Source organism: Hyla sarda, chromosome 1 (assembly GCF_029499605.1).
Source record: "Hyla sarda isolate aHylSar1 chromosome 1, aHylSar1.hap1, whole genome shotgun sequence".
Classification (NCBI taxonomy): domain Eukaryota; kingdom Metazoa; phylum Chordata; class Amphibia; order Anura; family Hylidae; genus Hyla; species Hyla sarda.
In genome coordinates this window covers 429,401,708-429,473,796 of record NC_079189.1, presented here as the reverse complement: position 1 = coordinate 429,473,796, position 72,089 = coordinate 429,401,708, and the positions used below count along the sequence as shown (strand labels likewise).

Sequence of the window (72,089 nt, the reverse complement as noted above, 5' to 3'; positions counted from 1 at the left end):
TATCTTTATTCTGTAGGTTTGATTTTGTCGTACTTCTGGAAAAAATCATAACTACATGCAGGAAAATTAATACGTTTAAAATTGTCATCTTCTAACCCCTATAACTTTTTATTTTTCCGTGTATGGGGCGGTATGAGGGCTCATTTTTTGCGCCTTGATCTGAAGTTTTTAACGGTACCATTTTTTCATTGATAGGACTTACTGTGACCAAAAATGCACTATTTTGGACTTTGGAATTTTTTTGCGCGCACGCCATTGACCGAGCGGTTTAATTAATGATATATTTTTTATAATTCGGACATTTCCGCATGCGGTGATACCATATATGTTTACTTTTATTTACACTGTGTTTTCTTTTATGGGAAAAGGGGGGTGATTCAAACTTTTAATAGGGGAGGGGTTAAATTATATTCATTCACTTTTTTTTTCACTTTTTTTTGGCAGTGTTATAGGTCCCATAGGGACCAAGCAGTCAAGCCCCATTCATCAAGAGCATTAAGGAGCAAACGTTCAATGTTTTCCCCAGTATGGCTGTCATATCTGGGTTGTGCTTTCAGCACGTGGGAGACTAACTTCCACACGCCCGTAATGTGATGAGCTGTTATGGTCACGTACGACTTGGTACATCTGGATGTTCAAGCATCACATGTCAAAGCCACTTTCCCGGCACAGCCATTTTTACATCTTTGTACATCTTTGGTAAGGCGGTGTCTGTGATGTGTTGTTGGGAAGGTATGGCGTAGTGAGGCTCCATCTCGTTCACCATACTATGAAAGTCCTCGTTCACCACACTAAGAGGGCGCAGGTTTTTGCAAATGAAATGGAGGACAGATTGCGTTATTCTTGTTGCACAAATCAAGCCTGGTGGAAACGTGGCTGAATTAGCTTGTTCAAGAGTCATCGGAGGTAGCTGCTTGGTTTGTGTTTACCTCTATGTCACCATGATGACTGGCCATGTGGGCACGTAGGTTTGTCGTGTTCCCACAGTATTTGATTCTGGCGGGACATATTTTGCACACAGCGTGGCTCTTGTCGTAGTCCTTACTCCCTGGTTTATTATAGAAGCCAAAATTAGTCCAAATGTCCAATTTGTAAATCTCCGGAGCCTTCTGTATCTCTTTCTCATTGCCAGCCATGTTTGAAGCAGGGTTCACTCTGCAGCAGCTACTGTGAGACTACAGAGCAAACAGGTGGGAGACCATATGCAGGACGACTCTCGTGGCGTCTTGTTGTTTCTCTGCTGCGAGTGGGACAGAGCTGGTGAATAACAGGCTCTTGTGCAGTGCACTACTAACTCGTGGTCGGGAGTTTAAGTGTTATACAAAAGTAAGACGGTGAAATACAGTCAATTTTACTTATAAATAGTTTATAAAAGATTGTTTCGAACATATTTTGAATAGATGCTAGTATTGTCTAATGAAATATCACAATATTTGACAGAATTTATTGTTTCTGACATCTCTAGTGGGTGCTGCATGAGAGATTGTGGGGATCCCCAGCGACGGGACCCCTGTGATCAGACATCTTATCCCCTATCCTTTGGATAGGGGATAAGATCTCTTAGGGCCAGCGTACCCCTTTAAATATGGCAAAACCAAAAAAGATGGTAAGGAGGATTCTTTGTAATTTTGCAGAATGTAAACTGTAAAATGAGAAAAAGAAATGAAGGTACAACATATGGGCCGAAATTTGGTTGCAAGAAAGGTGAAGTTTGTTTTTAACTTACATCTGTCCATCTGTCTGATTGTCTCCCCCACAATGTGACTATGGGGTGCTGATCTGTTTATATGGCACCACAAGGCCTTTCCAAAAAAAATAGTTCTTTTTAGGAAGATAACCAGCCTGTTTCTTATACATAAAAAAAAAAATAACTTTAGTTACTTCCAGCACTCCCTCAGTGTGTATTGCTGCTCTGATCCCCTTCCTGGGGCTAGCGGCCAATGCGTTACAGTGCAACTCAGCGAATTGCTAGCTGCAGGGGTGCCCTGCCTTGGCCAGTCAGTCACTGGCCAAGGCTGCCTGCAGCTAGCGATTTTCTGAGCTGCATTGTAACGCATCAACCACTGGCACCAGGAAGAGAATCACATCAGTGGCCATAGCAGTGATACCAGAGGCATGGGAGGATATGAGAGGTAAGTAAGGATTTTAATTTTTTTTTTATATAAAACAAGATTGGCATATTTCTGTAATAAAAAAAAATAAAAAACACCCTTGCTTTGGAGTACCGCTTTAAGACCAAAACAAAAATTCCCCTAAAATGTACAATCAATTACATAGTTGCACCAATTAATTGCAAAGTATGAGGACAGTCCAAGTACCCCCAGGGGAGATGCCACAAGGTGAGAAGCTAGAATGTAATGTATACTGATCTACTCCTAATATATTTCAAATGCTTTCTATTTACATAAGTATTTCATTCATTTGCTGCAATTAATGCTCGGGTCTGATTAATCTGCAGATTCCTTCAATGATTCCATATCTTCATTAGTGTAAATTTTCCTATAGAAATATTTAACTTTACTTTTACATTAGCTAAATAGCATATCTGCTGCTTATTTGGAAACCCAACAGTGTGACATCTAATTACATTTACAGTAGAGTGGAGATGGCTATATGGTTTCCTCCAACAAAATCCCAAAGTGGAATCAGTGAAGCACGGAAAACCAAATTACTTATGCAGAATGTAACATGAGTTGAGATTTGAAGAATCCATTATGTCCACTTCAAAGAACTCAACATTTTTCACAGATCTATGTTAACTTGTTGACTATGCATGCAAGTGCTTTACCTAAAAGTTCTGCAGATTGTAATTTGTAATGGATGCAGATTTTCATTCCAATTTGCTTAAATTTACTTTGCATGGTTCAGTCTGCGTGGAAGTTCTACTATAGAACTTAAAAAGGATCTTGGCATCTCAGACAGCAAACCAAGATCTTCTTTGTTATGAATATGTATGATGCAGCTTGTGGATTTTGACCTTATAAACCTGTTCTCTGCATATGCAAAATGGACAAAAGTTAAGTGGAAGGGTCAAACAGCGTACAGTTAAAATGTCAGCCGAAACTAAGAAGCTATTTCCTTAAGTAACAGACTATATTGTAGGAGCAGGTGGAGGTATTTGGATGCCATATGGAAGAGCACATTTTGGGAAAGTGGTTTATTATCTTCTGAAAGAAGTAAATATCTTGATCTCCATTTTCATTAACGTAATAAAAAGCAAGTGTCATAATAGTATATTGTTGGGTCCTATAATTCAAAACCTCACCACTTAAATTTTACAGTCAAGCACCAACTACCTCCTGAAATAGATCGGAACAGGTTGTGCCTGCCAGTCAGAAATGAGTGCTATATACTGAGGTATGAACAGTGCCAATGTCTCTACTGGATCTGGCCACTGCATATAGTAAATTTTTTGTAATTATTTTTTGAATGGAGAGATTCAAATTACTATTACTATTTGTGTATATGCAATAATTTTAAGGTTGGTAGCAATAACCATTGATACTGTAGAAAGATTAGGGTAACTTAAATAGAAGATGGAAAAAAAAAAAAATATATATATATATATTTATATATTTTTTTGTGAATAAATACATGAAAATGCATGACTAAATAAAAGAGATGGGCAAATACAATCCATAATATTGTATCCAGATAATTTTTTTATAAGAATATATGATGAAATAAATTGAAATTATTTAAATAACAGTAATGCAATTTTGTACTTACATTTTAATTGTAAAATATTTTTGGATGTTTGCTTGAAAAACAAACTCTAATGGGTTCAAACATTGTATATTTTGCTGTACAATGAAAGAATAAAGTTTTTCTATTTTTGGATTTCAAGCCTGGATAGATGGTGTTCCTTTTTACTTTGGGTGACCGGGGGTGCTTCAGCCATGAGGCTGGTTGAGTGACTCACCTCAGGAAGTATCACCTAGTGTCCGAAGAGTGGATGTTGAGCTGACATAATTAGAATTACCCTTAAACAAGGAGATGTGGCTGTGCTGTGTGACCACTGCTTCATGGCCTGACCATTCTATGTTTACATAAGATGGATGCTACTGATTATAAGCAAGACCGCGCTATCAACCCGCAGGACCATCGGAGTGGAATTCAAATACTTACGCAAGGGGAAGATGAAGAAATCATGTGTGTGAATGTTAAGAAGGAAGAGATACCAGCTGATATAAGCCCAAATGGATATAATGACAGTAATACACCAGAGTGACACCTCACACTCAGTTACTCACATGGCTTAAATCCTGACAAAGAACTAAAGGAAGAAAGATTGAATATTATTCTGGTTAATACTGATACAATGTTTGATGGAGACAGTTCTTGGATAATAAGGAGGATGAAATTCCTATAGATTTTAGCTCTGCATCAGAACCTCTTGGAAATCATTCACAAGTTGTTAAGAGGACACACGGCAATGGCAGAGCCAGCACCTTCTCACACACTCGAAAAAGACCATCTGCTACAAGGATGTCGATAGTTGAGTAAACAATCTCATAACTGCAGTGTCCCATCAACCTGCTATCTGGGATGCCAGGGACCCTAGTCACATGGACCAGCTTAAGAGTAGTGTTGAGCGCAAATATTCAAAATCCCAATTTTTACCACGAACATTGGCACTTTGTAATTTCATGAATATTTAGAATATAGCGATATATTTTCAGAATGACGAATATTAAATTTTTTTCCCTTCACAGTACACATCACAAAAATGATGTGTACTGTGTAAAAAAAAAAAAAAAAGTGATCATCCCTCCCTGCTTCCAGCTTGTGGTCCAATAATGGCTCCAATATTATTTACTGTGGGAGTCGGTGTGAAACGCGAATATTTCGTATATGCAAATATTTGCGAATATCGCCCCTTCCAGAGGACACTGATCCCTCCCTTCTTTTAGGTGAAATATATTATCGCGCATGCACACTATGCAAATTTCATTACGACTTTTCACGTGGAGAAAAAAGGAAATAAACATAGTGAATATGCTAATTTTGCGAACATAGGAGGAATATTCATTCATATATTCGCGAATTCGAATATGGCCCCTGTCGCTCATCGATCCTTAAGAGGTCCCACGCATGGGAGAGGGTGTGTCAGGAGTTGACTGAGGACTGGGATGATTTACATACAAAGACTAAAGATCTCAGATTGAAAGATCTGCAAACTAGATGGCGTTCAATAAAGGACTGTCATAGGAGGGAACTACAGCAGCAGGGGAAAGTGGAGAAGAGTGGTGGACCAGCAAGACAGGGACATTTTCGTCCTTTGCACTTCTTGAAGCCTGTTTTGGAGGCATGAAGACAAGTTTGGAAGCAAAAGTCAGGGGACTGCCTTTCTGGAAACCTCAGAGAAAACTCACAGGAAGTAAAGTTGGAGCCTAAATCATCTGTCACATCTTCAGCTCCAAGATCTAGCACTACATATTTGCCAATAATGGGCAGTTATCTCCTGAAGCAACCCCCAAAAAGAACAACCCTTGACTTACCACTGGGCTGGTTTTCCACAGAAAAGGAGAAAGGGAGGTCACATAACCATTTCACGCAGTCAGTAAGGCTGGTTGTTAGGCAATACCACAGTACTACCCACTGCTTGCTAATAAGGTGGCTGAGCAGCGCATGACAGTTGGAAGAAAGCTTCTTCTGTCTGCTTCTGTGCTTGTCTCTGAGCTTTCTTACTGCCCTATTGTTCAGTAAGAGAGAACACACAAAACTGGCCATGACTCTGATTCCATGGACTGATTTCACTGTGCTTCCGCTGACTCCATGGACCTCTTCTCTCCTTCTCAGTCCAAGATATCACCAGTCTAGGCAAGTTTGCAACCCAATATGTATGTCCCAACTGCCCCAGTTTGTGGTGTTATTGTAACCCCACCACAGTGTGTGTCTTCACTGCACTACCCCACCACCATCAGACATCTATACTTTGGATAGAGGATAAGAAGTCTAGGACCTCTTTAAATGCATGTCTGTCTATAGCCAGTATCTAGTAAAGGAATCAGTACCTTCTAAAACTGTGTATAATATGCATTGTGTGCAACCAATAATAATGCACAAATACACATTAGCATCAATGTAGCTAAACATCACTGAAATGTACATAAAGCATTCTCCACGTATGAGTGCTAAAATCTTTACTTACTTATCTTACCCTCACCCAACCGGGCAAGGACAATAAAATGTATTATGTGCCCCCACATTGATGTTTGTAAAGGGTGACTGACTCAACTGCTACCAAGGTGTGCCTGTATTTTCCTGTTTATCCTATATCATTTAATCATCATAAACAGATATAATGCAGTAACATGCCAGTAAATCCAATTATATATTGTATGCATTAATATAAAGTACATAATCATTGGCCCCTGCTACATTTCTTATGTACAGTATACAGGGTCTTAGAGAAACCCGTTCTTAGTGTTCTTCATATTAACAGGATTGAGTTTTAGATGTGTGAGTACTTGATATATTGATGTAATTCATATACACATTCTCATCACTACATTTCTCACTTTTAATTTAAAGTTTTCAAAAAAAGATGCAACAATAATGTGAACCTTTACTACATACTGTATGTTTACTCAAAGATGAATAAAGAATCTTGTTTATTTATGTCAATGTAGATATGGATTTTAATGTGCTTGCTATATCTTCTATAATCGAGGCAGCGTAAAACCTTTTATATGTAAGTTCATAAACAGGTATTTATTTACCAACCCAATAATGCATCCTAAAAAGGAAAATAGAGAACAATGTTTATAGGACCTAATACAAATAACTTGAGATCTCGCTTATGAAAAACAAGAACATTCAAGAAAATAACCCCATAAACAAAAGGAATGGTTTATAAAATCCTTTTATTACTTTTAAATTAAAAGTAGATTTTTTCTGGATTAGGTTCCTCAGCAGATATCTTTTTTTATTTTTATGTGTTTTCTACTGGTTATATTACTTTACAAGAGGATACAAATGTTTCATATTAAGTCAATGCATGCAATAATGGAAGTAAAAGTACCCAGTGTATTTTGTTTGCAAGGTTTTTCAAATGTATTCTGTTTTGTAGAATAATTCCGCTTTCTACTTGTATTACAGCAAAGCTGGGACCTGTTAAGGCGCTACAGGGAGCAGTTTATGAACACTGCCGCTCACTTTTTATTTATTTAAGTTTTTAGAAAATTCTCTCAATAGAATATTTTGTTTTCCAATTCAACACTGAGTGCTTATACCACACAATGGCATATTTGGTCAAAAAAACCAGTGTTTCATAAAGCAGCTAATATACAGTAAACCATGTTGTATTAGGAAACTGTAAAGCAGTAAAATGGTATAGTAAAAGATATAGGAGGTGTGTGTGTGTGTGGGGGGGGGGTTACTAAGACCGGTCTACAGTAAATGCCCACCAGTTATTAAACACAATAACTCTAACAGACCTAAATCTCATTTGTACCACCTCGTTATAGAGTAGTTGTGTCTAGGGTCTTATATTACTTGTATACTTGTATTACAGTATAGCTCTAACTAAGCATGATAGACAGAAGAAGAAAAAAAAACAAATACAGCATTGCTACAGCTTATAAAGGGTGTAATATAAGTATAATATAGGGATAGGTGTAGGGATAGGTTACTCATCACCTGGGAGTTGAAGAATGCACAGAAGGAATCCGGGGGAAAACAGCCCTCACTACCTAATTGTAAGTAGCTCCATTCTGGCTCCAACTATACTCACCACACCATGTCCCTATAGCAATACAGCTCAACATAATGCAAAACCCCCACCCATGGTCTAAAGGTGCAGCCTCCACCAGCCCCAACGTACATTTCCTCCAGACGACTTTTTCAAGGATTGCTCTCCTGAAAACGACCGCTGGACAAAACACACTATTTTTCATGTTGGTAAACATGAACCTATAATGAAAACTGAATTAATATGTTTCACAACATTTTTTCTATACTCAGAAATAAGTAGGATTGTGAATTGTGTTAAAAAAAATCTATCTAAAGAAGAGAGGTCAGCTCTCCTGGCCTAGCTGTGCACTGCCCATAAAAATACTATACAAGAGCATCTTTTCACAGAAACCTGAATTGTGCTGTCCCTCTGTTTTCTTCTTTTTTTCCTGCTGTTTATCCTGCCAGAAATGTGTATATGAATTGATAGCTTGGTGTGGCCATTCCTTTTACCAATGCATCATTACATATTCTGTATGTCTAATGAGAGCCAGCAGTGTCAGACTATGTAGCCACATAGATTTTCAATTGTCCGGCTCTAGTGTCCACATTCATGTGCTGCTTCAATGTTCATGTTCTTTGTTTAACCTACTGGACTGTTTCTGTTTTCATGCTTCTATCCTAAGCCATGCTCCACGTGTGATCCTGTGCCTGTTCTGCCACCACTGTTATCTAGTGCCTTCTAAATTGTAGAAAGTGTCAGGGGTATCGAATCCACTGGCACCTAACAAAGGAAAACTGCTCACCTGCTACTGTTCATGTAAAACACTTCAGTTCCTTTTTTTATTTTTTTAATTTTAACAAGTATAAAGCCCGCAGGGCTGTGTTTGTGCGAGGGGCGGAAGTAATTAATCGCTCCTGTCACTTCCAGGTGAGGCTTATTGGGAACAGGTGAGGGCGTGTGTATATAACTCCCCCCTCTCCTACAGGGGCAGAGCACGTGTCATTTGAGGAATCTCTGCTTCCTGTGTCTGGTGTTTGAATCTCCCGCAAAAATCTTCAGAGCTGTTGCTCTCGGTGCAAAGGCCTCGCTGATCATGAGTCTGGCTTGGGGGGAGCAGACGCGGCATCCCTGGCAGCTCCGCTGGCTGTCTTATCTGGGGATGCTGTGTCTCACTCTGATTATAAGGTAATATAGGGCAAGTATGGTGCTGGCTGGCTCTTCCCGCAGCGGTAGTGGGGTCCAGGAGCGGCAAGCAGGTGAGTTAAATCGGTGCAGGGGGTGGCGAGGCCTCAGCATCTCGCGCAGCCCGCTAGCTGCCTTATGGCAGCATGTTGACTCATGAAGTCACAGCTACAATTATCTATGCCCTTGAGACAGGTTGCGGCAGCTGCCCAGTTCTCTGCATGGCCGCTCATTAGGCGGTCCTGTCAGCTTGTCTGCTATCGTTAATCTAAAGTATAGTGCAATGCTCTGCAGAGGGTTGTTTCAATATAACGTTTGCTGTATACAGTGTGGTGTAATGCTCTGAAAAGAGTCATTTCAATATAAATTTTGCTGTGTGCTGCAGTGCTCTGCGGGGTATACGGTGCCCTTGCAGTATACAGTACAGTGTAATGCTCAGCAAGGGTCTTGTTACAAAGTGCAGTGCTCTGCAGATGGTCTTGTTACAATATAGTATACATGATATATAGTTATGGTGCAATGCCCTGCAGATGGTCTCATTACAATATAGTATACATTATGTACAGCTATGGTGCTATGCTCTGCAGATGGTCTCGTTACAATATACTATATACAGTATAGTGCAATACTCTGCAGATGGTCTCATTACAAACAAACTTTATACAGTTAGTGCAATGCTCTGCAGATGGGATGGTTTCACTATAACATGCTATATAGGGTATAGTGCAATGCTCTGCAGAGGGTCGTTACAGTTAGCATGTGCAGTGTGGTGCAGTGCTCTGTGAAGGGTCTCTTTGCAACACAGGGTGGCTTGTGCTGTGTTTGGTGTGGTGCAATACTCTGCAGAGGATCTCGTTGCAGGGTAGCATATGCTGTGTGGTGATGCAGTGCTCTGCAGAGTGTCTTGTTTCAATAAAACATTGTATACAGTAGGGTGCAATGCTCTGTAGAGATATTACATAGGCTACATCTAATTAAATTATAATATACACAGTGTAATTCTCGTTATTTGCACGATCATGGTATCCATACGGTTCATACGCTTGGTTTATAATGGGCATACACGCATTACTGGTACAAGGTGCACACGAGTAGAGCATCGTCACGGTTTGATAACTCCATGAGTTTCTTATCGTCCGTACTCTCATAGTTAATTCATACACTTATGGCACACTGCTCGTACGTGCATAGTATGTATACAGTTTCATGTGCTAATATCATTATACGGTATATATACTCACTGATTATATATTCACAGCATTTATACTGTGCAAACTCGTTTATGCTGTTCACCTCATGGTTATTCTCTCACTCGCTGGTGTTATACACGCTCCACAAATTTGGCATTTATGCTATTCATATATTCTTGGCATGTTCATGGTCTTACGTTCTTTCTATCCATGTTACGTTCATGGCAGTCAAACACCTTGTACTTATCACTGGTTCATACGCTCAAAGTGTCATTCGGTTTATATGTTAATTATTTCATACTGGTTATGGCAGTATACTGCCTATGGCAATTATACGGTTCATACACTCATGGCAGTTGTAGTGGTCACACACTCACGGTTCTTAAGTTGTTCGCGCGTTCACCGCATTCATACACGCAGGGTTCATACGCTCATGGCAGTTATATTGGTCACACGGTCATGGTTTTGTTGTTCACAGCATTCATACACGCAGGTTTCAAACGGTTCTCACACATAGGCCCTCATTTACTATCGCCAAACCTACAGCATTTGTCGGGTTTATGTTGTCGCACATTGTCTGCGCCATGGCGCAGACAATGTGCGACATGTTGCGACACTAATTCCAGAACCACCCGACTCGGCTTGCTGAAAAGCCTAAAAAGGGGCGTTCCCCGACAAAAACCTTACTTTCACACATATTTACCAATTTTCCCGACCACATTACTCGGGTTTTGTGTTGTTTTTTGACCGACAGCTGCAAGCTGTTGCAAAATACATGTTCAAGTTTGTGCAAACTATTTCCCAACCAGGGTGCCTCCAGTTGTTGCAAAACTACACCTCTCAGCATGCCCGAACCGGCAAAGGCTGTCCGGGCATGCTGGGAGCAGTAGTTTCAAAACAGCTGGAGGCACCCTGCTTGAAAAACAATAAGCAAAGTGCGCAGGGAGAAAAATAAAACATGAAAATTTTGCTCACCTAGTCACGATCCCTGCAGATTCGTCTCTGTGTGTTCTGGAGTTTCCTCTCTTCTTGGTACAGTAGGACTTTTCCCTTTTCAGCCAATCACTGGCCGCAGTGGTGTCACGTGCGTGTCAAGCCAGTGATTGGCTGATGGGGAGAGGTCTTGTTTTGCAGTAATACACTAGGTTTCCCAGATCCCGTGGAAGATTTGAAATCCACCCGGGAATTAAACCCAGTGTATTACTGCAGTACAAGAATGTGACAGGAGGGGGGAGAGGAATGTGACAGGAGGGGGGCGGGAGGGGAATGTGACAAGGGGGGAATGTGACAGGAGGAGGGGGGAGAGGGGAATGTGACAAGGGGGAAATGTGACAGGACGGAGGGGGGAGAGGGGAATGTGACAAGGGGGAAATGTGACAGGACGGAGGGGGGAGAGGGGAATGTGACAAGGGGGGAATGTGACAGGACGGAGGGGGTTTGGGAATGTGCTTTCTGTTTGCTGCAGCCATAATCTCCAGCAAACAGAAAGCAGTTCTTTTCTCACACTCCCGCGCTTCTGAGTGGAATGAATTCTGACAGGAATCTTGTCAGAATCCGAGAGGGATTCTGCTGCGACACTATAACTCATATGCGACATTGTGCGGCACTCACATGCGACACATTAGTAAATATGTGTGAAAAGCCCTAGCTATCAGTGGGAAAAAAGAAAAAATACAACCCGGAAAACTTAGTAAATGAGGGCCACAGTGTCATGCTGTTTCGTGCGGTTGTGGCCACGCGCTCATAAAATGTTTACAGCATTATACTGCTTATAGTACTCATACCACATTAACTCATAGCACATATGCTTCACGGTTATACTGCACATGTTAAGCCCTTGGGCTGTATTTGTGGGAGGGGGCGGTCTCCTATAAATACCCCCCTCCTGCAGCAATAAGGGCGTATGTGGCGTTGTGCAGTGTTTACACTGCAGTTAGCTCATACGTTCCCGGTGCTGTTCCACGTGTCCGTGTGTTCCTCCATGTGTTTTGTGCCTGCCCGCTCCGGCATTTTGTCAGGTAAGCGCTGTCTCGGCCCTGCTATGTTGTCTACATGTCACTGGCCGCCGTGCCAGACGCTGTCTCTAAGGAGTCCCTGCTCTTGTCACATCCTTCTCTTTTCACTCCTAATTGTGCCCAGTTCTGTTGTGATCAGTGTCTCCCCCACTGCGGGCTTTACTCGCTTGCAGCAGTGGGGGGGCACGCTATGCGTCACGTCAGAACGGGGGGCCCTCCAGGGATGGGTGCGGGTACTCACGGGCCTCGTGCTTGGTTTCCCACGTACCTCTCGGTGAGCTCTGCTTCGCTGTGTGTCACGCCGCCGGCGCGGCATAGCTGTGTAGCGGGGACGCCGCTCGGGGCGTGTCTACACCCGGCGGTCACATCCCTTGCAGGGGAGGCGGTTCTTTACGGCCAGTTTCTCTGCAGGGGGCGTGGCTTTAGGGGAGGGCAGGCAGCGGCTCATGGTGCTTAGTATGAGCTGGGGCGCCGCCGATGTTGCTGTGCTGCGCTCCGAGGTTAACCCTCTGATGGTCAGCATTCCTACTGCATTGAGTGTTCGAAAATTCCCTCTCAGGTCATACTGCTGCAGTGTCTGCTGGTGCTGCACGGTGCAGTGCAGCAGGCTGAGGGGTCATTGTCACCTGCCAATTAACCCCTTTCCTGCCCAAATCACCTGTCTGGATGCTCCTGGCTCAGTTGGCACCCACACCGTGCTTCCTCAGAGCCACGATGGTCGCCCCAGGGGTTAACAGGCCTGAGGGAGCGGGCATGTGGGGTACGGTCGTTCAGTATTTTACACGTTTATTTGCTTGTTATTTCCTAGTAACTTCGTGTCAACTCCTGCTTACCTCGGATACATAGAAGGTGTGTAGTGTAATGGTTACTCTGTGTATAGGGCGCTAGCTGGGTGGGTGGTTCAGTAAAGGTAGCTCCTGGCCAGAACCTAGCTCCGCAATTGGGTAACAGCTGCTGGCATGTTAAAAAAAAAAAAAACACATGTACGCACAGTCTTAGGGTGGGGGGGGGGGGGGGGGTATACTGGCCGGTTATGTTGTTACTGACACGTATTCTGGGCAACTTGAACCAGTTTGACTTACCACGCATGCGACTGTCTACCGACAAGTCTGCAGGTTAGTCTAGGGTCCAGGCATGGCCGATTGCTACTGACACGTCTTCAGACCAATACCATGCTATCATGCGACTGTCTATCGACACGTCTGCAGGTTAAACTAGGGTCCAGACATGGCCGATTGTTACTGACACATCTTCAGAGCAATACCATGCTATCATGCGACTCTCTACCGACAAGTCTGCAGGTTAGTCTAGGGTCCAGACATGGCCGATTGTTACTGACACATCTTCAGAGCAATACCATGCTATTATGCGACTGTCTACCGACACGTCTGCAGGTTAGTCTAGGGTCCAGACATGGCCGATTGTTACTGACACATCTTCAGAGCAATACCATGCTATCATGCAACTGTCTACTGACACGTCTGCAGGTTAGTCTAGGGTCAAGGCATGGCCGATTGTTACTGACACGTCTTCAGAGCAATGCCATGCTATCATGCATCTGTCTATCGACACGTCTGCAGGTTACTCTAGGGTCCAGGCATGGCCGATTGTTACTGACACGTCTTCAGAGCAATACCATGCTATCATGCGACTGTCTACTGACACGTCTGCAGGTTAGTCTAGGGTCCAGACATGGCCGATTGCTACTGACACGTCTTCAGAGCAATACCACGCTATCACCGACTACTGACACGTCTTCAGAGCAACCATTACGCATGAGTGACTACTGACACGTCTTCAGAGCAGTCTAAGTACGTTCACACTCCCGATTGTTACTGACACATATTCAGAGCAATTACGCTATGACTGTCTACCGACAAGTCTGCAGGCTAGTCTAGGGTCCAGGCATAGCCAATTGTTACTGACACACCTTCAGAGCAATACCACGCTATCATGCAACTGTCTACCGACACGTCTGCAGGTTAGTCTAGGGTCCAGGCATGGCCGATTGTTACTGACACGTCTTCAGAGCAATACCACGCTATCACGGACTACTGACACGCCTTCAGAACGGTCTAGGCATGTTTCATAGTTAGTGGTTACTGACACGCCCTCAGAGCAATATCACGGTGTGTTTGTCCTTTGACTCCTCTTCAGGTTGGTCCAGGTCAGGTTCACAGACGCGGTTGCTTCTGTCCAGTCCTCAGAGCAGTAGCGTGCGTGGTGGCCTACTCTCGCTCTCATACACCGGCTATGCACCTAGTGTAGGGAGCTCATACGTTGTTTCCTTATTAATTCCGTTTTGCCTCTTTGTTTAGTTGCTTCAGTGGTCCAGGTGTTTCAGCAGCGCAGCCGCTTGCAGTGCTGGTGCGATATACAGTATGGTGTCCCTCAGACATTCTGCCCTCGGAGATTCTCAGCTCCTCGCTGCTTTAGAGTCAGGGTTCCCTAGGATAAGGGTCACCCCATTGTCAGGGCCCATCACTGGGTGTAGTTTGTTCTTTCACTGTGCCATGCAGGTGGGGCTTGGGGGGGGGGGGGGGCACGAGGCCAGTACAGCAACTCACTCTCATAAATTTTTTTTTTAAAATACATTTTTGTTACTGACATGCCTTCAGAGCCACACACCAGCTTCATACAGGTTTCTTGTCAGGAATACTCATGATGTTACCCTGTTGCCCTACTCCGCTTCAGGTTAAAGGGGTAATGTCAGTTGCTACTGACTCGTTTTCAGAGCAATTTTGTTGTTTGTTATATTTATTATGACCTGACACGTTTTCAGGTCAGATACAACCTCGTCTGTGGTATTTCTTGATTACGTTATAATTTTGTTATAGTACACAGATTCAACTATCCGGCATAGTTGTACGTTCTTTTTTTAAGGAGGGCCAGCATTTAGTTGCAGATATATTGTGTATTTAATACACAGTTACATGACTCATTTCTTTAGGATCGGCGATTGAATCGTGGTTGCTGGTGTCTCAGGTACGTTGCTCACGCAGGGCCCTCTTATCTGCAATAGGTCATCACTCCCAAGTCCAGTTGTGTCAGTACATTGGCTAGGTAGGTATGTCTGTTACAGTCTCAATCAGGTAAGGTGCCTTCGTGAACCTTGTCAGGTGACATGACCCACATGCTCTATCAGGTAGATAGGTATTTCTTATCATTTACCTGTCAGTTTAGTTTTTGCCTCTTAAATAGCAGGGGATTGGTGCTTGTCAGACCTGCCATGAAGTTAGGCTTTTGAAGTCATGTCACAAGTAGGGATGGTATAGGTATAGTTCAGTTAGTATATTTGGCAGGGCATGTTATCATTCTCAGGCCGTTACTTTACAGATGGAAGTTACTACCACAGTTTCCAAGGTATGGTTACCACCTCTAGTAGTCACTAGTTGGTCGAGGCTACTCTTTCAACACACTAGGTATAGTCTACTTTGGGTATGTGAAGATTAATGCTGGGTGTAGAATGTGTTATTTCAGGAATTGTATTTATCCTAGCATGGTTGCTTTTTGCCCTCAATAGGCATGCCCTCATTGGGCGGTTATGGCACAACTCAGACCGCTATGCTAGGGTAAGATCTTGTATAGATATGTAGGCAATCTTTCCTGTCACTAGTACATGTATGGAGCCTGAGCACAAGTATAAAGCCTGCAGGGCTGTGTTTGTGCGAGGGGCGGAAGTAATTAATCGCTCCTTGCACTTCCAGGTGGGGCTTATTGGGAACAGGTGGGGGCATGTGTATATAACTCCCCCCTCTCCCATAGGGGCGGAGCACATGTCATTTGTGGAACCCTCCCAACCCTCCCTTATTTTATTCCTTCACTACAGGGCATGCCCTCTATAGGCGTGCCCTCATTGCGCGGATAAGGCACAACTCAGACTGCTATGCTAGGTAAGATCTTGTATAGGTATGTAGGCAATCTTTCCTGTCACTAGTACATGTATGGAGCCTGAGCACAAATCCTCTTACAATGAAATCAAGCAGTGGAATTCAACTAATTCCACAAATTAAATAAATCAAATTACAATTAAATCAACTCGTAGAATTCCCTACTTCACATAACTATTCCCCGCCTCCCAGATCCCCCACCTGAATTCTAAACTTATGTTTACCCAAGAGGGAAAAAGGTGGCGGGGAAGGAAGGTGAGAGAAAGCACAAGAGCACAAAGGAAAAACAAAGATAGCAAAGATAAGGAAAAGAAGTTTACTAGCCTTCCTGTGTTGTTAGACTATCCATAAATTGATGCCATTTCCCCCATACACTCAAAAATTCTTGGAGTTGGTACTGGGCTGCTGCTATAGACTGTTCCATGAGATAGTTACTGTTTACTTTGTTTATTATTTGATATATATTCGGGACTTCAACCTTTTTCCACAATGTAGGTATCTTCATTTTAACTACTGTGAGCATGTGTACCATTATGGTTATATCTGCTAAGTGTCTGTCTTCCAAACCTAAGTTCAATAGTGCGACCTCAGGTCCCCATGGGGTGTGTTTCCCATTATATTCTGCAGGATTGTAAATTCCTGTTTCCACAAGGGTTTAATATCCTCACAGCTCCACGTCCGTTTTGCATCTCCAACATAAGTCTGATACCTTGGGATACATTTTAGCCAATATATACGGGGTCTGGTACCATCTAAATAGTAGCTTCCTAGCTATCTCCAGATGGGAAACACACTTGGAGACCTTTATAGGCCAAATGTAGGATGCTTCCCACTGTTCAACAGTGAAGGTCTTTCCCATTTCTTACAGGTGGGTAAAATACTCACATCGGGAGATAGAGCTTCATAGATTTGTGAAAACACTTCAGTTCTTGATAGCCTGCCAGGTAGGAGATGATATCTCCTTGGCTGGAGGATGCCGCCACTCCAGGGTTTCTTTGCATGGACCTGGATATTATGACGTTTACATACATGGTATGAGGAGCGATTCAAGAAAGAAAGTCTCATATGTTCTCTCAAATCAAGCAGGTATTTAGGTCAGAAGGTCAGGTTCACCACACATGCTATTGACCAATAGTGTTGCTCGCGAATATTCGCAATTCGAATTTTAATCGCCAATATCGCATATTCGTGAATTCGCGAATATGACGAATATAGCACTGTATATTCGTAATTACGAATATTTGTTTTTTTCGCATATGCTAAATTTTATGCGCATATGCGAAAATATATGTGCATATGCGCATATTCGCGAATATTGAGTCCTTCCTTATTTAATGGTATAGGGAACTATGACTGGTGCATTAACTCTGTGATTTTTTTTACACACTGAAACCCATAGGACCATTGTGGTCTATGGGGATCTCATGGCATGTAAAACAGTAAGCTAAGCAAGACCATCTCAGCAGCACAGTGGATGGGAGACCACCATGGGTCCCGGGGAGGGACAGAGCTTTACAGTGTTGTGGTTTAACTTTACTTTCCTGGAAAAGCTGCTGAGTTGCCCATAGCAACCAATCAGATCGCTTTTTTCACAATGCCTCTGCAAAATGAAAGAAGCAATCTGATTGGTTGCTATGGGCAACTTAGAAACTTTTCCTGGAAAAGTTTCTGAGTTGCCCATAGCAACCAGATTGCTTCCTTCATTTTTCAGAGGCCTTTTCAAAAATGAAAGAAGCAATCTGATTGGTTGCTATGGGCAACTGCACAACTCTTCCTCTACACTGGTTTTGATGAATCTCCCCCCTAGAGGGAGATTAATCAAAACCTGTCCAGAAGAAAAGTTTCTGAGTGGCCCATAGCAACCAATCAGATCGCTTCTTTCATTTTGCAGAGGCCTTGTGAAAAATGAAAGAACCAATCTGATTGGTTGCTATGGGCAACTCAGCTGCTTTTCCAGGAAAGTAAAGTTAAACCACAGCACTGTAACACTCTGTCCCACCCCAGGACTCAAACCCATGGTGGTCTCCCATCCCACTGTGCTGCTGAGATGGTCCTGCTTAGCTTACTGTTTTATATGGTGTAAGATCCCCATAGACCACAATGGGCCTATTGGTTTCAATGTGCAAAAAATCAAAGAGTTAATGCACCAGTCACAGTTCCCTATACCATTAAAGAAGGGAGGACTCAATATTCGCAAATATGCACATATGCGGAAAACCAGTGTAGAGGAAGAGTTGTGCAGTTGCCCATAGCAACCAATCAGATTGCTTCCTTCATTTTTGAAAAGGCCTCTGAAAAATGAAGGAAGTAGTCTGGTTGCTATGGGCAACTCAGAAACTTTTCCAAGAAAAGTTTCTGAGTTGCACATAGCAACCAATCAGATCGATTCATTTTGCAGAGGCCTTGTGAAAAATGAAAGAACCAATTTGATTGGTTGCTATGGGCAACTCAGCAGCATTTCCAAGAAATTAAAGCCACAACACGGTAAAACTCTGTCTCACACTGGGACTCAAACCCGTGGTGGTCTCCCATCCACTGTGCTGCCAAGAAGGTCCTGCCTAGCTTACTGTTTTACATTGCTAATGCGCGAATATGCGCATACATTTTCACATATGCGCAAAAAAACTAATATAACGAATATGCGAATTTCGCGAATATATGACAAATATTCGTCCATATATTCGCGAAATAATGCAAATTCGAATTTGGCCTATGCCGCTCATCACTAATGACCAAGCACTGGAATATTGGAGCTATTCTCCTTTAAGGTCCTGAAAAGTAAAATCATTCTCCATGAGTTACTTTGATCCTGTGGCTGGAGCTGTATGTTGATAGTAGAAGAGAACTGTAGTATCAACTTGGCAACAGGATGGAACACAACACTCAATTAGCAGAAATAGTGATACAGTAGGCTTGTGTTGGCTTTCAGGGGCTAACAATTCAACCATCAGTGTTATCTTAGACATTATTGCTAAGTGCAAAACAAGAAGATCTACCAGAGCAAGATACCACTAAACACTGATCACAGTAAAACAGAAACATCCATCTCAATAACTTAAACATCACCCTAATAGCTTGATTGATGATAAATCTGGTGACCGAGCAGGCCAAGGAAGTGTTACAATCTGGTGGAGACATTCCTGGATATTTCCCTGCAAAAAAAAAAAATGCCAGATTAGTGTCCCTCGCATCACTACTAGGGGTGACCGACTGTTGTATACGATGGCTTCCCAGATAATCACACAAGCAGTTAAGGCATTATGTCCTTCACACATGGATTGAAGCACTTATCATAATACTCAGAGTAATACGGGGAATGGGAGGACTACAGTACCCAGTAAGATTATCAGAATCAGGGTTATTTAGTTTAGAAAAAAGAAGGCTTAGGGGAGACCTAATAACTATGTATAAATATATCAGGGGGCAGTACAGAGATCTCTCCCATGATCTATTTATACCCAGGACTGTATCTATAACAAGGGGGCATCCTCTACGTCTTGAGGAAAGGTTTCTACTCCAGCTCAGATGGGTGTTCTTTACTGTAAGAGCAGCGAGACTATGGAATTCTCTGCCTGAGGAGGTGGTCATGGTGAACTCTGTAAAAGAGTTCAAAAGAGTCTGGAAGCATTTTTGGAGAATAATAACATCGCTGGTCATGAATACTAGATTTATAGGGACAGAACATTGATCCAGGGATTTATTTTGACTACCAGATTTGGAGTTTGGAAGGAATTTTTACCTCTAGTATGAGGGTTTTTTGCCTTCCTCTGGATCAACTCAGTAGGGACTCATTAGGGTTATAGGTTGAACTTGATGGACTCTGGTCTTTTTTCAACCTTATGAATTATGTAACAATGCTACATAATGAGGCCTACAGATTCAAAATGACTGCTGTTCGATCACAAACAAAGCCTGGATTTATTACTAATGACAGTCCATAGCAGTCTAGTTTTTTTCATATATGACACCATTGCAAACAAAGCCGACAGTGGCTGTCTGTGAATAACAAGACACACAATGGGCACTGTGACACCAAATTTACTTGTGTTGAGCACTTAGAAATAGTTTGGGCAGAGGAAGGTCTATATATTGAAGATGCCATTTGTGTCTGCTTTTGCTTGTTGGAGAATCAAATAATTCTCTCTACTGGGGTCTTTGTGGGTTATGTAAGGCCTCGCTTAACCACTGCTTCCGACATCTCCTAACAGCTTGGTTGGGCCATCCTGCTTTTTCTTAAAGGGATACTCTGCCCCTAGACATGTTATCCCCTATCCTTTGGATAAGGGATAACATGTCTAGTGGCAGAGTACCCCTTTAATGCAATTTATGCATCCCCTTTCAAAATATGTCATCTGGGCAAAATGTATTTTAATGCGTTACAGAAGCACATCTAGCAGTCAATAATCTATCAACAAGAGGTACACTACCCAAAGTAGCCTCTGGTACACTACCCAAAGTAGCCTCTGATAACCTTAGATATCCAGGAAGATACATTTTCTGTCCCTAAAAAAGACAGAATTAGTTCCAACTTATGGTCGTTTTACATACTGGCTCTTAGAGACAAGTCCCCTATGTGGCACAGACTGAAAGAAGGGAAAGAGGCAATATATGGCCATTGCAGTGTGTCACTGCAATAGTTTACAGGCAGTGGCACACAGCTATGGAAGATGTTACTAGGAGGAAGGATTTTAAAAGCCATATTATTTTTAATAAATAAGAGGGCACTCTAAGCAAAAAAATAATAGCTCTGAACAGCCTCCTTAAATTCTCAAATATTCTTACAGCAACTGTATTGTGTTTTCTCTGGGTTTTATGTTATACCAATGTCTCCCTTTGGAGATATTTAAAATACATTTTGCAATTGCTCATTGCAGTGCTTTCACATGAATGAGATTGCAGGTTTTTCCCTTGAAAATTAAGCTAGATATCTACTGATGCTATTGAATTGTCATTGAATGCTAAAATAAAAACATGAAAAAATGTATCTGTGCAGCTTTGCAGTAATTAATTGGTGCTCTGAGACTCCGCAGGATGGTGTGAATAGACCATTCTGTGCGTGCAACATTTTATATAGTATGCCTTATATGCTTCGTTCAATAAGTGTGCTATTCTTACAGGAAGGTTAGTCAGGCTCCAATGTTTGATATTTTGTCAAATTGTTGCTCAGAGAATAATATTGTGCATAGGATAGAAACAGAGTGGAAGGAATTTTTAGTTGGTCTAATAACACAATTTATGACCTGTTTAGTTTATATTCTGTATCTATAATGATCATTTCTTTATGTTTATAATAGAGGATGGTTAAGACTAATATTTTTACGGGGTAAAATGGAGACGGAAACACAGTGTGAACCCACTCGTAGCTGTAAAAATAAAACTCTACTTATCTCCCGTGCAGAGCCGACTCTTGCCATGGGCAAAATAGGCTGCTGCCTAGATTTTTATCTTAATGAGGGCGCCGCTTGTGGCCAGTTTTTATTGTGAAGTCAGGGGTACTGCACTGTTTCCTCTATCCGTCTGTCAGGAGCACAGCACTGTCACATCACATACATAGTATTCCGTGTGTGTGATGTGATGTGATAGCACTGCCTTCCTGATGGCCAGATAGAGGAGACAGTGCAGCACCGCTGCTGCATGCTCCTCCACTATTATCCAGGTCTCAAGTCCTGCAGGACCTAGCCTATAATTGTGCTTACTTCTCTTCTGACCGGGCCAACTAGATGCTTAAGGTAAAGGACATTTGCTGATGTCACCATCATGTGACTAGGTACATGTTGGGGGCGGAGCTGCAACATACAGGATAGGAGAGATAGTTGCTGAAGGACCATGTGTGATGCTGTGGAGGAGGCAGGGCGGAGCTGAATTGGAGATCACATGATTTCTCCAGGAGGAGGTTTGTTACAGTGTGTCACCCCAGTAGTAAGGCAATAACATGAGGAGGAGGTTTGTTACAGTGTGTCACCCCAGTAGTAAGGTGGGGTGTGTCAAAGGGTGGAGCAAATGGGCGGGGTCAAGGGGCAGCAAAATTAGCTTTGCCTAGGGTGGCAATAATTCTTGCACCAGCCCTGCAAGAACCAGAATGAGGACCACATCAGAAGCCAAAAGCAGGATACAGGAGGCAGCAGGGGAGCTCTGGAAGTGAGTAAAGGTTATTATTATTATTTTTTTTATAGCTAAGGAATAGGTAAATTGTAGGGAAAAAAAACAACCCTACCACCAGATAGCCCCTTAAAATTTCTAATTCTCATCTATGGAGCCAGACAGCAATCTACAGACTGATTATGTCTATGTCTGTCCATTGTTTGTCTATCAGGGTCCGGCTACAGGCTTTCATTTTAATATAACTAATGATATATTTTTTTTTATAAATTAGTAGCACATATAAATATTTGACAATTTGTAGAGTATATTATGAAGGTATTATTAGTTACAACCCCCTTCCTTTCCAGCAGCCTGGAATTCCCACTCCCTTGTCTGGGGACTCTTGATAAACGTTTAGAACAATAAGCTATGAGGATTAATATCTGATTAGTAAGCGCACACAGCACATCTTTGACATCATAGCAGAAACAGCTCGCTCACTCAGCAATAATGGAGAGAGAAAATGTATATTTATGAACTGCACAGTGTATAAAAGTGGCATGGAGAAAGAAAAAGTGGTAACAATACTAGGTACTATTTTAAAGCCTTCATTATGTAGATAAGATGCAGAGAATTTATAGGGAATTTGCAAGAGAGAGAATATTAGAAATATAAATGTATTAGTGTTTCCATTATGTTTCAAACATACGTGTATTAAAGGGGTACTCCAGTGCTAAGACATCTTATCCCCTATCCAAAGGATGGGGGATAAGATGCTTGATCGCAGGGGTCCCGCCGCTGGGGACCCCCATGATCTTCCACGCCGAACCCCGTTAGAATCAGCCCCCGGAGCGTGCTTGCTCCGGGTCTGATTACTGGCGATCACGGGGACTGAGCATAGTGACGTAACTATGCTCCGTCCCCGTGATCGCCAGTAATCAGACCTGGAGCGAGCACACTCCGGGGGCTGATTCTAACGGGGTTCGGCATGGAAGATCACGGGGGTCCCCAGCGGCGGGACCCCCGCGATCAGGCATCTTATCCCCTATCCTTTGGATAGGGGATAAGATGTCTTAGCGCCAGAGTACCCCTTTAACGGGAGAACCTCATAGTGTGAAAGCAGCCTAATATATTAACCTGAGTACCTAGATGTACACTTTAAATTTATTATGTAAAGAAACTCTCTATGCTAAAATACACACATACTGAAAGCTACAAAACTATTTTTGTTTATTTTATTAATTCTCAGGCTGAGAAGCTTGAATGTCCAAAAGAAAAAAAATGATATTTTGGAGAAACACTATCCATATAGACATCTTTCAACTATAGCGCCTGACTTACTGAAGGTAATTTATTGAAGGCTGCTGTGAGACCAGATGCTTATCTAGAACATATTAACAGATGGGAACTTTGCCTGAAAGTAAATATACAAAGATTGTCACTTTACCATTGCTTTTAGTACTGCTGAGACTCACAATTATGTTCACTTTGAAAGTACAACAAACAAAAAGCTTAACTGTTTAAAGGGAATCTCATCAGTATCACTGCACTAACCTATAGTACAGGCTTGAAATGTAAGTGATGCTAATGACTATGCTGATGACAATGATACTTACTGGTCCCTGCTCCATGCCTCTGTTTGACTGCATTACCGGATCTTGGGTACATACAAATGACCTGCTTGGTGCACAGGTGGCAATCCCAAGCTACACGTGCACAGTGACGTCCACCCTGGATCTTCATGGTAACACCTCTTCCCCTGTGCTAAGCCTCTATAGAGTAGAGCTCCATAATGCTGCAGAGGTGGTTCAACGCAGGGATTAAGCATTACCATGGAGATCCATATTGGATGTCACCATGCACCAAGCAGGTCATTTGCATGTACTGAAGAAGTGGGATTGCGGCAGAGCGGAGGCATGGAGCCAGGACTGGTAGGTATGATTGTCAACAGTATCACCTGCACTACAATCCTGTGCAACAGGATAGTGTGGGTGACACTGATGACTAGAGATAAGCGAACTTTTCAAAAATTCGATTCGGCCGATTCGCTGAATTTTTCAAAAAAGTTTGTTTTGATACAAAAAAATTTGCGGCGAATCTATATTAAAAAAGGCTATTTCTAGCCTACATACAGCCTTTATAGGGGTATAGAATACTTTGCTGTGTTCAAAAACGCATATGGAGTGTGCTGGGGTAGTGAAATAATACTGTTATTTTGAATAACATGCAGATTACCGACATCGGTTTTAGAATCACTGCCGCACAGCAGCACAATGACAGAGCCTGGTGGTGGCATCAGTGTAAGGAGACCATATAGTGACTGAATGGCACAGCGTGGTGGTGTTGGCAGCATGAGGACAGCATATAGTGGCTGAATGACACAGTGTGGACATGTTGGCAGCATGAGGACAGCATATAGTGGCTGAATGACACAGTGTGGACATGTTGGCAGCATGAGGAGACCATATAGTGGCTGAATGACACAGCGTGGAGGTGTTGGCAGCATGAGGAGACCATATAGTGGATGAATGGCACAGTCCGGAGTTGCCAGCAGCATGAGTAGGCACTAGGCCTTCACAATCCCTAAGATTAAAAGATAAATTAAGAAATTTAAACCGAAGATTTTGGATAGCGGGTGCTACCTATGATAAAATTAGAATTTCCCAGGCCCAGCAGCGGCATCAGTAAACCATATATTGCCTGAATGACACAGGCTGGAGTTGGCTGATGCATGAGTACACACTAGGGCTTAATAATCCCTAAGAAAAAACAAGACAATTTTAGAAATTTTTGAAGAAGATTTTGGATAGCGAGTGCTACCTATGAGAAAATTTAAAATTCCCAGACCCAGGCCCAGCAACAGCTTCAGTAAACCATATATTGCCTGAATGACACAGCCTGGAGTTGGCTGAGGCACGAGTACACAGCAGGGCTTCACAATCCCCCCAAAAAACACCCCAATTTTAGAAATTTTGGAAAAAGATTTTGGATAGCGGGTGCTACCTATGAGAAAATTTGAAATTCCCAGACCCAGGGCCAGCAGCGCCATCATTTTTTTATTTGAAATTTAAAACAAACTTTCAGTTTCCCGGACTCCAGCGTGTGGGTACGAAGGACCAAATCTAACAAGCCGCCACAGGGCTCATGTGGCCGTGAGATGTAGGCGCAATGTCTCCATTGCCCCGACCGGCCATTGTTTCCAAGACTTTTCGCCAAGGCAAACCATGTGAAGAACAGTGTGACACCGCCGTGCCCTGCACGCATGGTATGCTGAAGGGCCACTGAGACTTGTCCGGGCAGTGGAGGCTTAAGACACAGTGGAGGATGTGGAGTAGCACACTGTCACAGGACAAAGGGGCTGACAGAGTGTAGCAGGAAGCAGAATTGAGTGCACACCAGGGCTTCAGAATCCCAAAGAAAAAACAACCATTTAAAAAAAAAAATTAAGAATATTTAGGACAGCGGGTGCTACCAATTATATTGCCTGAATGACACAGCCTGGAGTTGGCTGATGCATGAGTATACACCAGGGCTTCAGAATCCCCCCCAAAAAACACAATTGTAGAAATTTATGAAGACTTTTGGATAGCGGGTGCTACCTAGGAGAAAATTTAAAATTCCCAGACCCAGGCCCAGCAGCGGCATCAGTAAACCATATATTGCCTGAATGACACAGCCTGGAGTTGGCTGATGCATGAGTACACACCAGGGCTTCACAATCCCCTCAAAAAAACACAGCAATTGTAGAAATTTATGAAGAAGACTTTTGGATAGCGGGTACTACCTATGAGAAAATTTGAAATTCCCAGACCCAGGCCCAGCAGCGCCATCAGTAAACCATATTGTTACGCCGAGCGCTCCGGGTCCCCGCTCCTCCCCGGAGCGCTCGCTTCACTCCCTCCGCTGCAGCGCTCCGGTCACGTCCTCTGACCCGGGGCGCTGCGATCCTGCTGCCAGCCGGGATGCGATTCGCGATGCGGGTAGCGCCCGCTCGCGATGCGCACCCCGGCTCCCCTACCTGACTCGCTCCCCGTCTGTTCTGTCCCGGCGCGCGCGGCCCCGCTCCCTAGGGCGCGCGCGCGCCGGGTCTCTGCGATTTAAAGGGCCACTGCGCCGCTGATTGGCGCAGTGGTTCCAATTAGGGTTTTCACCTGTGCACTTCCCTATATTACCTCACTTCCCTTGCACTCCCTTGCCGGATCTTGTTGCCTTAGTGCCAGTGAAAGCGTTCCTTGTGTGTTCCTTGCCTGTGTTTCCAGACCTTCTGCCGTTGCCCCTGACTACGATCCTTGCTGCCTGCCCCGACCTTCTGCTACGTCCGACCTTGCTTCTGCCTACTCCCTTGTACCGCGCCTATCTTCAGCAGCCAGAGAGGTGAGCCGTTGCTAGTGGATACGACCTGGTCACTACCGCCGCAGCAAGACCATCCCGCTTTGCGGCGGGCTCTGGTGAAAACCAGTAGTGGCTTAGAACCGGTCCACTAGCACGGTCCACGCCAATCCCTCTCTGGCACAGAGGGTCCACTACCTGCCAGCCGGCATCGTGACAGTAGATCCGGCCATGGATCCCGCTGAAGTTCCTCTGCCAGTTGTCGCTGACCTCACCACGGTGGTCGCCCAGCAGTCACAACAGATAGCGCAACAAGGCCAACAGCTGTCTCAACTGACCGTTATGCTACAACAGTTGCTACCACAGCTTCAGCAGTCATCTCCTCCGCCAGCTCCTGCACCTCCTCCGCAGCGAGTGGCCGCTCCTGGGATACGCTTATCCTTGCCGGATAAATTTGATGGGGACTCTAAGTTTTGCCGTGGCTTTCTTTCCCAATGTTCCCTGCATCTGGAGATGATGTCGGACCTGTTTCCCACTGAAAGGTCTAAGGTGGCTTTCGTAGTCAGTCTTCTGTCCGGAAAAGCCCTGTCATGGGCCACACCGCTCTGGGACCGCAATGACCCCGTCACTGCCTCTGTACACTCCTTCTTCTCGGAAATCCGAAGTGTCTTTGAGGAACCTGCCCGAGCCTCTTCTGCTGAGACTGCCCTGTTGAACCTGGTCCAGGGTAATTCTTCCGTTGGCGAGTATGCCGTACAATTCCGTACACTTGCTTCAGAATTGTCCTGGAATAATGAGGCCCTCTGCGCGACCTTCAAAAAAGGCCTATCCAGCAACATTAAAGATGTTCTGGCCGCACGAGAAATTCCTGCTAATCTACATGAACTTATTCACCTAGCCACTCGCATTGACATGCGTTTTTCTGAAAGGCGTCAGGAACTCCGCCAAGATATGGACTCTGTTCGCACGAGGCGTTTCGTCTCCTCGGCTCCTCTCTCCTCTGGTCCCCTGCAATCTGTTCCTGTGCCTCCCGCCGTGGAGGCTATGCAGGTCGACCGGTCTCGCCTGACACCTCAAGAGAGGACACGACGCCGTATGGAGAACCTCTGCCTGTACTGTGCTAGTACCGAACACTTCCTGAGGGATTGTCCTATCCGTCCTCCCCGCCTGGAAAGACGTACGCTGACTCCGCACAAAGGTGAGACAGTCCTTGATGTCTACTCTGCTTCTCCACGTCTTACTGTGCCTGTGCGGATGTCTGCCTCTGCCTTCTCCTTCTCTACAGTGGCCTTCTTGGACTCTGGATCTGCAGGAAATTTTATTTTGGCCTCTCTCGTCAACAGGTTCAACATCCCAGTGACCAGTCTCGCCAGACCCCTCTACATCAATTGTGTAAATAATGAAAGATTGGACTGTACCATACGTTTCCGCACGGAGCCCCTTTTTATGAGCATCGGATCTCATCATGAGAGGATTGAACTTTTGGTCCTCCCCAATTGCACCTCGGAGATTCTCCTTGGACTTCCCTGGCTTCAACTTCATTCCCCAACCCTGGATTGGTCCACTGGGGAGATCAAGAGTTGGGGGTCCTCTTGTTCCAAGAACTGTCTAAAACCGGTTCCCAGTAACCCTTGCCGTAACTCTGTGGTTCCTCCAGTAACCGGTCTCCCTAAGGCCTATATGGACTTCGCGGATGTTTTCTGCAAAAAACAAGCTGAGACTCTACCTCCTCACAGGCCTTATGATTGCCCTATCGACCTCCTCCCGGGTACTACTCCACCCCGGGGCAGAATTTATCCTCTCTCTGCCCCAGAGACTCTTGCCATGTCCGAATACGTCCAGGAGAATCTAAAAAAGGGCTTTATCCGTAAATCCTCCTCTCCTGCCGGAGCCGGATTTTTCTTTGTGTCCAAAAAAGATGGCTCCCTACGTCCTTGCATTGACTACCGCGGTCTTAATAAAATCACGGTTAAGAACCGCTACCCCTTACCCCTCATCTCTGAACTCTTTGATCGCCTCCAAGGTGCCCACATCTTCACTAAATTGGACTTAAGAGGCGCCTATAACCTCATCCGCATCAGAGAGGGGGACGAGTGGAAAACGGCATTTAACACCAGAGATGGACACTTTGAGTATCTGGTCATGCCCTTTGGACTGTGCAATGCCCCTGCCGTCTTCCAAGACTTTGTCAATGAAATTTTTCGTGATCTGTTATACTCCTGTGTTGTGGTATATCTGGACGATATCCTAATTTTTTCTGCCAATCTAGAAGAACACCGCCAGCATGTCCGTATGGTTCTTCAGAGACTTCGTGACAACCAACTCTATGCCAAAATTGAGAAATGTCTGTTTGAATGCCAATCTCTTCCTTTTCTAGGATATTTGGTCTCTGGCCAGGGACTACAGATGGATCCAGACAAACTCTCTGCCGTCTTAAATTGGCCACGCCCCTCCGGACTCCGTGCTATCCAACGCTTTTTGGGGTTCGCCAATTATTACAGGCAATTTATTCCACATTTTTCTACCATTGTGGCTCCTATCGTGGCTTTAACCAAGAAAAATGCTGATCCCAAGTCCTGGCCTCCTCAAGCAGAAGACTCCTTTAAACGACTCAAGTCTGCCTTTTCTTCGGCTCCCGTGCTCTCCAGACCTGACCCTTCCAAACCCTTCCTATTGGAGGTTGATGCCTCCTCAGTAGGAGCTGGAGCTGTTCTTCTACAAAAAAATCCTTCCGGGCATGCTGTCACTTGTGGTTTTTTCTCTAGGACCTTCTCTCCAGCGGAGAGGAACTACTCCATCGGGGATCGAGAGCTTCTAGCCATTAAATTAGCACTTGAGGAATGGAGGCATCTGCTGGAGGGATCAAGATTTCCTGTTATTATCTACACCGACCACAAGAACCTCTCCTACCTCCAGTCGGCCCAACGGCTGAATCCTCGCCAGGCCCGGTGGTCTCTGTTCTTTGCCCGATTTAATTTTGAGATTCACTTTCGTCCTGCCGATAAGAACATTAGGGCCGATGCTCTCTCTCGTTCCTCGGATGCCTCAGAAGTTGATCTCCCTCCGCAACACATCATTCCACCTGACTGCCTGATCTCCACTTCTCCTGCCTCCATCAGGCAGACTCCTCCAGGAAAGACCTTTGTTTCTCCACGCCAACGCCTCGGAATCCTCAAATGGGGTCACTCCTCCCATCTCGCAGGTCATGCGGGCATCAAGAAATCTGTGCAACTCATCTCCCGCTTCTATTGGTGGCCGACTCTGGAGACGGATGTTGGGGACTTTGTGCGAGCCTGCACTATCTGTGCCCGGGATAAGACTCCTCGCCAGAAGCCCGCTGGTTTTCTTCATCCTCTGCCTGTCCCCGAACAGCCTTGGTCTCTGATTGGTATGGATTTTATTACTGATTTACCCCCTTCCCGTGGCAACACCGTTATTTGGGTGGTCGTTGATCGATTCTCCAAAATGGCACATTTCATCCCTCTTCCTGGTCTTCCTTCTGCGCCTCAGTTGGCTAAACAATTTTTTGTACACATTTTTCGTCTTCACGGGTTGCCTACGCAGATTGTCTCGGATAGAGGGGTCCAATTCGTGTCTAAATTCTGGAGGGCTCTCTGTAAACAACTCAAGATTAAATTAAATTTTTCCTCTGCATATCATCCCCAGTCCAATGGACAAGTAGAAAGAATTAACCAGATCCTGGGTGATTATTTGCGACATTTTGTTTCCTCCCGCCAGGATGACTGGGCAGATCTCCTTCCATGGGCCGAATTTTCGTATAACTTCAGGGTCTCTGAATCTTCCTCCAAATCCCCATTTTTCGTGGTGTACGGCCGTCACCCTCTTCCCCCCCTCCCTACCCCCTTGCCCTCTGGTCTGCCCGCTGTGGATGAAATTTCTCGTGACCTTTCCATTATATGGAGAGAGACCCAAAATTCTCTCTTACAGGCTTCTTCACGCATGAAGAGGTTCGCGGATAAGAAAAGAAGAGCTCCCCCCGTTTTTTCCCCTGGAGACAAGGTATGGCTCTCCGCTAAATATGTCCGCTTCCGTGTCCCTAGCTACAAGTTGGGACCACGCTATCTTGGTCCTTTCAAAATTTTGTGTCAAATTAATCCTGTCTCTTATAAACTTCTTCTTCCTCCTTCTCTTCGTATCCCTAATGCCTTTCACGTCTCTCTTCTCAAACCACTCATCCTCAACCGTTTTTCTCCCAAATCTGTTCCTCCCACTCCTGTTTCCGGCTCCTCGGACGTCTTCTCGGTCAAGGAAATTTTGGCTGCCAAAAAGGTCAGAGGGAAAAATTTTTTTTTAGTAGACTGGGAGGGTTGTGGTCCTGAAGAGAGATCCTGGGAACCTGAGGACAACATCCTTGACAAAAGTCTGCTCCTCAGGTTCTCAGGCTCCAAGAAGAGGGGGAGACCCAAGGGGGGGGGTACTGTTACGCCGAGCGCTCCGGGTCCCCGCTCCTCCCCGGAGCGCTCGCTTCACTCCCTCCGCTGCAGCGCTCCGGTCACGTCCTCTGACCCGGGGCGCTGCGATCCTGCTGCCAGCCGGGATGCGATTCGCGATGCGGGTAGCGCCCGCTCGCGATGCGCACCCCGGCTCCCCTACCTGACTCGCTCCCCGTCTGTTCTGTCCCGGCGCGCGCGGCCCCGCTCCCTAGGGCGCGCGCGCCGGGTCTCTGCGATTTAAAGGGCCACTGCGCCGCTGATTGGCGCAGTGGTTCCAATTAGGGTTTTCACCTGTGCACTTCCCTATATTACCTCACTTCCCTTGCACTCCCTTGCCGGATCTTGTTGCCTTAGTGCCAGTGAAAGCGTTCCTTGTGTGTTCCTTGCCTGTGTTTCCAGACCTTCTGCCGTTGCCCCTGACTACGATCCTTGCTGCCTGCCCCGACCTTCTGCTACGTCCGACCTTGCTTCTGCCTACTCCCTTGTACCGCGCCTATCTTCAGCAGCCAGAGAGGTGAGCCGTTGCTAGTGGATACGACCTGGTCACTACCGCCGCAGCAAGACCATCCCGCTTTGCGGCGGGCTCTGGTGAAAACCAGTAGTGGCTTAGAACCGGTCCACTAGCACGGTCCACGCCAATCCCTCTCTGGCACAGAGGGTCCACTACCTGCCAGCCGGCATCGTGACACATATATTGCCTGAATGACACAGGCTGGAGTTGGCTGATGCATGAGTACGCACCAAAGCTTCACAATCCCTAATAAAAAAGACAAACATTTTTGACGAAAAATGTTGACAAAATTTTTGGACAGCGGGTGCTGTCTATATATTACCTGAATGACGCAGCCTGGAGTTGGCTGCAGCATGATGAGACCATTGAACTGTCTGATTTTTTTATTTGAAATTTAAATCAAAATGTGTGTCCCGGACCCCGCCGTATGGGTACAAAGGACCTAATCTCACAAGCACCCACAGGGCTCATGTGGCCGTAAGATGTAGGCGCAATGTCTCCATAGCCCTGACCGGCCATTTTTGTTTTTTGTACCTTTGTTTAATAACAAGCGCATATCCAAGAGTCCAGAAGATTCTATAATGCAGGACAGTGGACCACCAAAAGACATCCTTCTCTAAAATAATTTTTTTATGAAATAAAGAAGCAGAGTTCATCCCTCTCCGTATTTTTTTTGAAAATTGTAATTAAAAAATCAAATGCAACAAGCGTTCAATGGTGTAATGGTTATTATTCTGGAAAATTCTAGTTTATTACTGTGATAATTATCAGAAAATTTGAAAAAACTATTGCACCATAAATGTTGAAATTTAAATTAAGCATGTATGTATGTATTTCAAAAATCGTAAAATTAAAGGCCCAAGCCCAGAAGCATCATGAAGTCAAGTAGTTCCTGAAAGACACAGGAGCAGTCAGGAGTAGGCATCAGAAGTACGCAAGAGGTTTTCATAACCCCTTACATTGCACGATCAATCGCAAGATCGAGCAATAACAGTTGTGTTATGCCCTCAGATGTCCGGGGCTGCACGCGCACTACACTGAACGGACCAGCGTGTGTCTATCTTTCAATGACAGGTGAGGGTAACCCGCTGAACCCCGTTCGTGATAGGGATCAGGGATTGCAATTATTTGCCAGGAAAGAAGAATCCCAACTAAGTGCGGGTCATAAGCTTGAGTTCATTAAGTCCCTGCCCTTTGTACACACCGCATGTCTCTACTACTGATTGGATGGTTTAGTGAGGTTCTCGGATCAGCCCCAGCGGGGTAGGAGAAGGCCCTGGAAGAGCACCGAGAATTTAAAGATCATTGTTGAAATTTGCATTAAGCATGTATTAGCTACTGCTAAACTTCCAAAAATTAAAGGCCCAAGGCCAGAAGCATCAGTGAGGCAAGAAGTTCCTGAAAGACACAGGATGAGTCAGGAGCAGTCAGGAGCAGTACCCAAGAGGGTTTCATAACCCCTTACATTTAAAGATCAATGTTGACATTTGCATTAAGCATATATTTAGCTACTGCTAAACATACAAAAATTAAAGGCCCAAGGCCAGAAGCGTCAGTGAGGCAAGTAGTTCCTGAAAGACACAGGATGAGCCAGGAGCAGGCAATTGCAGTACCAAAGAGGGTTTCATAAGCCTAATTGATAACCCAAGAGGGTTTCATAACCAACCATCATTGGGAAGTGTTGGTGTAGCAGCATCGTCAATCTACTCTGAGGCATCTGGCTGGAAATCCTGGCTGATCCATCCCTGATTCATCTTGACAAATGTCAGTCTCTCCAAATTTTTAGTGGACAGACGAGTTCCCCTTGGGGTGACTATGGCCCCGACCCCACTAAACACCCGTTCTGATGGCACACTACTGGCCGGGCAGGACAGCTTTTCCAGGGAAAACTCTGCTAGTTGCGTCCATAAATCAAGTTTGGATGCCCAGAAGTCCAGCGGATCTTCAATGGTTGTCGGCATGGTCATGTCAAGGTATGCCACCACCTGCTGGTTCAGGTCCTGCTCCATGTCTGATAAAACAAAAAGGTAGTGTAGCTCACTCAGTAGCAATCCCGAGGTTAACTGGGAAGTCTAAATCCCACAAGACTCCAACAATTGGGCAGCAAAGAAATACAAAGAATGTATACCAGTCCTCTAGGGATAGCAGGAAAAAAAGGAGTAGGAAAATAGAAAAGTGAGAAATGGAAGGAAAGTGGAATAAATATATGTGGTCAATAATAGATGTGTGTGTATATAAGATTAAATGAATAATACATTGTAATGATCAAATACGTATGAGTGGTGAGCCAGAGATGGACCGCACATAAAAAACACAGTATAAATACACACAGTATCTATGTCACTCTATGCGCATAGAAGCCTACCCACACGTATATCAAAATGGAAACACACGTGGATTTGCAGGTCCGCACACAGAGCGACAGCACACAGGAGATATGACTAGGAAAAGAACCTGAGAATGGATAAATTGAATGTAACAATTTATTTATACAATAAAATTTATGTATATCTGGGCAGGGCCCTTGCTCCAGGTATACAAAGCAATGAATAAAAAAACGGCTAAACATAGAGAGCTATTAGTCCATCGTAAAGATAAAAATTATGCTAATATAAGAAAATGGTATTAGAACCTGTTTCAGAGTTCAGTAACAGCAGAGTTCAATAGAGTTCAATTTAAACAGTTGTAGCCAGGAGGATAGCTATTGGCTACAACTGTAACAAAGTTCAATGCAGTTCACTTATAGCTGCCGACTTTTCAGAGAATGATGATTGGATGTTGCCTACAGTGCACTGACTACATAGAATCTCTCTGTAGTAGGTCAGTTTGTCCTCCCTCTCAGTGGGTGTAAAAAAGGCCCCCATTCTGGGACGGTAGCGATGGTCTAATAAGGTGGAGATCCAGAAGTCATCCCGCTGACGAATTGTGACAATTCAGGGGTCACTACGCAAGCTTCTGAGCATGCATCGTGCCATTTGCGCCAGTGACTCGAAGGGACTACCTGCCTCCATCTCCACTGCACACTGCCACGGTGTGTCTGGGTCCTCTGTCTCGCCTTCCTCATAACCCTCCAGCTCCTCTGGCTGCTCCTGCTCCTCCTCTCCTGTCCAATCACTAGAAACACCGGCCATCTCATCCAACCTAAACTGTGCTCCACTCTGCCCCTCGTCATCCTCCACCTCCAGTTCAACCCCCACAGGGCTCATGTAGCCTTGAGATGTAGGCACAACGTCTCCATTGCTGTGACCATCCATGGTTTCAGTAATTTGTTGTAGGAAATGTAGGAGTGGAATTATGTTGTTCATGGTGTAATCCAGGCGACTTAAAATAATGTGGCTTCCTCAAAGGGCCTCAGCAAATGGCAGGTGTCACGTATGAGCTGCCACTGGTTCACATTGAAGTTACACAGGGAGTACTCCTATCTGCTTGGATCATCAAGAAATAGGTGATGGCTTTTCTTTGTTCGTATAGTCTGTCCAACATATGGAGGGTGGAATTCCAACATGTGGCAACATCACAAATAAGACCATGTTGTGGGATACTCTTTTGACGCTGCAGCTCAAGGAAGTTGTGCTTGGCGGTGTACGAGTGGCTGAAGTGCATGCACAGTTTCCTTGCCATTTTCAGGATGTTTTGCAAATGGGGTGAAGACTTGAGGAAGTGCTTGACAACCAGATTCAACACGTGTGCCATGCAGGGCGCATGTTTCACACTTCCTTGTCACAGCGCGGACACGATGTTCTTCCCGTTGTCGGTCACCATGGTTCCCATTTCCAGATTTCGTGGAGTAAGCCATACTCAAATTTCTTTACGAATGAACTTTAGCAGTTCCTCCCCTGTGTGACTCCGTTCGCCAAGGCAAACCATGTGAAGAACAGCTTGACACCGCCGTGCCCTACACACATGGTACGATGAAGGGCCACCGAGAGTTGGACGTGCAGTGGAGGACTAGGACACGGTGGAGGATGAAGAGGCCGCATTGCACACTGTAACAGGACCAACTGCCTGAGAGCGAGAGCGTGGAGGAGGAAGCGGTGTGACCTGTCCAAGTTGCTGTTGTGGCTGTGCAGGAACCACATTTACCCAGTGGGCCATAAAAGACAAGTATTGTCCCTGCCCATAGTTACAGCTCCACACGTAGGTGCTGCCGTGCACTTTTGAACACACCGACAGGCTCAAGGACTGGCCCACCTTCTCTTGTACCAACTTATGCAGGGCTGGTACTGCCTTCTTCGCAAAGAAATGATGGCTTGGGACTTTCCACCTCGGCTCAGCAGAAGCCATCAATTCTCTGAAAGGTGCAGAGTCAACCACTTGAAAAAGGAGGGACTGCAACACCAGCAACTTGGACAGGAGCACATTCAACTTCTGCGCCGTTGGATGAGTGGGCGCATACTGTTGTCTCTTGGACATGGCTTCGCCAATGGATTGTTGGTGGAATAGCTGACTAATAGCAGGAGAAGCAGGAGCGACAGAAGGAGGGTTTGACACACAGCTCCCTTCGGCTGAGGTGGTGGAGCCTTGGCTGGATGAAGGAGAGATCGGATGGCGACTGGGCGATGCAGCAGGCTGCACCACTACATCGGAGCCACAGTTCTCCCAGGCCGCTTTATGGTGGTGAAGCATGTGTTGACGCAGGGCCGTGGTGCCGTCATTGGGACCCTGGCCACGTTTCACCTTCTGCCAACAGATCTTGCATGTGGCTACGTGAACCTCCTCCAGATGCCTGATGAAAAACTGCCACACCGCCGAGTAGCTGATTTTCCCACCCGCAGTCCACAGTTGACTGCTACTGGCGCCGTCTCCAGGAACCCCTGTTCTACTATCTCCCGGAAAGGTAGGCTGCCGTGAAGCAGGTGGTCTCCCCCGGGCATGTTTGGCTCCTAAATTTCCACTCCTGCCACCACGCTGACTGCCAACCGTGCTACGGCCTTGCTGCCTCAAGGGCAACCTGCAACTCTCTTCTCCTGATGATGATGAAGCCCCTTCTGCACCCGGCTCCCAATTGTGATCGGCTTCATCATCATCAACAGGTGTGTGCACGTCACTGATGTCCTCCTCAGGTTCCCCAACAGTGTCTGCTTCAGGACCCTGAACCCTTGCAACACCGCCTCCCGCATCACTCTCCGCATCACTACTTGGCCGCCTAGCGGAGCAAGCGGCGCATCTCTCCTCCCCTTCTTGGCTGTCCAGTAGATGCTGACTGTCCTCTATTAGATCATCCTCAGTAAATAGTGGAGCTGAACCCACAGCATAAGATACTTCTTTAGGAGAGGGAACAGCATAGGACAAAGGCAATGGGAGGACAGGGACTGCTCTCGGGCCATGCCAACTGAGGGTTGTGTCTGAGGAATCCATCAACTGTTGACTGGGGGTGTCAGATGTCACTTGTGATGATGTGGATGAGCGTGTTAACCAATCGACGACGGCAGATGGGTTGCTGGTGGAGACATGACCGCTGGCTGATAACGGAAGCTAAGGCCTCTCGCTGCGACTCCTGCTGCCACTCGCCCCATGTCTGCTGTCAACTCTGCCTGAAGTATTTAGGCCTCTGCCACTCCTCTGTGTACGTCCTGGCACTTCTCTGCCTGACATACTTAGTGCGTTTATGAGGGTATTACAATACCCTACACTACTCTTTATACAGTATTTGTCTAGAACAGCAGCAGGTGATTACTTATGACTGACCTTGAACAGTATGTAGGCTCTTTACAAATTAACAGGTACAAGATGGTACACTACTTGGATGTACGTATGCGGTATGCACTATTGAGGGCAGTAATATGCGCAACTATAGGCAGAAAAAACTCTGTATTTTTTAAAAACACCAGCCGGTGAATACTATTTTTTGGACTTCGACGGTATGGAGCACCTTGACAGATTAACAGGTACTAAATGGTACAATACTTGGATGTACCTATGCGGTATGCACTGATGAGGGCAGTAATATGCGCAACTATACGCAGAAAAAATAATTATTTTTAAAAACACCAGCAGGTGATTACTTTTGCCAGGAGTCAGGACCTTACCTGTATCTAGACTTGTTACAGATACAGAATAGTAGACTGCTTTGATGTAGGCATGTGTTATGCAGCACCCCGGCCAGACCCGCTGACTGGGAGCGCTGCACTGACATTGCCGGCGGGGATGCGATTAGCATAGCGGGATGCGCCCGCTCGCGATTCGCATCCCAAGTCACTCACCTGTCCCGGTCCCCAGCTGTCACGTCCTGGCACGCGCGGCTCCGCTCCTTAGGGCGCGCGCGCGCCAGCTTTCTAAGATTTAAAGGGCCAGTGCACCAGTGATTGGTGCCTGGCCCAATCAGCCTAATTAGCTTCCACCTGCTCCCTGTCCATATTACCTCACTTCCCCTGCACTTCCTTGCCGGATCTTGTTGCCTTGTGCTAGTGAAAGTGTTTAGTGTTGTCCAAAGCCTGTGTTCCAGATCTCCTGCTATCCTCATTGACTACGAACCTTGCCGCCTGCCCCGACCTTCTGCTACGTCTGACCTTGCCTCTGCCTAGTCCTTCTGTCCCATGCCTTCTCAGCAGTCAGCGAGGTTGAGTCGTTGCCGGTGGATACGACCTGGTTGCTACCGCCGCAGCAAGACCATCCCGCTTTGCGGCGGGCTCTGGTGAAAACCAGTAGCAACCCTAGAACCGGTCCACCGACACGGTCCACGCCAATCCCTCGCTGACACAGAGGATCCACATCCAGCTAGCCGAATCCTAACACACCCTGTTGGTTTTGTGTACTATATCTGCATGTATTTATTTTCCTTTTTTGTAATTTAAATTGTCTTTTTACATTTTCTATATGTCCTTCCTTTATTTATTTTGGTAATTTAGTTCTGTACCATTGCAGAGTAGAGTCTCAAACTTTAAAGGGGTACTCCACTGGAAAACATTTTTTTTAATCAACTGGTGCCAGAAAGTTAAACAGATTTGTAAATTACTACTATTAAAAAAATCTTAATCCTTCCAGCACTTATAATCTGTTGTATGATCCACAGGAATTTATTTTCTTTTTAAATTTCCTTTCTGTCTGACCACAGTGCTCTCTGCTGACACCTATGTCCATGTCAGGAACTGTTCAGAGCAGGATAGGTTTGCTATGGGGATTTGATCCTGCTCTTGACAGTTCCTAAAATGGACAGAGGTGTCAGCAGAGAGCACTGTGGTCGGACAGAAAGGAAATTCAAAAATAAATACAACTTCCTGTGGTACATACGGCAGCTGATAAGTACTGGATAGGTTTAGATTTTTTAATAGAAGTAATTTACAAATCTGTTTAACTTTCTAGCATCAGTTGATTTAAAAAACATGTTTTCCAGTGGAGTACTCCTTTAATGGCTTTGCCTTGATACCTTAAATAACCCCTCAGTATGTTCATAGAGTATAATTTGTATAAATTATTTTTATATAAATTATACTATATAAAGATACTTATAAATTATATAATGATACTAATTCCTGTTGGACTGCTAGAAAGCATTAATACCAGTGAGTATGCCGGGTGTATTGTACAAAAACAAATTGCCCATATTTGATAAGTGCTGTCAGTCATGGTGCATGGCGTGCAAGTGGGACTGAGCTATACAATAATGTGTATTTATTATAGTCCACTTGCAACTTGCAGTGGGGGAGATGGGTCTTCTGTGATAGAGTTGAAAGTGGTGGAATGATCTTTGTTTTTGCTTTATTAAGGCATGATTGTCTCAATAATACAATTAACTCTTATGGCCCTATTACAAAGGCCAATGATAGGCCAACCAGGCTAATATTGCCCTGTGTAAGTGATTAAGTGATTGGCCAATAAATGTGAAAAAGCTCATTTGTCACCTGATCACATTCATCAGCTGTACTTAGCTCTATGTAATAGAAGAAGTGATTGGTCACCTCCACGATAATTTAGCTGTGCAATAGGCTCTGAAGGCTTCCATGCCTGAAATGTAAGATCTGCTATTAAAGGGTTACTCCGGTGAAAAACAACTTCCTGTGGAGCATACAGCAGCTAATAAGTACTGGAAGAGTTAAGATTTTTTAATAGAAGTAATTTACAAATCTGGTTAACTTTCTGGCACCAGTTGATTTAAAAAACAAAATTGTTTTTCACCGGAGACCAGTAGTGGTAACAATAAATCGCCGATATGACAGTACACTGCAATATAATGGTATTGCAGTGTACTGTATAAGCAATTGATATATTCAATTGTAGTGTACATTTTAAAAACATGTAAAATAAATTAAAATTGCCTTTACAAGCCTAATTACCCCCCTTTTATATATTTGTTTTAAATAAATGTAAACTACAGAAAATTAACATATTTGGTAGAGTTGTGTGCCAAAATGTCCAAAATGTTAAAATATATTGTACCTGTATGGTAAACACCTTAAGCAAAAGAAATATAGTAGTTAATGCCAGAAGCAATATTTTGGTCCTATCATAGTCGAGAAAACATGAAATTAAAAAAGGGATCAATAGATTCCATCGACCCCAAAATAACTTTAATCAAAAAAGCAGCTCACCTTGCAAAAACAAGGCCTTTGCACAGCTTAGACAGAATAGTAAACAAGTGTACTGCCCTCCAAAAAAACAAAAACCCATGCCATTTTTACCATATGATGACCAAATGATCACCCCACACCACACATTTGTGCAATTGTTTAGTGTTGTTTTGGTGTTGTTATTTTTTGTATATTTTTTTTTTTTTACCATTATTATTTCAATTTTACCCACAAATAATTATTCTTCTGTTTTTTATAGTGAATAATAAAGTTAAAAGAAGGATGTTAATAGTACAATTTGCCTGGCAAAAGATAAGCTTTTATGTGACTTAATGGAAAAATTAAAACATTAGGCATCTTAGAAGTTGAGGAGAAATTTTGTTTATGATTATTTAGGTTCTATTTAGTATTTAAAATTTGGTGACTCAGTACAGAATCACATGTTCTTCTGTACTCCTGCCCATTCTGTGTGGCAGATGGAGCTTCAATGTCCATCTTGGGCCCACTATCCTCAGAACTCTCTATAATCTACAGTATTATGCAATGTTATATATTGTTGCTATGGACCTTTTTGTTAGGGGAGTATGCAAAGGTGAACCAGGTGACCATAAGTCCCAGTAAGTCGATAAGCTTCTCAAAGTTCACCATGCATCTCCTTCACACTAATCTGAGCTGTAATGGATTGTACCATCTTTCCCACCTCAGTAAAGCAAACCAGTTATCCGTAACCTTGCGTCAGAGTGATTATTTGCCCTGTGCCTGGCATATGAGAAGCTGGTCTACCTAAGGTGGTGTATAGGTCAAGCACGCCCTGGCGGGAACAAGGGTAGGCGGGATGACCCTGAATCAAATGCAGCTTGCAGCCTATCAGCAGCCAGTCCCCCCTGTGATGTCACAGCCCTATATAACGGCAGCCATCTTGCGGCCAGTCACTTCAGCCTTTTATTGCAGAGAGATAGAGAGAGAGAGTCAGAGATGTGTGTTGCACAGAAAAGCATTTTTCCAGCAGCGATTCACCTCCCAGTCACCTCAGCGTTCTGTTGCACAGAGAGAGTGAGAGAGAGCAGTGTGTGTAGCACAGAAAAGCATTTTTACAGCAGCAATTCACCTCCCAGTCCCTACAGCGTTCAATTACAGAGAGGGGCAGAGAGCAGTGTGTACATCTAAGTCGTGTACTGGAGCGCATTGTCCTCCCCTTATAAGTGCATACCACATACATACATCTAAGTGGTGTACTATTTTGTTCCGGTTAAAGGGGTACTCCCGTGGAAAACTTTTTTTTAATCAACTGGTGCCAGAAAGTTAAACAGATTTGTAAATTACTTCTATTACAAAATCTTAATCCTTCCCATACTTATTAGCTGCTGAATACTAAAGAGGAAAGGGTTTTATTTTTGGAACACAGAGCTCTCTGCTGACATCATGACCACAGTGCTCTCTGCTGACATCTCTGTCCATCTTAAGAATATGCTGCTCTGGACAGTTCCTAAAATGGACAGAGATGTCAGCAGAGAGCTCTGTGTACCAAAAAGAAAACCATTTCCTCATTAGTATAAAGACCCTAAAAAGTACTTGAAAGATTAAGATTTTTTAAAGAAGTAATTTACAAACCTGTTTAACTTTCTGGCACCAGTTGATTTAAAAAAAAAGTTTTCCACGGGAGTACCCCTTTAAAGTCTTAAGGGCCTAGATACTGTGAAAGGCCAACCAAAAGTACACACTGCCTGGTGTTGTACACATATACTTTTTTTTAAGCATACTGGAATGTATTTTACTCCCCTTACAAGTGTATACCACATACGTACATCTAAGTGGTGTACTATTTTGTTCCTGCTAAATTCTTAAGCGCCTAGATACTGTGAAAGGCCAGCCAAAAGTACACACCGGTTGGTGTTGTACACAAATACTTTTTTAAGCGTACTGGAGCGCATATTTTGTTCTGTTCACCCCTTGATGACCCAGGACATACTGATACATCCTGAGTCCTCACCCTTTCTATAACGCAGGGCCACGGCATGGCCCTGCATCATGGCCGGGACCCGTGGCTAATAGCTCATGGCACTGATCGCGGTGCCACACTCTATTAACCCTTTAGACGCTGCGTTCAAAGTTGATCGTCGCATCTAAAGTGAAAGCTAATCAGTGCTGATAAGCTCAGGGGGCTGTTCGGGACCGCCGTGGCGAAACTGTGTCATCCCGAACAGCTGGAGGACACGAGGAGGGTCACCTACCTTCCTCCTGCGTGTCCGATCGCCGAATGACTGCTCAGTTTCTGAGATCCAGAATCATTGATCAATGTTATCCTATGAGATAGCCCGACCCCTATTGAGGCTCTCTGTAGGCCAGAAATAGGCGTTTTTAATAGTGATTCGCAGTGAATAAATTCGGACTGAAACACATTTTTGGGGGGAAATTCTCTAGTCCCAAGCACTGTGAGGTTGGTGCTCCTTACTGGCAAATTAGTGTTAGCAAAACAGGACTTGGTAACTTAGTGGGTAGCAACACATTGTTCCTATGTTCAAATCCCAACATTTTTGTGTGGGTTTCCTCTGGGTATTCTAGTTTCCTCTCACACTTCAAAACATACTGATAGGTGAATTTGGAATTTAGATTGTGATTGCTAATGGGGACAGAGTCCAGATAGAGTGGTGACAAGTTGTGTACCAAGCTGCAGAATATGTGAGCGCTATATAAATAAACCCAATAATTAGAAACAGGCATATAATAGCCATGCGATTAGCTGCACTGGATTCTACACCACAGTGGAGCCGTGCAGATGCTGACGTGTAATGAAGCTGCCATTGGTTTACCCGGCTACAGCTGTCAAGCTGCTGCAGCTCCTATGTGATGTAAAGAGCAGCTCAGATACAGTTCATAGGGATGAAGAGCAGCGCAATGACCCTGGAGTGGGAGCAGGTAGAGGGGAGATCTGCAGAACAGTAAAAGAAATCCTCTGTACAATGCTGCACAGGGTGATAACAGTCTAGAAGGGGGTTATATGTTACACACTATGATTTACTCTTAGCAGAGATGGCTCAGTAATAATGTCTTATCTATTAGAGATGACCCTGTACTAGAAGGTTATGATGGACATCCATGCTCAGGGCAGAGTAAATCACAGTGTGTGACTGCTAACCCCCCACTGCTATCAGCCTGAGCAGCAGGCATAAAAATGTATTCTAATATATCCAAACACTTTGTTTCTGCACAGAACGATATAGCAAATGCATTTGATTTCTCAGTCCACATGCAAAAACCAAAGTAGATGTGTGCAACTGTGCATCAATATCTTTTATGGAGATATGTAAAAATGTAATCCAATAGAAATAACTACTTTCAAAGGGTTTTCCACTCCCTTTATATGTTTTCATATCTGTTTAACATAGGAAAAAGATATATACTGCATTTACCATTATCTAATCATCTGTCCGTCTCACACTGACAGTACCCAGCTAGATGGACCAAGGACTAAAGATGGAACAAGGACTACAGATCATAGGTCTCATATAGGTCTGTCAATATAATATTTAACCCCGTAAGGACCCATTTTGGCCTTAAAGGGGTACTCCGATGGAAAACAAAGATTTTTTCCAAATCAACTGGTGCCAGAAAGTTAAGCAGATTTTTAGATTAATTCTATTAAAATATCGTAATCCTTCCAGGACTTATTGGCTGCTGTATACTACAGAGGAAGCTCTTTCCAGTCTGACCACAGTGCTCTCTGCTGACACCTCTGTCCATGTCAGGAACTGTCCAGAGCAGGAGAGATTTGCTATGGGGATTTGCTTGTACTCTGGACTTTGGAGCACTGTGGTCAGACAGAAAAGAACTACACATCTTCCACTGCAGCATACAGCAGCTAATAAGTATTGAAAGGATTACAATTTTTAAATATAAGTAATTTACAAATCTGTTTAACTTTTTGGCACCAGTTGTTTTTCACTGGAGTACTGCTTTAAGGACTTTTGTATTTAGTTTTTTCCTCCTTTCCTTTTAAAATCAATAACTTTTTAATTTTTCCACCTACAGTCCCATTGCTTTTTGCGCGACCATTTATAATTTGTAATGACAACTTACATTTTAACATAAAATGTACCGCAAAATCAAGAAAGTTATTATTTGTGGAAATTAATAAGAAAACGGCAATTTTGCAAGGTTTGTTTGGGGGGGGGGTTGGTTTTTACACAGTGCACTTCATGGCAAAAAGGACACATGATCTATATTCTGTAGGTCAATGCGATTAAAACAATACCCATTTTATACGTTTTATTTATTTATTATTGTACTACTTAAAAAAAATGCTAACTTTTCTTAACAAAATTGGTATGCATAAAATTGCCCTTTTCTGACCCCTGTAATTTTTTTATTTTACCATATATGGGCATGTATGAGGGCTCATTTTTTGCACCGCAATCTATAGTTGATGGAACTTTTTGATCGCTTTTTATAAAAATGTTTACAATATATGATGCGATTCAAAGTCTGTGCAAACAATGAAAGAGAAAAAAATCGTACCACTCACCACGTATTTACTGTTCAAACAGTTCAGGATTCATTCATGCGTGCTATACAGAAAGGTAGAAGGGAAGGGAGGGGGAGCGGACATCAGCTCCGTGGAGCTGATCAGGAGCGACGAGTCGTTTCGCAGGAGATCAGCTTGTTCACGCAGATTCAACTCCACGGAGCTGATGTCTGCTCCCCTTCCCTTCTACCTGTATGTACAGCACACATGAATAGATCCTGAACTATGTGAACACTAAATACGTGGTGAGTGCTACGATTTTTTCTCTTTCATTGTTTGCATGGATATATCCCTTTTTTTCCTCACAAGCACCGCCACATAACCCAGCAGCTTGGTCCAGCCAGATCCTTAAGGTACTTTTCTATACAAACTGTACTACATTTTTCATCAATTTTTGTGCATTGCCTTTCACAAATTCTATTGCTATTCAGTGCTGGTTTGCTTTTTTCTATATACCCGATATTAAAAATCGGTATTTTTAGTGTTTGGTATTTTTTTTACGTTTATACCATTTACCGTGCAGGATCATAAACATTATATTGTAAAAGTTTGGACATTTAGTTTTATTTAATTTTAGAGACAATTTTGTTTTTTAATTATATAACACTTGTTAAGACCCCATAGGGGACTTTAATTTGCAATCATTAGATTGCATTCACAGTGTTATGCTAAGCTTATGCATAGCATTATACAGTATGATCGGCTAAGCCCAGGCTACATCAGTAAATTTATATAACCTACACTTGTCATCTCAAAAAATAATAACCACTGATTATTACCAAAATAGACTTTAACAAAATTTGTTATACAACATCACATAATGCAGGACAGACAACCCCTATCCCATAAAACACATATACCCCATAAAACACTGGTGTCCCCTGACACATAAATCACAAATGATGGGAACATGCAAAATAGCTAATTACACCTCCATACCAAGAATAAGACTAGTTAACCTAATTCATATAAGGCTAGGTTCACACTGTGGAATTTCTGGGCAGAATTTCTGCCTGAGATTTAGCCGGCGGTACTAGGACAGCACAGACTGCATTACCATCTCCAAAGACAGCAATGCATTTTTGGGTAGATCTTTTGGGAGATCTGAGTAGAAATGCATTGACATCTATGGAGACGGCAATGCAGTCCACACGGTCCTAGTGCCGCCGGCTTGGTCTCCGGCAGAAATTCTGCCCAGAAATTCCACAGTATGAACCTAGCCTTACAGTACATCATGGAGTGTCACAATTGTCCATTACCTGTTGCAGGCATATTACCCGTGCCCATCTGAGGACCCCGTGCACCCTCAACGGATGCTGTTTCGTGGGTTGACCCACTTTGTCAGGAGGTATCCACTGATCTAGCCTGGCTAAGCCCAGGCTACATCAGTGAATTGACGATCGGAGGCACGAGGCAGGTAAGAGGAACCTCCTCCGTCATTTTAGCTTTTAGTTTTTAAAAGTAGTAAAACATAACAAAAACTGTATAAATTGATTATATTTGCAAATATACTTACCTGAAGAATAAATATTACATGTCAATTTTACTGAATGGTGAACAGCGTAAAAATGAAGCTCCCCAAAAATTTTCAATTTCTTCCCACAAATTTTTTTTTGTTTCATAGGACATGTTATGGTAAAATGAGGGATGTCATTATAAAGAACAATTGGTTCTGCAAAAAACAAGCTATCATATGGCTCTGTAAATGGAAAAAACTAATAGTTAGAACAAGCCTGGAGAAGAGCACAGCTGAACACTGCTCTCCCTGTCTAGATGCATAAGATGGACTCCACAGACCTACTATATAATCCATCTCCTAATGCAAGACAGAAAGAGAAGCACTCAGCTGGGGGCTTATTCTAGTGATCAGTCGGGGGCTGAACACCCAGACCCTGACCAATCAGAAGTTTAGATATGTCTGTGTGACAATATTAAAAGTTTTTTTTCTTAAATTACACTTTTTCTTTTAAATTATACTTTTAAGACAGTAAATTTTACCTTCTGATAAGCGCTAATAGGGCTTAAGACTGTGAGTAGCACTGGACCTTTATCTTACCTCTCCATTGTATTGTTTGTTGGTAAAATGTATGTTAATTAATATGTAAATTAGGGTGCTTGGTGCACTTTGTTGTCACTTTACCCTGAGGTTCTATTCTCACGGCAGATTTCCCGCTTGCAGAATTCTGCCTCAAATTAAAGCTTAAAGACTTCTATGGGATTCCGCATTCCCATTCACACTTCTGAATTTCCGCTTGTGGAATTCCGGCAGCGGAAATTTAGAAGTGTGAATTGAAGTGTGGAATCCCATAGAAGTCTATGGGCTTTAATTTGAGGCAGAATCAGCAAGCAGAAATTCTGCCGTGTAAATCTTCCGCCCAGAGATTCCGAGTGTGGCCAGCTGATTCAGTCGGCGCTAGGTCCACCCGTACACTGTAGTCTCCAATAGACTGCGATGTGTTCTACGAGTATTTCCTTCTGAAGAATGAGCAACGCCATTCTTCAGGCGGAAATTTACAAGCAGATTTTCCATACACAAATTCTGAAGTGTGAATTTGTGAATGGAAACCCATTCACTACACTATACATTTGAGCAAGCGGAATTCAAAGTTGAATTGCAGGCCGAAATTCCGTAGTGTGAACCTAGCCTTAGGTGCATCGATACGCTTTCCTACTCCTTTAATAGCTCCTGTTCATGAATATTCATCCAGCCCTCTGCAGTGATGTAACTCAAGGCCACTTGTCACAGCAGAGAGCCAGTTGAATATATTAATGAGGAGATGCTGTTAGAGGGCCGGGCAATGGACACAAAATATATATATATGTACACAATGGGGCGGCAAAAAAGTATTTTGGCAGCCACCAATTGTGCAAGTTCTCCCACTTAAAAAGATGAGAAGCCTGTCATTCATAGGTATACCTCAACCATGAGAGACATAATGAGGAAAAAAAATCCATAAAATCCCATTGTCTGATTTTTATAGAATTTATTTGCAAATTATGGTGGAAAATAAGTATTTGGTCACCTACAAACAAGCAAGATTTCTGGCTCTCACAGACCTGTAACTTCTTCTTTAAGAGTCTCCTCTGTCCTCCACTCGTTACCTGTATTAATGGCACCTGTTTGAACTTGCTATCAGTATAAAAAATACCTGACCACAACAGTCACACTCCAAACTCCACTATAGCCAAGACCAAAGAGCCGTCGAAGGACACCAGAAACAAAATTGTAGACCTGCACCAGGCTGGAAGACTGAGGCTAAGTTTCCACTTGGTTTTTTTTCTGGCAGTTTTTGGAAATCTGCCACTGCAGTTTTTGAGCCAAAGCCAGAAGTGTATTCAAAGGGAATGGGAAATATAAAGGAAGGACTTACACTTCTGACTTTGGCTCAAAAACTGCAGTGGCAGTTTTCCAAAAACTGCCAGAAAAAAAAACAAGTGGAAACTTAGCCTCAATCTGCAAGAGTCAGGCAGCTTGTTGTTAAGAAATCAACTGTGGGAGCAATTATTAGAAATTGGAAGACATACAAGACCACTGAAAATCTCCCTCGATCTCCACGCAAGATCTCACCCCGTGGTGTCAAAATGATCACAAGAATGGTGAGCAAAAATCCCAGAACCACATGGGGGGACCGACTGAATGACCTGCAGAGAGCAGGGACAAAAGTAACAAAGGCTACCATCAGTAACAAACTATGCCGCCAGGGACTCAAATCATGCAGTGCCAGACATGTTCCCTTGCTTAAGCCAGTGAAGTTTGTTAGAGAGCATTTGGATGATCCAGAAGAGAATTGGGAGAATGTCATATGGTCATATGAAACCAAAGTAGAATTTTTTGGTAAAAACGCCACTCGTCGTGGAGGAGAAAGAATGCTGAGTTGTATCCAAAGAACACCATACCTACTGTAAAGCATGAGGGTGGAAACATCATGCTTTTGGGCTGGTATTTCTGCAACAGGATCAGGATGACTGATCTGTGTAAAGGAAAGAATGAATGGGGCCATGTATCGTGAATTTTTTTTTTTTTTAAAACCTCCTTCCATAAGCAAGTGCATTGAAGATGAAATGTTGCTGGGTCTTTCAGCATGACAATGATCCCAAACACACCAAACGGGCAACGAAGGAGTGGCTTCATAAGAAGCATTTCAAGGTCCTGGAGTGGCCTAGCCAGTCTTCAGATGTCAACCCCATAGAAAACCTTTGGAAGGAGTTGAAAGTCCATGTTGCCCAGCGACAGCCCCAAAACATCACTGCTCTAGAGGAGATCTGAATGGAGGCATGGGCCAAAATACCAGCAACAGTGTGTGAAAACCTTGTGAAGACTTACAGAAAACGTTTGACCTCTGTCATTATTTTCCACCATAATTTGCCAATAAATTCTTTAAAATCCATGTGATTTTATGGATTTTTATTTTCTCATTATGTCTCTCAAAGTTGAGGTATACCTATGATGAGTATTACAGGCCTCGCTCATCTTTTTAAGTGGAAGAAAGTGCACTATTGGTGGTTGTCTACATTTTTTTTTGCCCTACCGTATATATATATATATATATTTGTATGTTATATATATATATATATATATATATATATATATATATATATATATATACACATATATATAGTGTTGTTTTGGGCTTTAAATTTTTTTCTATAGCAATGTCGTCTTTCACCGTCAACTGTGCCTATTTTCTCACATACAATAATGCAGCAGAAAAAAATGGGTATAAAATAGGTACAAAATTTATATTTACATAAATTGTACATAAATGGATACTATATACACAACATAAACAGTTTCAACATACTTTTCATGCTGAGTATTATTATGAATATTGATATTATTATTATCCTTTTAATAACGTGTGTATTATTTATGGTCACAAAACATAAACCACTATTAAAAAGGGAAAGGTTTTATGGAGTATTATAAAATATGACACTTATCAATCCACAGACCCACAGGCTTACATGATATGATAGACAGATATGATAGACTAAGCGAGAGTTATCTATCTACACAAGTCAAACTGGCTGAAATTTCGCAGGGTAGGTTGTGTACAAAGACATATGTATGTTTGTTATGTTCAGTCCAAGTAAATAACAGTAGGGACACCTCCATCTGTGGAAATAGCCATTGATACATTTTTAATAAATTCTACCACTCCTTAAAGGTTAAATCCTTTCATGCTTATATTTTTCACAGGGCAGGGACCAACGATGTTTTCAATTAAGCTTCTATCTGCTAAATAAACTATAGCTGACATTCAGTGGCACATGGCAGAGGCAGATCTGGGCTGAAGTAATTCTTATGTCACTGAAGAACAATGAGCAGGAGATTTGCAAATGTCAACAAAACAGAAGAGCTCGACAATAGACACATATAAGACAATATATAAAAGAAATGTTGTTGTAGGGGGCAATCCATTGCTAGATTGAAATATTACATAACAATGTCATTGTTGTGGCTGCAATAAAGCACAATTAGGAAATCCACCTACCTATGAAAACCATGAAATGAAGTATGCTTTATCTATAGGATTGTCATGGTAACAGATAGGCGCAGAACCCCCGCTTTGAAGCGTTCTCGCACAAGGAGCTTTCACATATAAGTTGTAAAAACTTATGCCTTGATTGTTATTTACAGCCAACATTTTGCAGCATCTGGAGAAAGGTGCTTTGCACATTCCAGAGACTGAACAATTGATTTTTTTTTTTCAGGGCCATATCTGTCAACACTAAAACAGTTCCTGAAGCAGAATCTTAAACCTGAAATTGAACTACTTCCCGGCCAGTCTTTCCAAAAGGTACAGAGGTTAGTTGTCAGCTGCTTGCAATAACATACCTCTCCCTCAACAGCAGCTCTCATTAAATCCAGGAGCAAAGCACAGTTCCCTCCTGCTATTTATAGAAATGCTAGACTTGCTACAATAGCAGACGGCATTGGAAATAATTAGTCATCCATCGCTGGTGTCTTTGCTAAAAAACGAGACTCCATTAATGTCAAATATCCCTAATTTTCATATCAATTTCCAGGTTCTGAGAAGTGCAGATCTCATTTCATGTTTTCAAAGCTATCTAATTCAAGCAATAAATATATCCGCCGAGAGAAGGAAGACGGGAAGGGAAGACAGTATTTGATTTGGAGTATGAGACGGCAATATCTGACCTGGTTTTATTGGACACTTGTGTTTTCTCCAGTTAAAGTGGCATTAGAATAATACACCTGTGATCAGTTTTCCAACCCCGACAATTGTAAGTTGGCAATTTACTTCAGGCTCCTAATAGCTGTGTTTTATGAAAACAATATGGGACGCTTCTTTTTATGATGCACGTGTTTTAGCTCTTCGTGAGACACATTTTATACAAGGTTGCAACATCTCAGACACGGTCAATATTTCATAATGTCAAACTGCTAAATGATAGCCCCAGAAACATTGATTCACAAATCATTGATCGAAAGCAACTTCATATGAAGGCCTTGGTGTTTCACAGGTTGTTGTCCTTCTGGGAGATAATTGCTCGGAAAAAAAAGCTTTCATTACAGGGAAGCTCATTCTCACACAGACATATAAACTGACATAATTTGACTCCTAAATCAAAAGGATGTGCCCAGGAAACTAAAAAAGGGTTTGTTGCAGGTTTGTCTCGGGAGCTTCAGATTGTGTTAGTTTTGTTTAATAAGAATTACAGCGCTATCCTTGGCACCGCTGATGCTGATGTGTCATACTGTCCTACTAATAGTTATGGACCCAGAGGTACAGCCAGTTCTTTCAATCTTTTCCTGCTATGGTGCTGAGTAAGCAACCCATGGGAATAAGTCGTTCACTCTTCTACTTTGCTTTTCAATATGGTACAAAGCACTAAAGCCTCCAATGCCAAACTTTATCCAGACACCATTAAACATTTACATCATATAATTATTTCACAGTACAACAAAAAAAAATGTTTATTCTTGGCTCTTTTTCTCCCCCTATTGACCCATTATAAAGAATTTTTGCTGGTGTCTAGTCAGGTTTAGTGCAGTAGGGATTGGAAGACACTAGATCATTTGCTGTGGCTGGAACTATATTAAAACTTGATTGTAGATTAAAAATGGATTGATTATTACAAATGAAAGTGATACATTTGCACAAATGTCATATCCCACAATGAGTTTAAAGGAAACATTGCATTAGTAATTTTAGACATTAATAAGGCAGATTAAAAGAAGTCAAAGCAGAGGCAAGGAGACATCCTCTTAAAGATGCTTTTTTTATGCAAGATGTTTCCCAGGAGCACAGTGCCTTGAGTTCTGCCTCAGTAAAATATTGACTACGCAAGATATAGCCTTTTAAATGGTTATAAATGCATTGTATTAGGGCTTTCATAGATGTGTTTGAGCTCTCGATCATACATCCATATGCCTCTGATTTTACAAAGAGACGTGCTATGTTCTATTAGACTCCATATATAGAGAGACATTCTTCTCTAAAGGCATCCAGTCAATCAACCATGGGCATTTCACTGGTAAAACATCTGTATTTCTAAAGAGCATACACGGACCGGCTGTCTAGTGGCACCTTTGTACAGGACAGGGCAGTACTACGTGTACTGAATTGTACTACTCTTTCCCTTTGCCAGGATATGCTACTTCTTTGAAATCTAAGGGGATAATTTATCATTGTCTGTGTATATGAAATTCTTTTTACCCCCATTTAAAACTAGTAATGCAAAAGGACCCTTATACCTGGTGCTGCTACTTCTGGTCAATGAAAGGAGGATTCAAAGGCTCCAGATGAAGTGTCAATGGTTTTATTCGAGTAAAATAATATATAACAAACACAATGATGCATTTTGGGGGACACTACGCCCTTCTTCATCAATCTAAAGAAGGGGGTAGTACCCTCCGAATTGCATCAACGTGCTTGTTATTTATTGTTTTATTTAAATAAATCCCTCGGAACTTGCTAAAGGAGGAGAGCATATGGTAAAGGAGGAGAGCATATGGTAAAGGAGGAGAGCATATGGTAAAGGAGGAGAGCATATTTAAAAGAAAAAAAAATACCACAAGAGGACATAGTTTTCAATTAGAGGGGCAAAGGTTTAAAAGTAATATCAAGAAGTATTACTTTACTGAAAGAGTAGTGGATGCATGGAATAGCCTTCCTGCAGAAGTGGTCGCTGCAAATACAGTGAAGGAGTTTAAACTTGCATGGGATAGGCATAAGGCTATCCTTCATATAAGATAGGGCCAGGGACCATTGATAGGATTCAGATTATTGGGCAGACTAGATGGGCCAAATGGTCCTTATCTGCCGACACATTCTATGTTTCTACAACTTCATATGGAGCCTTTGAATCCTCCTTTCATCCACCAGTAGTAGCAGCGCCAGTTATAAGGGTGTTTTTGCCCTCCAGGCTTAGCAGCTACTACTCTACTGAGTACCCTAATATGGACATAGGGGTGATAAGTGCATTTATCACTCACTTGAGGTGAGCAGCCATCTATTAAAGAAGCATGTCTCTATGCCATTTTTTATTCTGTATCCTTGGGTAATACACGAGGCGATGGAGTGCGATCTTTTTTCCTTTCACTTTTACCCCCCAGGTTTTACCCCTAATTGGCTGGGTGTATGTCATGTGTACTTCCTCGCGATTTATCAAAATGGTGCACAGTCTTCAGAAATAGAAAAGTAGCTTAGATGTAGATTTATTTCTAAGTGTGATCCAGGCTGGTGTGAGATAGTCATCATAGAAACTGATCTACAGCTTCCAGCAGCTCATTATGATAATATAAATAAGGACTTTATTCTTGGTATTAGTATCTGCTTATTTTACCCTTTATAGTTTTTTTAAAATGTATATGTTTCATTATGTATATATTGTTATTCAGTCTTCCAACTCAGAGCATGTTGTATAGTCTCAAAAAAGAAACAGGCTTTGCCTCAGTATTAAGCTACATGTGTAAGCATCTAAGCCAGTGATGCACTTGCTGAAAACTGAAGAAAAAAAAAACTATATACTGCTGATATATCTTAAAACCTTTTAAAATGGTCATTATTAGATAAATTGTATTTCAGCTACATATTGTCACAATTATCTGGAAGTCAGAGTAGGGATTCTTTTTGTGACCCTGCTCCAAGTTTAATCTCAGATGAAAAGTTCCCTAAGATTAGCAATAAATGCCTAAACCTCCTCACCAAGTAATGTAGATATTATCTATATAATGCCTAAACCAAATAATATCTGCGTCTCCTAGAAATCCTTGGTTTTGTAAATGTTTATTTATACCTTTACAAATGTTTGGTCAATCTTGAGCATCACTTGACTACTAAATGTAAATGTTCACAAAATGTTTACCATTCACAATACACAAACATATTACTTATATTATTTTAATCATATTCATCCAAAACACTAAATACAACTTTATTTGCCGATGAAGTGGCTTTAAAACTAATACACATTTGCCAAGTCATAAACAGCCATCTTTGAATTCTTCCTGATTCTACAAGAATCTTCTGCATAAATGGGTTGTCTCACAAAAAAAGCTGATGTGACCATGAGTAGGTTGCGTGTACCTGTACCAACCTGTATGTGGACATCTTTAAGAGTAAATTTGTGTTTAGAGACAAAATCCTTTCCCCCGGGTTATCAGGTGCTATCTCAGGTTCGTGGACGAGGTGTTCATGGCCTGGGATGGCACCTTGATGGACTTTGAGGATTTTGTAAGGTATCTGAACAGCGAAAATAATATGAAACACAGCTGGAGTTTCTAAATGTTCTAGTCAAAATAGAGAATGGCCAGGTGACTACTTCAGGCTATAGAAAATTCTCTGCATGTAATTCTCTCCTCCACTTCTTGAGCTATCATCCTGTCCATGTCAGGAAGACAGTACCCTATGGGCAGTTTTTACGTTTACGCCAGATAAATAGTACAGATGAAAGTTTTCCTTTACAAGCTGGGGAACTGAAGGAGAGATTACATGCAAGGGGATATCCTGATGTGGTCGTGGATGAGGCCCTTAACAGGGCATTTTCACAGGACAGGAAAAGCGGAGCTAAGTAAATTAGTACCAAATAGACAGATGGTTACTTTTATAAGATGCAACAATATGAAAGACCTGGTAATGAGTAATGTTGAGCAGCATAGGCCATATTCGAATTCTCGATATTTTGCAAATATATGGACGAATATTCGTCATATATTTGCTAAATTCGCATATTCGTAATATTCCCGTTATATTTTCGCATATGCGGAAATTTGCATATGCGAAAATTTGCATAAGCGAAAATTCGTATATGCAAATTTTCCCATATGAGAAAATTTGTACGCCAGTCTCACACAGTAGTATTAGAGCCTTCTTCAGACCAAACAAGCTGGAAGCAGAGAGGGATGATCACTGTGATGTGTACTGTGAAAAAAAAAATACAATATTCGTAACTACGAATATATAGTGCTATATTTGTGAATATTCGCAAATTCGCAAATATGCGATATTCGCAAATAAAATTCGCATTGCGAATATTCGCGAGCAACACTAGTAATGAGATGCTCTTTTTCTTCGGAAAAAAAGAAGAAACCCAATGGGGGACATCAAAGCATTTAGTAGTTTTTTTTTGCTTAAAATTGTCGCACGCGCGACTACGCTCTTTTTTCTGCAACTTTTTTGCATGTTCAGTGTCCTAAGCAAAAAATAAAAATCTTGCATAGCAGAGATTTATCAAGTGCGACAGTTGCAAAACAGTCGCATCACATGAAAAAAGCTACTAAATTTACTCCAGCTCAGACATGGAGCAGAAAAAGCCACTACCAAAGCAAAAAAAGAAAAAGTGCTTAAGTGAAAGAAATTTATCAACAGGTTGAAAGCAGTTGATAAATAAGTTGCACATAAGCAAAAAAATAGTAAGAAAAAAAAAAACTAAAAAAAGGAATACATAAGAAAACATTGGTAAATGTCCCCCAATGTGAACTGATTATCTAGATCAGGTCCTTTAGGTAATCATTGTTGCGGTTCTTGCACTTGTTGCTCTTACCTTAAACCGGGGCAACTCGTGAGAGTTGGAGGGCTCAATATTACAGTGAGGAGTTTAATCACTTGCAGAACCCCCTTCGGTCGAATATGTGATTTCCTGTAGTTGCGGAAGGTTTTACGTGGGCAGCACGAAGATACCTGTTCTGTGCGCTCAAAAAGGGGATCGCTGAGGTTCATCGAACATATGAACTCGACACACGGAGGAAATTGCTGTAACCTAATGTTCCAAGGTATACAAAGGGTGTTTAAGTGAGAGGGGTATGATTTGAGGAAAATCTTCCTCCAAGCAGAAGCTCGGCTTAAATGAAAGATTGGTGTCTTCATGTAAATAGTATAGTAGATTGCATGTTTTTTGGATATGCAGTTATTTTTCCTTCTGCATTATGTTGTTTTTAAGAGATGTTTTAATGTTAACCTTTGAACCTTCTTTCGAGTTCGTCACCAGGTGAGAGTATTTAATGGTGACGCACATGGAAGAAGGTAGGGTCTGATGAATGGTGCATACACACGTGCAACAGCTGTCACCCGTGACTCATGGCGTCTATACCCCCTTGTGTGTCCTACTGCAATTGATGTTTTTACTGCACCTATGAAAATAAAGAACAACACCTATTTTGTACCTAAATTTGGTAAGTGCGGCCCATTCATTCTTCTTTGAAAAGTGATTGCCATGGTTTGGTTTTCTATAGCTAGCAGCACTTAGATGTTGTTGCCATTAGTTTCTAGACGTTCATCTTCCCTACAGAGACGGCTCTATATGTATAAAAGGCATAATTTTTGTTGTCCTCATTTAGTTTGAGTGCCCTTCACATTATCACATCCAATCTTTGGTACAATGGGGCACTGGACCACATTCTTCACTGTTTACAAGTTACTGCTCGCACATCTGTGAATTGGGAGTCTGGGGGAATGTAGGGGGGTGATACAGTCAGGAGGTCTAAATGTTGAACGTCTTATACACCCCTTAATGTAAAACATTCATATCTATGATGATTCTCTGACCCACATATCTTGGGAACTGGAGGACATATAAAGAAACTGTAAAAAAAAGAAAAAAAGAAATCCAGACACCCTCGGCTGTTTAATCATCATAAAATCTATTTTTTTGGCCACATTTTATATGTACTCCGCCCTTGAATTTTAAAGAGGTTATGCAGCAAAACCGATTTTTACACTAATGTGTCCAGGCTGTGTGATAACATAAAAAAGCCTTTACTTACTTCCATCGCTGCCTTGTTCTATCATGGCGGCCACATAGGCCTTCAGAAGGCTTCAGGCTGCCACAATAACTTAATACTTTCATGCCATTGCTTTTACAGAGGTAGGCAATTGAATCCCTGACAGTGCCCTGACATAGCTACTAACCCTATAGATGCCAGTTCAATAACCAACAATGGAGCTTGGGGAAAGCAGTTGATACCTGCCAGGTAGGGAGAGGGAACAGTTCCTGGGCTCTCTCCATATCTGCTTAACAGACCAATGACAGATATATCCATTATTGGACATAAAGAAGTTTAGTCAAAAGCTGAAAATTTCTCCTACTAAAGACTGAGCCTTGGTTTTGTTGTTTGCCACCTCGCATTCTAATAGACACCACTCTTTTATTTTTCTACCTACAGACCCATATAAGGGCTTATTTTTTGTGTCACCAATTTATCTTTGTAATGACATCACTCATTGTACCTCCAAATGTACAGTGAAGCAAATTCTATTCATATCACTGGCCGTCCAGAGTTTAGTGCAGAGATGCGAGCGCAGGAGAAAGCCACTCCATCTCTGCAAAAGAAAGGACAATCGCATCGGATATCAGGGGTGATACCCGGGGTGATCTGTCTATTAGTACAGGTACTACAGCTCCCATTATGGAACAGTGTGTTCCATCCTGGGAGTATTAGTACTACCTAAAAAATTTAAAAAATAGAGAAAAAAGTGAAACACATACACACACATACTTTAGTAAACACAATATTAAAATACATTACTAATAAAAAAAATATAATAATTATAAAAAATATATTATTTTCACATTTCAATGGCCCCTTTCTACATTTTTATTATTGTCGGCTACATTTTTAGGTCCCTGCCCACACACATAAATTGATGTGTCACGATGCCGGCTGGCAGGTAGTGGATCCTCTGTGCCAGAGAGGGATGGCGAGGGCCGCGCTAGTGGACCGGTTCTAAGCCACTACAGGTTTTCACCAGAGCCCGCCGCAAGGCGGGATGGTCTTGCTGCGGCGGTAGTGACCAGGTCGTATCCACTAGCAACGGCTCACCTCTCTGACTGCTGAAGATAGGCGAGGTACAAGGGAGTAGGCAGAAGCAAAGTCGGACGTAGCAGAAGGTCGGGGGCAGGCGGCAAGGTTCGTAGTCAGGGGAGATAGCAGAAGTTCTGGTACACAGGCTTTAAACACACAAAACGCTTTCACTAGGCACAAGGGCAACAAGATCCGGCAAGGAAGTGCATGGGAGGAGGATAGATATAGTCAGGGACCAGGTGGAAGCCAATTAAGCTAATTGGGCCAGGCACCAATCATTGGTGCACTGGCCCTTTAAGTCTCAGGGAGCTGGCGCGCGCGCGCCCTAGAGAGCGGAGCCGCGCGCGCCAGCAAATGACAGCAGGGGACGGGAACGGGTAAGTGACCTGGGATGCGATTCGCGAGCGGGCGCGTCCCGCTGTGCGAATCGCATCCCCAACGGCCATGACAGAGCAGCGCTCCCGGTCAGCGGGACTGACCGGGGAGCTGCAGGGAGAAAGACGCCGTGAGCGCTCCGGGGAGGAGCGGGGGCCCGGAGCGCTAGGCGTAACAGTACCCCCCCCTTAGGTCTCCCCTTCTCTTTATCCGGTAACTGCCTCCCCTGGGATGAGGACACCGGGAAAGGATGGAGGGATTCCTCAACGGCAGGCAGAACAGCAGGAGTAGGAATGGAGAGAGAGGGCAGAGGGCGAGACCTGGCACGGGGCAGTGTGACACCAGGACGAGGGCCATGAGGGGACACAGGGGCTTGCCTGATGGGACTGGGAGGGGGGGAGAGGCATTTCCTGTGGCAGGCAGAGTCCTTAATGACCTTAGGGGGACCGGATACAGGAGGAACCACAGGGTCACGGCAGGGAGTACTGGGAACCGGTTGAAGGCAGTCCTTGGAACAAGAGGGACCCCAACTCTTGATCTCCCCAGTGGACCAATCCAGGGTTGGGGAATGGTGTTGAAGCCAGGGTAGTCCAAGGAGAACTTCAGAAGTGCAATTAGGAAGGACAAAAAATACAATCTCCTCGTGATGAGGTCCGATGCACATTAGGAGGGGCTCCGTGCGGAAACGCACGGTGCAATCCAACCTGGCTCCGTTGACCGCGGAAATGTGGAGAGGCTTGACAAGACGGGTCACCGGAATGCGGAATTTATTCACTAAGGACTCCCGAATAAAGTTCCCAGAAGCTCCAGAGTCCAGGCAGGCCACGGCTGAGAGGGGAGAGCTGGCTGAAGTAGAAATCCGAACAGGCACCGTGAGACGTGGAGAAGCCGACTTAGCATCAAGAGACGCCACACCCACGAGAGCTGGGTGCGAGCGTGCGTTTCCCAGACGTGGAGGACGGATTGGGCAATCCACCAAAAAATGTTCAGTACTGGCACAGTACAGACAAAGATTCTCTTCCTTACGGCGATTCCTCTCTTCCAGGGTCAGGCGAGACCGATCCACTTGCATGGCCTCCTCGGCGGGAGGCCTAGGCGCAGATTGCAGTGGAGACTGTGGGAGAGGTGTCCAGAGATCTAAGTCTTTTTCCTGGCGGAGCTCTTGATGCCTCTCAGAAAAACGCATGTCAATGCGAGTGGCTAGATGAATGAGTTCATGCAGGTTAGCAGGAGTCTCTCGTGCGGCCAGAACATCTTTAATGTTGCTGGATAGGCCTTTTTTAAAGGTCGCGCAGAGAGCCTCATTATTCCAGGATAGTTCAGAAGCAAGAGTACGGAATTGTATGGCGTACTCGCCAACGGAGGAATTACCCTGGACCAGGTTCAGCAGGGCAGTCTCAGCAGAAGAGGCTCGGGCAGGTTCCTCAAAGACACTTCGAATTTCCGAGAAGAAGGAGTGTACAGAGGCAGTGACGGGGTCATTGCGGTCCCAGAGCGGTGTGGCCCATGACAGAGCTTTTCCAGACAGAAGGCTGACTACGAAAGCCACCTTAGACCTTTCAGTAGGAAACTGGTCCGACATCATCTCCAAGTGCAGGGAACATTGCGAAAGAAAGCCACGGCAAAACTTAGAGTCCCCATTAAATTTGTCCGGCAAGGACAGGCGGAGGCTAGGAGTGGCCACTCGCTGCGGAAGGGGTGCAGGAGCTGGCGGAGGAGATGGTTGTTGCTGCTGTAGCTGTGACTGTACTTGCTGTAGTTGTGACTGGAGTTGCTGTGTCATGGTGGTCAAGTACGACAGCTGGTGATCTTGTTGGGCGATCTGACGAGCTTGCTGGGCGACCAGCGTAGGGAGGTCAGCGACAACTGGCAGAGGAACTTCAGCGGGATCCATGGCCGGATCTACTGTCACGATGCCGGCTGGCAGGTAGTGGATCCTCTGTGCCAGAGAGGGATGGCGAGGGCCGCGCTAGTGGACCGGTTCTAAGCCACTACAGGTTTTCACCAGAGCCCGCCGCAAGGCGGGATGGTCTTGCTGCGGCGGTAGTGACCAGGTCGTATCCACTATCAACGGCTCACCTCTCTGACTGCTGAAGATAGGCGAGGTACAAGGGAGTAGGCAGAAGCAAAGTCGGACGTAGCAGAAGGTCGGTGGCAGGCGGCAAGGTTCGTAGTCAGGGGAGATAGCAGAAGTTCTGGTACACAGGCTTTAAACACACAAAACGCTTTCACTAGGCACAAGGGCAACAAGATCCGGCAAGGAAGTGCATGGGAGGAGGATAGATATAGTCAGGGACCAGGTGGAAGCCAATTAAGCTAATTGGGCCAGGCACCAATCATTGGTGCACTGGCCCTTTAAGTCTCAGGGAGCTGGCGCGCGCGCGCCCTAGAGAGCGGAGCCGCGCGCGCCAGCAAATGACAGCAGGGGACGGGAACGGGTAAGTGACCTGGGATGCGATTCGCGAGCGGGCGCGTCCCGCTGTGCGAATCGCATCCCCAACGGCCATGACAGAGCAGCGCTCCCGGTCAGCGGGACTGACCGGGGAGCTGCAGGGAGAAAGACGCCGTGAGCGCTCCGGGGAGGAGCGGGGGCCCGGAGCGCTAGGCGTAACATGATGCCTGTTTAAAAATTAACATTAACGTTTTATTATTATTTTCTTTTTGGTGGCTTTATAATTTTTTATATACCCAAGAATGGAGTTTACATTTTAGGCTGCTTTCACACTATGGCCCAGATTTATCAAACTGTGTGAGAGAAAAATAGAGTAATTTTACCCGCCGGGAGCCCTGAATGGCCACCACCGAGGAGACACTCAGGGCTCCTGGCGGGGAATTTAAAAGTGAAAGTAAAAATACACAGGTCATCGCAGGAGAGCGGAGCACGCCACCCGCTCCCCTGTTTAATAACTTCTGATCGCATCGGGTCTCAGAAGTGAGAACAGGTGTAATCAATCCCTCAGCCCATGTACTACAACCCCCATCATGGAACAGAGTCTGTTCCATGATGGAGGTAGTAGTACAAACACTAATGTAGGCTCCCCAGCCACCAGCAGACTCCCGAAGCTGTGGAACTACTACTCCGATCATGGAAACAAGTCTGTTCCATAATGGAAGTAGTAGTAGTCCCTGCTGTGGGAGTCTGTAGGCAGAGGTGTTAAAACGGCCATAAAATAACTGAACATGACGGATGTTATAATGCGTCTTAATTCATGAATATGCCCATTATTTTGATGGACATTATTCAGCCGTTAACACCCGTTATGCCATACATTATTATACATCCGTTTTTTAATTATACAATACAGAAAACGGATGTTTAATAACGGATGGATACTCATAGTGCTAAAGCAGCCTAAAATGTAGACTCCATTCTTGGGTGAATAAAAAAATTATAAAGCCACCAAAAAAAAAAAAAAAATGCTAATGTAAATTTTTTAACAGGGATCAATTTATGTGGGCAGGCAGGGACCTAAAAATGTAGCCGGCAATAATAAAAATATAGAAAGGGGCCATTTAAATGTAAAAATAATATATTTTTTATAATAAATGTTTTTTTTTTTTTTTTATAGTAATGTATTTTAATATTGTGTTTAACCACTTAATGACTCAGGGTGTACTTGTACTCCCTGAGTCCGCTCCCTTTCTATAACATGGGGCCACGGCGGCAGGGACCCCGAAGCTAATAGAGTGCCCCACTATTAACCCTTTAGACACGGCATTCAAAGTTGATCGCCGTGTCTAAAGTGAAAGTAAACATATCCCGGCTAGCTCAGTCGTCTGTTCGGGACTGCCGCGGTGAAATTGCGAACACAGGGAGGGCCCCTACCTTCCTCCTGTGTGTCTGATCACCGAATGAATGCTCAGTGCCTGAGATACAGGCATGAGCAGTCAAGGGGCAGAATCATTGATCAATGTTATCCTATGTAAAAGATCAGTGTGTGCAGTGTTATAGCCTCCTATCGGAGCTATAACATTGCAAAAAAAAGTGAAAAACAAAAGTTACCCCTTCCCTAACAAAAGTTTGAATCACACCCCTTTTCCCATTTAAAAAAAGTGTAAATAAAAATAAACACATATGGTATCGCTGTGTGCCGAAATGTCTGATGGTCAATGGCGTAAGTGCAAAAAAATTCAAAAAGTCCAAAATAGCGTATTTTTGATAACTTTTTATATCATGAAAAAATGTATAAAAAGCGATCAAAAAGTCTGATCAATACAAAATGGTACAGCTAAAAACTTCAGATCACAGAGCAAAAAATTAGCCCTTGTACCACCCCTACGAGGAAAAATAAAAAATTTCTAGGGGTCAGAAGAGGACAACTTTAAACGTATTAATTTTCGTGTATGTAGTTATGATTTTTTTCCAGAAGTACAACAAAAACAAACCTATATAAGTAGGGTATCATTTTAATTGTATAGACCAAAAGAATAAAGAGACAAAAACGGAAAACCCCTGAATCCTTAAGGGGTTAATAAAGTGTGTGTAAAGTTTCCCTTTTTTTTCTCAATTTTTTTTCATTTTTTAGGTAGCACTACAACTCCCAGCATGGAACAGACTGCTCCATGTACCTGTACTAATAGACAGGTATCACTCCTGACACCCGATGCGATTGTCCTTTCTATTGCAGAGATGGAGCGGCTTTCTCCTGCACTCACATCTTTGCACTATACTCCAGCCGGCCAGTCATGTGAATAGAATTTACATCACATTTATATTTCCCGCAGAGAGCTGTAATTGGCCAGATGGTTCCAGCCACTTCCAGGTCTCTGCGGGAAATATGATTAATAGGTATATATATGGCATATACTCATACTACAGTGGGATCAGAGAAGAGCGTCCGGCCGCCCGCATCTATACATTATACAGGACGATTTCATCGGGTGTAAGAAATGACACTCGCTGCAAACTATCTATTAATGAAGGTACTACAGCTCCCAGCATGGAGCAGAGTGTGCTCCATGTTGGGATCAGTAGTGCCTGCAGTTGAGGACAGATCACAGCAATTGTCCCTTCTGACACCCGCTGCGCTCGTCCTATCTATTGCAGAGATGCAAGTGCAGGAGAAAGCTGCTCGCATCTATACATTATACAGGATGATCACAGGGGTGTCTCTAATAAAGATATTTGTTATTTCGAATCAAGTCGAAGTACGGATTTGGCCTGAATGGTATTTTCAGGAATGAAATTTCATGGAATGAAATTGTCCTCAGTGTACAGAGCCCTGCTTGTCCTCAGTGCACAGAGCCCTGCTTGTCCTCAGTGTACAGAGCCCTACTTGTCCTCAGTGTACAGAGCACTGCTTGACCTCAGAGCACAGAGCCCTGCTTGTTCTCAGAGCACAGAGCCCTGCTTGTCCTCAGTGTACAGAGCCTTGCTTATCCTCAGTGTACAGAGCCCTGCTTGTCCTCAGTGTACAGAGCACTGCTTGTACTCAGTGCACAGAGCCCTTCTTGTCCTCACTGCACAGGGCCCTTCTTGTCCTCAGTGTACAGAGCCCTGCTTGTCCTCAGTACACAGAGCCCTGCTTGTCCTCAGTGTATAGAGCCCAGCTTGTCCTCAGTGCACAGAGACCTGCTTGTCCTCAGTGTACAGAGCCCTGCTTGTCCTCAGTGTACAGAGCACTGCTTGACCTCAGAGCACAGAGCCCTGCTTGTCCTCAGAGCACAGAGCCCTGCTTGTACTCAGTGCACAGAGCCCTTCTTGTCCTCACTGAACAGGGCCCTGCTTGTCTTCAGTGCACATAGACCTGCTTGTCCTCAATGCACAGAGTCCTTCTTGTCCTCACTGCACAGAACCCTGATTGTCCTCTCTGCACAGAACCCTGATTGTCCTCTCTGCACAGAGCCCTGCTTGTCCTCAGAGCACAGAGCCCTGCTTGTCCTCAGTGCACAGATCCCTCCTTGTCCTCACTGCACAGGGCAGTGCTTGTCCTCAGTGTACAGAGCCCTGCTTGTCCTCACTGCACAGGGCTCTGCTTGCCCTCACTGCACAGAGCTCTGCTTGTCATCAGAGTACAGATGCTTGTCTTCAGTCCACATAGACCAGCTTGTCCTCAGTCTACAGAGCCCTGCTTGTCCTCGGTGTACAGAGCCCTGCTTGTCCTCCAGTGCACAGAGCCCTGCTTGTCCTCCTGTGTACAGAGCCCTGCTTGTCCTCAGTGCACAGAGCCCTGCTTGTCCTCAGTGTACAGAGCCCTACTTGTCCTCAGTGTACAGAGCACTGCTTGACCTCAGAGCACAGAGCCCTACTTGTCCTCAGTGTACAGAGCACTGCTTGACCTCGGAGCACAAAGCCCTGCTTGTCCTCAGAGCACAGAGCCCTGCTTATCATTTCTGCACAGAACCCTGCTTGTCCACCCACACTTCCTGTATTTGGACTCCTCACAGAGACACACAGGCAGTAGCTGCAGGGATAAAAAATATACACATGTTTAACCAATGTATATTCCAAATATACATGTAATGTTATTATCTACATTATGTAAAAAAGGTTTTGCTAATGACAGGTACACTTTAAATAAATTATTAATAAATATGCTGAAACTAATTCCAGCAGGATTTTACTTAAATGAGTTTTACCACAAAAATAAATAGGTATCTGAACTTATGCATTATATATAATAAAACATATTTTCAATGTACAAGCATTTCTGAAAGTACACTTTTTAATAGCCTAAAAGGTAGGTAGGTAGCCAGCTAGGTAGGTAGCTAGGCAGGTGGCTGGCTAGCTAGGTAGGTGGTTAGCTAGGTAGTTAGGTAGCTAGGTAAGTAGGTAGCTAGGTAGCTAAGTAGGTAACCAGGTTGGTAATTAGGTAACTAGGTAGGTAGTTTGCTAGCTGGCTAGGTAGTTAACCAGGAAGGTATGTAGCTTGGGAACTTAGTAGTTAGCTATATATCTAGCTAGGTAGGTAGTTAGCTTATATAGATAGGTAGATAGGTAGATAGCTAGGTAGCCAGGTGAGTAAATAGCTAGCTAGGTATCTAGCTAGGTAGGTAGCCAGCCCAGATGGTAGGTATCCAGGTAGGTTGGTAGCTAGCTAGGCAGGTTGTTATAGTCCAGAAGAACAGCACAACCAATCCAACGTTTATCAGTATCTAGGTGCATGCCGTCATATGACTCCTTGTCAGGGATACCAAGACTTCAATCCAAGTAGAAAGGACCACAGCACCACCGTGCTGCGGTCCTTTCTACTTGGAAAGGCAGGTTGTTAGTTAGCTAGGTAGCCAGGCTGGTATGTATATAGCCAGGCTGTAAGCTATGGTAAGGTGGCAGAGTAGGTTGCTAGGTAGGTATCCCACCACCCCCAGTATCCAGATGCATACTCACCTTTGTCCATCGCAGAACAGCTGGACCGCACCAATGCTCCTCCCCAAAGCAGGCACCAATGAGGGATGTATGGGCAGAAGTCACAACCTGCCCTCATTAATAGGCAGCTGTGCATTCAGTTAAAATAGGTACTCACTCGCCTAGGGATTTGGGGCAGATGTCCAAGATTCATGAGCACCTGTGTCAGGCGGTGGAGGGCTCTAAATTTCCCCAGGGCACTAAATTGCTGCCCTCTGTCGAGATGCCATCTGGGTCATCTGGGCTGGCCCTTAGCGCATGCTGATCCCATGCTCCATGCAGCAAGATATATTTTTAAACGCAGGAATATCCCTTTACTATCTCTGCATGATTTCTTCAGGAATATGCCAAAGATACCGTAAACCAACAAAAAGTTTGTACCAATTTATTTTTTTTAATTTAGTTTTCATGTCCCTATAAATGCCTTAAACAATAAATACACTCACAAATTTCTATGCACAATTCTTATAATCTTTCCTCAACCTAGGCCAAGTAAGCATCAGATTGTTTTGGGTTATCAAATGGTTATAGAAAAATATGTAACATGTACTTTGTTTTTCAAGCAGAAGGATATTATAGTTATTTCTGCTTAGACTTCTGATTGTGAGAGTCTTGGTTATTTAAAAGATCTATGCTGGGGAAAAAAGTGCCAGTCTATTAACATTTCTGAATTGCTATATTTACAGAATTTTCTTGAAACAAATGGAAATGCTTATGTAAAACACACATATTCTAAATATAGTCTAGTGAATACAAAAGTGGACAAAAGCATGCATTTGCTAAGAACTCATGGATACGGCATTTTAATTTTGAAATCTTAGAGTAAAGGAAATTGCTGTCTGTGAAAGGTCTATGTCCACTACAGAAATGAAAATGTTCTATGCATACCCATTATATTCAAAGTCAAGCTCAAAGTGTAACCAGGGACGAAGTTCTCTAAAATATTTTAGAATGTCATTGTGTATGCATACATGCATGTATAGCTGTTTAAACTGAAGCCTCAGATATTACACACTTTGTGATCACAAAATAATTTTTCATTTGTATATATGATAATAGAGTATAGAACAGGAAATATGAATAATGTTGTCAAATCCTGAGTTGACATGGTGGATAACACTTAACAATTAATTCTAAACATTTCCATTAGCGAGCAATAATAGTTAACAAGAATGAAGGTTAGGGCTGAATTAAAGGGGTATTCCAGGCAAAACTTTTTTTTATACAACAACTGGCTCCGGAAAGTTAAACAGATTTGTAAATTACTTCTATTAAAAAATCTTAATCCTTCCAATAGTTATTAGCTTCTGAAGTTGAGTTGTTGTTTTCTGTCTAACTGCTCTCTGATGACTCACGTCCCGGGAGCTGTGCAGTTCCTATGGGGATATTCTCCCATCATGCACAGCTCCCGGGACGTGACATCATCATTGAGCAGTTAGACAGAAAACTTCAGAAGCTAATAACTATTGGAAGGATTAACATTTTTTAATAGAAGTAATTTACAAATCTGTTTAACTTTCCGTAGCCAGTTGATATATATAAAAAAAGGTTTTGCCTGGAATACCCCTTTAACATCAAGAATGGTTTAAAAAAAACAATAGAAATTAGTAATGGTCAACAACATCCAATCAATAAAAATACAAAAAACATCCATATCAGCAGTATAATAGAACATGCTTGCTTTAAGGGGTTATCCAGGAATAGAAAAATAGAGCTACTTTCTATCAAAAACTGCTCCAGTTTGTCTCCAGGTTGGGTGTGGTTCTGCATCTCAGTTCCATTGAAGTGCATGGAGCCAAGTTGTAAAACCACATCCAATCTGGACGGGGAGCTGTTTATGAAAGAAATTAGCTGTGATTTTCCTATTCCTGGAAAATCCCTTTAATCGTTCAACTGTATTATAATGACATCATCATCATTCATACTCACAAACACATATTCATGACAGGTCTTTGAGTGTAAGAAATCATACTACATTTTGGGGAATATGTCCACTTTACACTATAATTCTGCTCCCTGAAGGCACAGCTAAGCTACAGTGGCTACAGGGAGTGTGAGATAGTCCAAAATGAGCCTCCTGTCTTATCATGGACTCCTCTTGCTGCTCTGAAACCCATAACTAAATCTCTGCATGCTCTGGTCAGCTGCCATGTAAAGGCACAAGCCCTGCAAACTATTACAAATCACTGCCATTACAAAAATCTTATTCAAAATGTTCATGACTCACAGCGACTTTCACATATGCAAATATTAGCAATCTTTTTTATATTATGTGCTATATTTATGAAATGTGAATTTTGAAGTATTAAAGAGGTACTCCTGTGGAAAACTTTTTTTTTTAATCAACTGGTGCCAGAAAGTTAAACAGAATTGTAAATTACTTCTATTAAAAAATCTTTATCCTTCCGATACATTTTATGGGCTGTATACTGCAGAGGAAATGCTTTTCTTTTTGGATTTCTCTGATGTCATGTCCACAGTGCTCTCTGCTGAACTCTGCTGTCCATTTTAGGAACTGTCCAGAGCAGCATATGTTTGCTATGGGGATTTTCTCCTGCTCTGGACAGTTCCAAAAATGGACAGCAGAGGTCAGAAGAGAGCCCTGTGGTCATGATGACATCAGATAAATCCAAAAAGAAAAGCATTTCTTCTGTAGTATACAGCCCATAAAATGTATCAGAAGGATTAAGATTTTATAATAGAAGTAATTTACAAATCTGTTTACAACCATCAGCTAGGAGACAGGAGACAGGTATCATATGCTATGACAGGCTGTAGCAATATAATGCAGAACAAGGACCAATGTAATTGTCATGTCTGTATTGGTCTGTGTTCACACACAGCTATTGCATTGCTTGTGTGTGAAAAGTTTTATCTTCCTTGGTTAGGGAAGAGTTAATGTCTCTGGCTGTTTCAGCCCAGGCCTCTGTTAGCCAATAGCCTTTCGGGTGTGTCTAATTATTGTCAGTCCAGCATAGCCTCTGGGCCAGTGATTATCCTCATTATATCCTGACATGCTGCTGCCATACGGCTAAGGCTGGGTCCACACTACGTTTTGTCCCATACGGGAGCGCATACGGCAGGGGGGAGCTAAAACCTCGCGCTCCCGTATGTGACCGTATGCGCTCCCGTATGTCATTCACTTCAATGAGCCGACCGGAGTGAAACGTTCGGTCCGGTCAGCTCATTTTTGCGCCGTATGCGCTTTTAAACCGGACCTAAAACTGTGGTCAACCACGGTTTTAGGTCCGGTTGTAAAAGCGCATACGGCGCAAAAATGAGCCGACCGGACCGAACGTTTCACTCCGGTCGGCTCATTGAAGTGAATGGCATACGGGAGCGCATACGGTCACATACGGGAGCGCAAGGTTTTAGCTCCCTCCTGCCGTATGCGCTCCCGTATGGGACAAAACGTAGTGTGGACCCAGCCTTATGGAGGCTTGGTGAAGCTCTTCATATTTGAGCTTTTAATCTACTATATCTGTTTTAGCATGCATTTTGTAGTTTCAGATTTTAGCCATGTTTTGGCATGCTCTTAGTAGATTTTAAGCTAAGTTTGTTTAGTCGGTTTTAGGATTCATTATCCTTTCTGCTATGTGTCTGTTCACAATGTGTTTGCTCTTGTATCTGTTTATGTGAAGTTCTGTGTTTTATATTTCTGTTTTCCTGCTGGGCCAGCATCCTGACCACACTGCGATGTGTGTGCCGCTGGTCAGCTGCCTATTTGGATTTATTATTAATGGTTATTCCTATATTGAAGTGGATTGTCCAGTTTGTGTGTCCAGTGTGAACAGTGTCCTATATTTATATCCTGTGGAGTCTGCTTAGACTCATCTTGTACCTGTTCAGTGTGAACAGTGTCCTATCTGGCATCCCTGTTTCTGGTCCATGGGGACTTGGAGTCTACTGGACATTCTTGAGGGATTGCGGTTTCCTATCTTGTGTTCAGAGTGAACAGTGTTCTATAATATATCCTGTGTATCTAGATATTTCTGTTACCTGTCCATGGGGAATCTGGGGAGTTGAGAATTAGTACAAGATATCTCTGTGCTCCAAGGTGGACTCTAAAAGATTGCGTTCTAGTATCAAAACATTCCTGTTTCTACTGGAGGTTTTCTGGGGGATTGCGATAATTCCTGTTTTGCTATAGATCCCTGTTTCTGGTCCATGGACTTGGAGTCTATTGGACTTTCTGCAGGATTATGCTATATTCCTGTCTGTTCCTATAGTCTGATGACTTATCGGTTTTCCTGTCTGGTGTTTGGAACTCTGTGTTATTTGGCTGATCATTGGTCATGTCTTATAAAACATTGAATAAATAATGATCAAAGAGTGACACACAAATATGGTACCAATAAAAACTACAGATCATGGAGAAAAAATAAAAGAAATAGCCCTCACACAGTCCTGCAGACCAAAAATAAATTTAAAAAAAGTTATATATGGGTCAGAAGAGGGCAATTATAACAACATTTATTTAAAAAAGTTGTATAAAAAAGTTTTTTTAAAGTAGTAAAATAAAAGCCACATAAATTGGGTATCAATTATATACTAACACCGCACAGTGAATGGTGTAAAATCAAACTCCTCAAGTTTGAAAAATTCAAAGTTTTTGTAATTTCACATAACAAATAATTTGTTTTTGTCTCGCTGAGTATTTTATGAAAAAATGATATAATATTTAAAGGTGTAGATTTAGTTTTTTTGCCATATTTTCAGCCTTAAAAAAAAAAAAATGTGGCAGTTTTTTTTCAGCACTTTTTTAACCTCCTGAGCGGTATTCCCGAGCGTGACTCGGGGTTAATTTTCCCTGCTAGGATCGGTAACCCCGAGTCACGCTCGGGGTAGAATTGCAGAGTTCCCGGCCGGGCTGCACAATATATCGCAAAAGCAATGCGATATAGCGATGCGGCCCCCCGGGAAAACATGCGATTATCTGCTCTGGTCGGCTCCCGTTGCGGGGGCCGGCCAGAGCAGGTAAAGAAAAATACTAAAAGTCAGTGTTTCCCTACCAGGGGGCTTCCAGCTGTTGCAAAACTACAACTCTCAGCATGCCCTGACAGCCAAAGGCTGTCCGGGCATGCTGGGAGTAGTAGTTTCACAACAGCTGGAGGCCCCCTGGTAGAAAAACACTGAGCTAAGTGTAAAAGGAAGAAGTAGTAAAATAAAAAAACCTTTTGCTTACCTAGTCCCGGTCCCTGTAGATGCCGTTCCCCTCCGTGCGGTCCGGGGTGTCCTCTCTTCACTATTCATCTTCTAGGACCTTTCACTTTTCAGCCAATCACAGGCCGCAGTGGTGTAAAGCCTGTGATTGGCTGAAGGGGAAAGGGCTTGTTCTGCAGCAAATACACTAGGTTTGAAATCTGCCCGGCAAACCTAGTGTATTTGCTGCAGGACAAGGTGACAAGGGGGAGGGGGGGAAGAATGTGACAAGGGGGGAATGTGACAGGGGGGGGGGAATGTGACAAGGGGGGAATGTGACAGGGGGGGGGGAATGTGACAAGGGGGGAATGTGACAAGGGGGGAATATGACAAGGGGGGAATATGACAAGGGGGGAATGTGACAAGGGGGGGAATGTGACGGGGGGGGATGTGACATGAAGGGGGGGATGTGACAGGGTCGGAGGGGAATGTGACAAGGGGGGGGATGTGACAAGGGGGGGGGATGTGACAAGGGGGGGAATGTGACAAGGGGGGAAGAATGTGACAAGGAGGGGGGAGAATGTGACAAGGAGGGGGGAGAATGTGACAAGGAGGGGGGAGAATGTGACGGGGGATGTGACAAGGGAGAGGGGAATGTGACGGGGGAGATGTGAAATGGGCGGAGGGAGATGTGAAATTCAGTTAAAAAAAATTGTACCGCTTTTGGTACACATTTCCAGACAGAATCATACCGCCAGGGAGGTTAAAAGGCTGAAAATACTAACTCAAAAAACGGATGTCTTTCAGCTGTATACAGCCAAAAATGACCCTACACTTAAAGTTTTTGCCATTAAAACATGTTTTACTATTGAGTTTATAAGATCATTGTGCTAAAAGCATTTTTCCTTTTTCGTCTTCTTCCATTTTACAGTTCAAATTATGGGAAAACATAGCATAATAATGAAAGATGAACATGGACAACAGTATTAGCTAGAAGAAAGCCCTGAGAGGGCTACATAACAAACAAAACATGGAAGAAATTTCTAAGGCTTAAAACATGGTGATCAATACTTAAAGACATCCCATATCCAAAAATCACTCCAATAGGGGTCCCCATACATCCTGGGACGCTGATGAGTCCCACAGCAGCATCAGCTTGTCCAAGGGTCATGGGAAAGAGAATTTCTGAGGGACAACGCTGTAGGAGGAACACAGAGTTTTACCAAACATGTGCCTCCAGCTGTTGCAAAACTACAACTCCAAGCATGGGCAACCAAAGGATGTTTGGGCATGCTGGGAGTTGTAGGTTTGCAAAAGCTGAAGCCACACAGCTGAAGGCAACACTGTCATTAAAAAGAGTTATCCAAACACTGTACCTTCATCTATGTCAAAACTACAAGTCCCAGCATTACAGGACTGCCAAAGGATGGCACACATGAATGACATAGAAACATATATAACATGTATGCTTTTAGCACTAAACCTATGTACTAAGTTAGGAAGATGTAAGTTATACACTCACCATATTTTCTTTGGTGGTATATTGTCTTTGGTGGTAGAGGACAGGCAATTTCCAATAATCATTGTGTGTGTGT

At 43.4% G+C, this 72,089-nt stretch overlaps 1 long non-coding RNA gene across 1 annotated transcript; it reads left to right on the top strand.

The window, feature by feature from the left end:
- The first annotated feature begins 23,285 nt into the window (after window positions 1-23,285).
- On the top strand, window positions 23,286-50,592 carry LOC130309209 (uncharacterized). The gene is made up of 3 exons (XR_008857912.1): window positions 23,286-23,385; window positions 50,078-50,171; window positions 50,393-50,592. It is a non-coding gene; the product is annotated as an uncharacterized LOC130309209 (long non-coding RNA).
- The last annotated feature ends 21,497 nt before the right edge of the window (window positions 50,593-72,089 follow it).